Source organism: Chenopodium album, chromosome 12 (genome assembly GCF_948465745.1).
Source record: "Chenopodium album chromosome 12, dcCheAlbu1.1, whole genome shotgun sequence".
NCBI classification, from domain to species: Eukaryota; Viridiplantae; Streptophyta; class Magnoliopsida; order Caryophyllales; family Amaranthaceae; genus Chenopodium; species Chenopodium album.
The window spans coordinates 34,134,325-34,206,413 of NC_137845.1; the positions used below are offsets into that span (position 1 = coordinate 34,134,325).

Genomic DNA, 72,089 nt, shown 5'->3' on the forward strand with positions numbered 1-72,089 from the left:
TAAACTGCATAGGTGGCACCTATCTACAGACGGCTCCCTAACGAACCCTCTAAAGTCTGCTGTGAGTGAGACTTCACCCGCATGGGCCAAGGAAGCTCAAACGGTGATCTGAAAGGAGGAGCCATACCTTGCTTAATAATTTGCAGGCTGTCATCACCCACAGTCGTGGCAGAAATGCGAGCCACCTTGGGCATTTCGTCCCCCTTAGGCACCGCCGCTGTGCCAAACTTCTTGCCTAGGTCTATCCCTAGGCCGAAGCCTTGCAAGTCGATGCTCTTCCCCCCGATGGTGAGAAGCGTATTCCCACCTTGCAGTTTAGGAGCCGTCTGGGTCGACGACACCTTCCGAGATTTGGTGGAACTATCGACCGTCTCATCCAGTTTCCGCTTGATGAGCTTTTGGAAGGATTGCGGAACGTCCTGCAAAGCAATGGTACAATGAGTTCACAGCTGGCAATGAACTGCCTTTAGTAAGAGATTAAAATGAAATTCAAATTAAACTAGTCAAACGGTGAATACCTGACCCTTGGCGGCAATTTCCGCCCATTGTTTCTCCGCCTTATCCTTGCGGATTTGTGCTGCAGGCCTTCTGGGGGTTTTCTCTTCAGAAACCATGTTCCTGCCCGTCTCTGCAAACAAAACGCTTGTTACAACATAGATAAAATAAATGAAATAAAGAATTTAACGTAGACGACATAAGTACTGCCGAATACACATTGGACATACGTCTATCAAACATTGTACTGAGACCGCAGGAGGACAAAAATGCCTCGTCTCTCAGCCATACATGCCTACGTATCCAATTTTTAGGGACACTTATTGCCTCCTCAGTTGAAAGGTAGTCGGTTTTAAGTTCAAAGAATCCCTCATCTATGATTTTCTCATAGTCCTCGTCTGGAATGGAAGGGAATTTTCACTTTTGACCTAGGAGGTCCGGCTTCCTATTGTACCGCCTGTACTTACGGTTCTCTCTCTCCTTAGAGGAAGACACTAGATAGAAGCGCTCCTTCCAATTATCCCACTTAGACAGTTTGTCTAAGGTCATTTGGTACTTGGGGTATGTGGTAAGAGTTTATCACGTTCTCCTCCCGCCTAGGCTTCGATTGAGGTAATGCCTCCCAGCCAGGGTGGAGTCCTTGCCATTAGCAGGCGGCTATATAGCCCAAAATGTTGACCCAAGAATTTGGAGTCAACTGCCATACACCCAAGCCGTATCCTGGGAGGATGGCTTTAACTGCATCGTGAAGAGGGAAACGGAGGCCGGCTAGGAACGCCGCCTCATAACAGTCGAAGTACCGATTGACTTTCACCAGTTCGTCCTCCCAGGCAATGGTGCCTAATTAATGCGGCACCTAGATGTTTAATCCGTCTCCTAGAGGGTACATGAGCTTAAAATTGTCTAAGCCATTCTCCATTGCAGCTTTGTCTTTGGCTGACACATGGATCTCAGCCGGGTTATTCTTCTCTTTCTAGTCTTTGCGTTCCTTTTCCTCGCTGTTCTCAAGTAGAGGAAGATCATCATCGTGACAAGAGTAAAATGCATGTCGTTATCTACCCTTTCCCCAAGTCAAACTAAATTTGTAAACACCTAACCAACCATATATGAATATAGGGCAAGTTAAGGGTCGATCCCAAGGGAATGCAATGATGCAAACTAAAGTCTAAGTCAAGCTACCTCGAAGACGAAATTGAGATTATGGTTGGTACTAAAGTGAACTAAAACAAGTTTAAAGTAATCAAAGGTCTAAACACCAGGGATATGGGTTCCACATGCAAGATCAATGATAATGCTAGTTTAAAGCTCAGTCAATTAATTCAAGTATTGCAATGGACAAACAATAGTAGCAATAAAGAGAGTTCAAATGCTATCCCCTATAGGCCAATCTAGTGGTCACTATGAGAGGCAAACCAAGAAGAATCGCAAACAAACTCAATCAATTAGAGCAACCTTCAAATCAATTGTTCATGTCATTAAGAGTTGCAGTGCAATCTAGATTAATCTTATAGGGTGATCAATCCTAGTCTAATCAATCTCATGCAAAACTATGTCAACCAATTTAATTGCAACAAATCAATCAATCAAAGAGCATGAACTAGCAATTCCATTAATCAAACATGCTTCCCCCTTTCCCTAGAAACTAATCTACTCACTAATCATGGTGAAATTCAAGAACAAATAACTAGAAATTGCATTGATCATCATTCTATATCAAAATCTAATAGAAATCAAAGTATTCAATAATATCAAACTCAAATCCAAAGAAAAACAAGCATCAAGCATAAATCAAATAGCAAGTAAGTAAGAGATGAAAAAAGGAAGAGATTCTCACTAAAATTGATGATTGAAAATGAAGAAATCCAAACTTGATTGATCAAATGTTGAGTTACAAGAACTTCTCTCTAAATTCTCTCTCTAAAACTAAGCTAATGAAATATAAAAAGTTCGTTTCAAAAAGGGAATACAATTCTATTTATAAGCTAAGAAGAAATCTGCAGCTCCCGCGCCCTCTCCCGATAGACCCGCACTCGCAGAGAAATGGGTACGGAACCCTCCGCGGGCTATCTGGGCAGTACCTGCGCCCGCGGCATCAAGGACCCGCGCCCGCGGCAATGACACCCGCGCCCGCGGCTAATCCCCTGCTCCCAAAGACTGATCAGGGGGGGCCGCGGTCTCTCTGAATGGAGCGGTCTCTCCATTTTACCCGCGCCCGCGGAGAGCCCTCGGGGCAACCGCGGCAAGTTCCTGCCTCGATTTGGCACTTTTGAGCAACTTGGGCCCGCGCCCTGCTGGAATTGCCTTGGAGACTTCTCCAAGGCCTCTCTAAGCCCTCTCTAGCCAAATGCTTCTTCCTTGCTTGATCATTGAGGTCCCGAATTGAATCCTTTGCCAAGGTGATTCTCACAATACCTACACAAGTAAACGAAGGAAGGAAATAAAAGGGAAAAAGAGCCAAATAAAGGAAAAACACGATAAAAACTCGAGAATCATAAAGAAAAGAGGAAAAGGAGAAACTAAAGGAAAAAGGACCAAAATTAAGAGAAGAAAGCATGAAAAAGGGAAAGAAATAACCTAAAAGACTACCCTATGAGTGCCATAAATGACACTCATCAAATTCCCCCAAGCTAGACTTTTGCTCGTCCCGAGCAAAACAAAGGCCAAGAAGGAAAAAGAAGGGCTTATTCGAAATAAAAAAGAAAAAGAGGTGCAAGAATTTACACTAAGACTCACTGTCGTAGGAATCACGGTTGTTTTTAGCTACAACAAGCCATTTTAAACCCCTAGATCGCCCTAGAGGACGAGTGATGCTCTGGTAAAGTATCCTAAGAGTTTACCCATAACTCTCCACCAAAACCCCCAAGAGGCAAACCATAGAAAGAAAAGAAAGAGGAAAAAGGAAACAAAATCTTTACGAAATGGACTTACAAAGAGAATATAATTCAAATGAATAACAACCTTTCTAAATGAATTATGGTATGCACGATACCTAAGGTTGATTGAAACATAAATATGCTAAGCATAGGAACTAGTTATCACACTCCACTTTCATCCCAAACGGTCTTACCGCGTTCCCCCTACTAATCTCATATCTCCCCTTAGTGTGCATCTCATAGATTCCGCGAAGGAACCGAAAAAAGATCAAAGTTTTAGGCTACTCGACATCTTGATTTCGCATCCCCTTTCCTTAGTCCACAACCTATGTTTCCCTCCACCGATGAAAGACTCAACTCCTAGGTCCAAGGTCTTCCCCAAGGTTGTAACGTAAGGCAAGAAGGGTTAAGGTAGGCTAAAAATTTAAAATTTGGTGGTTATCCTAAAATGTGAAGCAAAGACCGGCCAAATCTCAACACCAAACTTAAGTAATCACCAAACAAAAATGTATTAACACCCCCAAGCTTATTCAAAGCAACACTCTACTAATATAGGAATAAAAAGCGTGAACGTTTTCCCCCCCAAGCTAAAGGAAGCATTGTCCTCAATGCAAAGAGAGGTGAAAGTCACTTGGAAAATTTTTTTTTTCATGTTTTTATTTTTCTCTCTCTTTTTTTTTTCTAAACACCTTTAAAGCATTAGTCCTTGCCTCTTTCTCAATTCGGACGGCTTTTACAAATATGCATTTATTAACATCCTTGCCTCTTTTTTTAAAGGACGGCTTTTACATAAGCATTTGCCATTATTTACAAAATATAAACAACTCAAATATGTGTACCAAATCGAACCAAACTCCTACTTCATACACCACAATCACCAAACATTGACCTTTGCTTCACAAAAACCAAAAAGAAGGAGAACGAAACAAAAGGCTCAAGATATCTAATTATGCGGTTTGAAAAGAGGGAAAGAGGTTCAAAGGGGTAACAAGTAGGCAAATGTATCCCAAACCCAAAAAGTAAACATAAAAGGGACTATCCTAGAAAAAAGAAAATACCTCCCCGAAAAAAAGTTGCCTTTGTCCTTCCTAGGTAGTTCGGTCACGGTCTTAGGAATCATACGCTAAGATTCTAGATTAGGTTTGCGAAAATCAAGGATCCATGCCGCTCATGCAAGAATTTGATGAAAGCTTGAACAATTATACATCTCACATGGTTGTAGAAAAAACTCACTAAGGTTGTCAAATCAAAGATAGGGAGCAACTACCAACATGCCACAAACGAGTAGAATCCGGTTTCATGATCCCCCTAGTTCTAGACGGCTATCTTAGCATGCTTTATCCTAGAATCAACCAAACATAATCTCAAACCGTGCATACCATTATTACCTAGGAAGACTATTATTCAAAAGAAAAAGTCCATTGCATACAAGTCCAACATTCAAAAAGAGAAAGAGTAAAAAGAAAACCTCAAAAAGTTATGCACACTAACAAGAATAAAAGTAAGGGAAAGAAAAGAAAAGAGAAGATGGAAAACTAAGATAAAGATAAGAAAGGGAAAGAGGAAAGGGCAAAGATGCAATCATAATACGTTTATCCCAATCGACATACAAGTGGTCTAATGGCCACATCGCCAAAGACCCCAAACACACAAGGTGTAAAATTCATACATCCTCGAACCGTTCAACTTCCCCTAAATCTAATCTTAATCTAAGCAACCAAGAAAATAAAGAAGTGAAAAATAAAAGGAATAAAATAAGAAAGGCCTCACCAAGCGTTCGTGCTAGACTAAAGTACCCAAGGAGTAGGAACGAGCTTCTCCAAAAGGTTCCGCAATCCAAAGCATGAGCTACGAACAAGGTGAGTTAAAGAAAAGAAAGCTATATATATACAAAATGAAATTGTTAGTAACTTCCAAACAAAAGCAAACAATAAAACACTTAAACACTAACTATATACAAAGACCTAGAAAAACCTATCATCATCAAAACCAAAAATTTTTTCTTCAAGAAGTTCCCAAAAACATCATCCAAAGAAATAACACAACAACAAGCAACACAACAACGAGACCAATAGCCAAAAATCCACCAAAAACCTTATCAGAAACTTCCCACCGAGCCGAAGGTGCCTTCCCCACACTAACACATCCTTCTTGACCCTCCCCCCTCACAAAATGAAAGCATCGACCCCGATGCCGACAAACATGCAAAAATAGGGAAAGGGGAGAACAAAAAAAGGGAACAAACATGCAAAAAGGGGACTATTGGCCACTAGGGCCGGCACCATCATCACATCCAACATCATCACCCCTATCCCAACCTCCGGTGTAACCGGGAGGAAAACCATAATGACCCTTAAATAGGTGATGAGTGACATTTTATGTCACTCCTAGGATAGTGTTTATGCCTTGTTTTAGCTTGTCTTAGGGTGTTCTGCAGTTATTTTGTTCAAATAATGCGTGCATATATGTGTCGATGTATTTTTAATGAAATCACGTATATTGTTGAATGCTTGCCTTTAGTGCGTGTTTGCACCGTTCCCTATACCTTATTGCTTCCCTTGGTGTTTGTGCTTAGGTATTTGAAGTCTTGGATTGCAAAGAAAAAGCCAAGGAAGCATGAGAGAAGAATCGAAGAAAGCAAGGTGCAAGGGCGCGAATAATGTGCGGGCGCGCAGCCCTGTGAGAAACCGCGCAAAATTGGCGAAATTGCAGAATCGAGGCAGAAATTTTTGCGCGGCCTGTGTGCGATATGTGCGCGGGCGCACACCCACAAATGCGCGGGCGTGTATCCAGCAGCGCGGGCGCGCATCCAGCAGCACGGGCGCACACACCCAAGCACAAGCCGCGCAACCCACAAATGCGCGGGCGCGCAGCTACATTGCGCGGGAGCGCAGACCGCTGAGAGGGAGCGCAGGCCGCTGTGAGGGCGCACAGACCGCTGCGAGGGCGCACGCGCGGGCGCACAACTACCATGCGCGGGCGCACAGATCCTTGCGCGGGCGCATGGCGGGTCCTGCTCAGCGTTTTTGTTCGGTTCTTTATATATTGCGGGGCTTTTTTTCTACGAGAGAACTTCATTCTTTTAGATTTTTTTCCCTTGTTTTAAGAGAGATTCTCCCTCTAGGTTTAGCTTAGGATTAGAGTAGTTTAGAGAGAGAAAGTGAGGGTTTCACCATTGTTGAGCTTGGATTTTGAAGAAGAAGATTGATCATCTTGTTTGTAGACTTTCATCTTCAATCAATGAGAATCTCTAACTCTCTTTCCACTATTTTATTTGCTTTCTCTTGATATTGTTTTTGTTGTTGGTATTGCTTGTTAATCATGTTGATTCTTGATTATTTGTTGATTAATCTTGTTATTATCATGATTAGTGAGTAATTTCCCCATTAAGGGGATGGTTGTGGTGTAGTTTGATCTTGAGCATGTTCTAGGTTAGAATTGATTTATTTGTGATTAAAGTCTTTACATGTTTGATATTCTTTAATCTTCTTGCAAGTGCAAATTGTTGGTTGATTAAAGGTGAATCTTTGCTAACAAGGAACGAAAGTTGACTTAGCTAAGGTTCATTATTATCGATTGTTATTTAATAGTACCTCCTAGTATAAGGTTCTAATGTGGAAGCATAGAGGCTATGTTAGGAGAAGCCAATTGACCCCAGAAGGCGGCTAGATTGGATCCTTTATTTCGATATTTGAGCATGTTTAGTTCATAATTAATTCAATTTCTATGCCTTTGTGTATGTTCAAGTGAATGCTTTACCTAAACCATTTCCCTTAATGTTTTATTTCTTGTTTTAGCATATTTAGACTTTAGTTTATTTATCTCCTATTCCGGACTAGCTTAATTGTCGATAACATTTGGTGGTGTTTATCCGTTCTCTGTGGTTCGACCCCTATGCTTGCCTTATTCTCGTATTAGGTTTGTTTAGGTTGTATAAATTGTATTTGATCTAGGGATAGACAATTGACGACGCGTTTATTCCCTTGTCAATAGGTCTTGTTGGGAAGGGGTCAATTGGTCGAAAGGCTCTTGTTGAACAAGGAGCTCGGGGTGACGGGGGTGAACATAGTAATATGCGGGATCACCCCGATAATCACTCCCCCCCGAGACCCTATAATCACAGGGCGGGAAGTTGCGCCTTGGCACATCGGGGTTCTCAACCCCGGGCCAATAAGGGTACGTAGGGAGGCCGTCACCACCCCGAGAAGGTACCGGCCCTTGTTGGGGCGGCACATAAGGGTAGTTGACCGGAGGGGCGACCTCCCCCCTACGTACACTAGCGTCATACAAGGCGCTAGTTTGATAAGATAAAGTTTGATGGTTAGAATACATACCTTGCATGCTCAATTACATGCGCTCCATGTTGGCTCTCATGGCCTCCATTTCCCGGAGATAAGCATCTCCTTGGAAGTCTTGTTGTTGTTGTTATTGTTGATGTTGTTGTTGTCGTTGTCGTTGTTGTCTTCTCTCTCTTCTTCTTCCTTGAGCATCCTCTTGGAAATGCTCATGTTGTTGATGAAACCGCGGTTGTTGTTGTTGTTGGTCCTCTTGTTCTTCTCCTCTTCCTTCCTCCTCCTCCTCATTGACTCCCTCAAACCCGGCTCCCTCAACAAAATTTTCATCCTCCTCCATCTCATCCTCTTCTATCCTTCCATTGTCCCTAGGGACCATCCAAACATTCCTAGCTTGGCGAAAGATGGAGGTAGCGGCCGGGTTAGGGAGAAGGCAATGGTGGGTATTCCTCACTAGCCAAGAGTAAGTACCGGCTCTCCTAGTACTAGTTATGAAACGAAGGGTGTTGACCTGCTTCAAACTAATCCAAATGTCTTCACTCCCTCCAACCGGAGTGCAAGACTCTAAGAATCGCTCTTGCTTAAAATACCTCACTAGACGGGTCACCATGCCCCCACAATGAATCTCCCCCGTCTTAACCCCATGCATAATCTCCTTGCAACACTCCATGAAAATGTAGCCAAAATTTAGCCTAGACCCCAACTCCGGCTTAGTAGCCTTCCACAAAACCAAGATCTCCTCTCGAGATAACTTCCCCTAATCTTGCTTATTATAAACCGAATACCCGAGAATTCTATGGAGGATCCTAAGGGCCGGATGGATAATCTCACTAGCAAGGGATATCTTTGAGTCAAACTGCTTTTTGTGGGCTATGGTTCTCCACCAAGCAACCTCATTGTACTCACTTTGGGCAAGGGAGATAAGGGGCTCGAAGATATCACCATTGGGGTTGAAGCCGAGGGCTACATTAAACTCGGCTAGGTTCATAGTGTGTTTTACATTGAAGAGTTGGAAGGAAATGATGAAGTCGGTTTCCCCCACCCTATTGAATTCAAATGTGGAGAAAAATTCAATTGAAGGCTCCAAATAGGTTAGAGGGGTAGATTTCAAAAACTCACCCAAGCTTAGGTTTTCGAGGAGTACGTCAAGGTCGTTATCTATGCCTAGCTTGGCCATGTCCTCACGAAAATAATGGCGGGTGGGTCTAAACCTTCGGTCTTTCATTTTGTTATAGATCGGCAATTGTTTAGACCGGTTCCATAATTTTAGAGGTGGTAGAGGAGGAGGGGGTGTCATCTTGGGTTGAGGAATGTGTTTGGGGTTGAGGGTTTGAGGATTGGCCTTGAGAAGATTGGCCAGGAGATTGGTTCGAGCGGTTTTTGCTACTCTTGACTTTCCTCAACAAATTCATTTTTACCACACAAAATTCACAAAAATTCACAAGAAATACTCCAACTCCCTCAAATAAACAACAAACACCTCAAACACTCACAAACCTCCTTACAAATCCAACCTAACCCCCAAAAACTACAAGGTACCTGTTTCAATCAACACAACAACTAAAATTCCAACAACAAATACCAATATCAACAATCATCCATCAAATATATGCAAGATTTATCAAGAAAAATCAACCATCACTCAAAAATACCAAATTTCACATAAATCAACCATGAAACACAAAAATCATGCTCAAATTCAAGGTAAACAAACCAATGTAAAGAAATCAAGTGAAATTGACAAAAATAATACAAAGGTTAGAAGTATACCAAGATTGGAGACTCAAATTAAGCTTAGAGCACCACACACTACCGAAATTTGCCGAAAAACCACGAGAAAATTGAGTAGGAGTGATGAAAATGGAGAAATAAGGTAGATTTTGTGAAGATTTGATGGAAAATTTGAAGAAAGGAGTAAGAATTTGATGATTTGGGTTAGGGTTTGAGAGTTTTTAGAGAGAGAAAGGGGAAAATTAGAGAGAATATGAGAAAATAAGAGAGGAGAGAGAGAAGAAGGGGGCACCGAGTTAAAGAAGATCCAGGAACCCGCACCCTCTCCCGATAATGTCGCGGTCTCGGGAACTCTCCCGCGCCCGCGGAGAGACCGCGGGGCAACCGCGGGGAGTTCCATCCCAAAATTTGCGATTTTCATACCTGATGGGTGCCGCGCCCTCTCCAAGGATGCCGCGCCCTCTCCAAAACTTCCCGCGCCCGCGGAGAGACCGCGGGGCAACCGCGGGAAGTTCCTGATCCAAAATCCATTTTTGCTCTTAAATGAGGGTCGCGCCCTCTCCAATTTTCCGAGGCCTCTCTAAACTCCCCTGCGCCCGCGGAGAGACCGCGGGGAAACCGCGGTGAGTTCATGATTGGTTTTTACTTTGAAAGGTGAAGAGGCCCCCGAGGTCTCTCCAAGCCCTCGGGGAGCCCTCTCCCCTGCACTCTAAACTCTTCATAAACCCCTTCTTTCCAACAAGTGATGACAATAGGCAACCTACAAAACAAACATAAAACCAACACAACATAAGATCAAAAATTAATAAAGGAAAATTAAAAGAAAAGAAAAGAAAAGAAAAAAAAATGAGATGAGAATCTGGGTTGCCTCCCGTAAGCGCTTTTGGTTAACGTCGTTAGCTCGACGTGCACCACCCTCTCAAGGTTGCTTGAAAAGAATCATTTTGTGAACAAGACCAACAAACACTCCATCAAAGTACTTCTTGAGCCGATGACCATTAACCTTAAATGAAGATGAGGAATCTAAAGGAGAAATCTCCACGGCACCATTACCAAAAACATCCTTTACCAAGAATGGACCACTCCATCTTGACATGAGCTTTCCAGGGAACAACTTCATTCTAGAATTGTAGAGGAGGACTTTGTCACCTACACTTTTGAAAGGCATTATGGACAAAATGAGAGCCATTATCACTTATCACCGCTTTTGGGACACCAAACCTTGGAAAGATGATTTTCTTAAACAACTTCAATACAACCTTGTGATCATTTGTTGGAGAGGCAATGGCCTCAACCCACTTAGAAACATAGTCCACCGCCACAAGGATATATTGATTCCCGTATGAAGAGGGGAATGGTCCCATGAAGTCAATTCCCCATACATCGAACACCTCCAATTAAAGGATAGGTTGTTGAGGCATCTCATTTCGCTTGGAAATGTTCCCAACTCGTTGACATCGGTCACATAACTTAACAAAGCCCCATGAGTCCTTAAAGAGATGTGGCCACCAAAAACCACTTTGAAGAACCTTGGTAGCGATCTTGGAAACACCCATGTGCCCACCACTAGGGTCCGAGTGACACATCCTTAAAACACTAGACACTTCTTCATTTGGAACACAACGCCTAAGCAAGCCATCAACCCCACGTTTGTATAAGATGGGATCATCCCACAAGTAGTGCCTTGCCTCTCTTTTTATTTTCTTCTTTTGGTTCTTTGAGAAAGAGGGTGGAAAATCCCCACATGCTAGAAAATTCACCAAGTCGGCATACCATGGGAGTTCCTTCACCTCTATGGCATACAAGAAGTCATCAAGCATTCTATCTTCTATTGGTAAACCATCATCATGAATTTGATCCCCTTCAAGGCGAGAAAGATGGTCTGCCACAACATTCTCCGCACCCTTCTTGTCCCTAATCTCAATCTCAAAAGCTTGCAATTCAAGCACCCATCGAATCAACCTAGGCTTGGACTCTTTCTTGGCAAAGAGATATTTGAGGGCCGCATGATCCGTGAAGACTATGGTCTTGGAACCCAACAAGTAACATCGGAATTTCTCAAAAGAGTGCACAATTGCCAAAAATTCTTTTTCCGTTGTTGTGTAGTTCCTTTGGGCCCCATTGAGAGTCTTGGACATATAGTAAATCACATGAAGCTTCTTGTCTACCCGTTGCCCCAAAACACCTCCAATCGCCCAATCACTCGCATCACACATCAACTCAAAAGGAAGATCCCACCTTGGGCCTTGAACAATAGGAGTAGAGATTAGGGCCTTCTTCAACCTATCAAATTCCTTCAAACATTTGTCATCAAAATTGAACTCAACATCCTTTTGAAGAAGGTCATTAAGGGGCTTAGCAATAAGTGAAAAATCCTTGATGAATCTTCTATAAAAACCCGCATGACCAAGGAACGATCTCACTCCTTTGACATTCACCGGAGGTAGAAGTTTCTCAATCACTTCTATTTTTGCCTTATCCACCTCAATGCCTCTATTTGAAATCTTGTGCCCAAGCACTATACCTTCCTCCACCATAAAGAGGCACTTCTCCCAATTCAAAACAAGATTGACTTTCACACATCTTGCCAAACACTTCTCAAGATACACTAGGCACTCCTCAAAAGAAACACCCCTCACCGAAAAGTCATCCATAAAGACCTCCATTTCTTCCTCCAACATATCTCTGAAAATACTCATCATGCACCTTTGGAAAGTAGCGGGTGCATTGCATAACCCAAAGGGCATTCTCCAGTAGGCAAAGGTCCCATAAGGACATGTGAAGGTGGTCTTTTCTTGATCATTGGGGTGGATAGGGATTTGGAAGAATCCCGAATACCCATCGAGGAAACAATAAAACTTGTGCCTTGTTAGTCTTTCAAGCATTTGATCAATAAATGGAAGAGGAAAGTGATCCTTCTTGGAAGATGTGTTTAGACGTCTATAGTCTATACACATCCGCCAACCGGTGACCGTCCTAGTTGGAATGAGCTCACCCTTCTCATTCTCAACCACGGTCATGCCCCCCTTCTTTGGAACGACATGGACGGGGGAGACCCACCTAGAGCTAGAGATGGGCAATATGATTCCCGCATCCAATAGCTTGGTGATCTCCTTCTTAACTACTTCTCCCATTTGGGGATGTAGTTTCCTTTGTCGTTCGATAGAGGGAAGGGCGCCTTCCTCAAGAGTTATGTGGTGTTGGCACAAGGCAGGGCTTATACCTTTAAGGTCATCAATTGTGTACCCCAAAGCACCTTGGTGTTTTCTCAAAACACCACATAACGCTTGAGCTTGGCTCACGCTCAAGGATGCACTAACTATCACGGGGTAAGTGGAATGAGGGCCCAAGAATTCATACCTAAGGTGTGATGGTAGAGGTTTGAGCTCTACCATAGGCACACCATTACCTTCTTTTGATGTGGCCGCTTGCAAAGCTTCATGGCTTGAGATTTTCAAGCACATTTGCTCATCCACTTCCTCCACACTCCCATCAAGTAACTCCTCATGATGCACCTACTTTGTCTTTGTTCAACAAAACATTCTCAAGAGCATCGTTAGAAGTGAGCAAGTGCTCATGCATGGAAGACACAACAATATCAAGTGAATCAATCATCATACAATTTTCCAAAAAAGAACATGGATACTTCATGCTCTCATTCAAATCAAATTCTATAACCTCTTCTCCTACCTTAAGGGAGATCTTTGCACTCCTCACATCAATCATGGCTCCCGAGGTAGCAAGAAAGGGTCTACCTAAAATGATTGGAATGGTAGCATCTTCATCCATTTCTAGAACAACAAAATCCACCGGGAACACAAACTTTCCCACCCTCAAAGGGACATCTTCTACCTTACCTTTTGGAAATTTGATTGACCTATCCGCTAATTGCAAGGTAATGTTAGAAGGTAAGAGTTCCCCTAGCTCAAGTCTTTGATAAACCGAATATGGCATTAGGCTCACACTAGCTCCCAAGTCACATAAGGCATTATCAATTTGCATCTTGTTAATGGCACAAGGGATGGAGAAGTTTCCGGGGTCTTTCAACTTGGGTGGCATTTTGTTCATGATGATAGCACTACAATTTTCGGTCAAATTGATGGTCTCCACAACCTCACAAGTTCTTCTCCCACTCAAAATGTCTTTGAGGAATTTGGCATAGTTTGGCATTAGGTTGATCACATCGGTAAAAGGTAGAGAAAGATGAAGTTGTTTTAGCATCTCAATGAATCTCCCAAATTGTTCATCCAATTTGTGTCTCATGAATTTTTGTGGGTAGGGGAGCTTGGGTCTCACAATTTCTTTCTCTACTCTCACCTCTCTAGGTTTCTCAACCACAACCTCATCCAATGATGCCCTATCCCCCTCATTCTCAACCAAAACCTCCTTAGAAATCTCCTTATCTACACCCTTCCTAGGCAATCTCTCCTCAAGAACCTTTCCACTCCTTGTAACAATAGCATTCACGGGTTTCTTGGGATCAAGACCTTGGGAAGGTAAACAAGAAGGGCTTGCATGATCTTTCAAGGCATTAGCAAGTTGAGAGATTTGGTTTTCAAGCATTTTATTGTGGGTCATCATTTCATTGAATTTTTTATCACTAATGACCATGTATGTGTTCAACAACTTGGTTTGATTCTCAATTATTTCTTCCAAATTAGTCCTAGGTGAAGAAGGTTGTGAATAGGAACTTTCACCTTGAGTCTTTGGAACAAATCCGGGTGGGGGACCTCTTTGAGAATTATTTTGAAAATTACCCCTTCCTTGATTGTTCCAATTACCCCTATTTTGACTTTGACCATAACCTTGATTATGATTACCACTACCTTGGTTATGATTTCCACTACCTTGGTTATGATTTCCATAACCTTGGTTTTGGTTACCATAACTTTGGCCTTGACTACCATAATTTTGGCTTTGATTTTGGCCACTATAACCTTGGTTATTATAGCTACCACGAGAACCTTAGTTCCCTTGGTTTCTATAACCACCACCTTGGTTATAGTTGTCAAAATTGCCTTGGCCTTGGTAATTCCTATTCCATTGACCTCTTTGATCATCAAACCTTTGAACATTGTTATTTGACACATAATTCACATGCTCACTCTCATTGTTATCAAACTCATCAACACATTCATTAGGACAAGTACTAGAATCATGATCATACGATCCATATGCATCACAAAACAAACAACCCATAGGCATATTATGTGAAGAAGGAGGGGGTTAAGAGTTAGAAGCAGTACCTCTCCCCTTAAATTGGGAGGGATGATTCGAAGCTTGAGAAAAGGAAGAAGTGCTCTCCAACTTAGCTTTGATTGCGGTCAGCTCCTTTCCCAAGTTTGTCATTTGGGAGGAAAGGTTGTTGATCGCATTTAGATGGTCCACCGAGTACAATGAAGATTGCTTTATTGAAGTGTCCCTCTCCCCATCTTGCCAATCCCTATAGTATGTCACCACGTCCTCAATGATGTCCACAACTTCTTCTTCGGTCTTGTTCATGATAGGGCCCCCGGCCCCTCCATCAAGGCATGACTTGCCTTGAGGACTTAAACCACCGTAGAAGATTTGGATCACTTGGTATGTTGGGATTCCGTGGTGAGGGCACTCCCTTTGATACTCTTTAAATCTCTCCCACGCTTCGTAAAGGCTTTCACTTGGCCTTTGCTTGAACCCTTGAATCAAGGCCCTTGCCTCCGCCGTCTTCTTTTGAGGGTAGAAGCGGGACAAGAAGGCCTTTGTGACATCGTCCCAAGTTCTCAAGGAGTTGGGCTTCACCTCTTTGTCTAGCCACTCCAAAGATCTTCCTATGAGAGAGAAAGGGAACAACTTGAGGCGGATGAATTCTTGAGAAACCCCATTGACTTTGATGGTGTTGCAATATTTTTCAAACTCCTTAAGATGGTTCAATGGGCTCTCATTCGTAGCCCCACTATATTGTCTCCTTTCAATTAAGGTAATCATTGCCGGTCGAATTTCGAAGTCATTTGCCGGTGTAGTAGGTGGAGCTATGCCGCTCTCAAACCTATATGCACCGGGCAATCCAAGATCCTTCAAGGCCACTCTAGGATTTTCAAGGCAACGACGCCATTTTGACAAGAGGAAAATGCGTGTCGTTATCTACCCTTTCCCCAAGTCAAACTAAATTTGTAAACACCTAACCAACCTTATATGAATATAGGGCAAGTTAAGGGTCGATCCCAAGGGAATGCAATGATGCAAACTAAAGTCTAAGTCAAGCTACCTCGAAGACGAAATTGAGATTATGGTTGGTACTAAAGTGAACTAAAACAAATTTAAAGTAATCAAAGGTCTAAACACTAGGGATATGGGTTCCACATGCAAGATCAATGATAATGCTAGTTTAAAGCTCAATCAATTAATTCAAGTATTGCAATGGACAAACAGTAGTAGCAATCAAGAGAGTTCAAATGCTATCCCCTATAGGCCAATCTAGTGGTCACTATGAGAGGCAAACCAAGAAGAATCACAAACAAACTCAATAAATTAGAGCAAACTTCAAATCAATTGTTCATGTCATTAAGAGTTGCAATGCAATCTAGATTAATCTTATAGGGTGATCAATCCTAGTCTAATCAATCTCATGCAAAACTATGTCAACCAATTTAATTACAACAAATCAATCAATCAAAGAGCATCAACTAGCAATTCCATTAATCAAACACGCTTCCCCCTTTCCCTAGCAACTAATCTACTCACTAATCATGGTGAAATTCAAGAACAAATAACTAGAAATAAAAGTATTCAATAATATCAAACTCAAATCCAAAGAAAAACAAGCATCAAGCATAAATCAAATAGCAAGTAAGTAAGAGATGAAAGAAGGAAGAGATTCTCACTGAAATTGATGATTGAAAATGAAGAAATCCAAACTTGATTGATCAAATGTTGAGTTACAAATCAAAAACCAAGAACTTCTCTCTAACTTCTCTCTAAAACTAAGCTAATGAAATATAAAAAGTTCGTTTCAAAAAGGGAATACAATTCTATTTATAAGCTAAGAAGAAATCCGCAGCTCCCGCACCCTCTCCCGATAGACCCGCGCCCGCGGAGAAATGGGTACGGAACCCTCCGCGGGCTATGTGGGCAGTACCCGCGCCCGCGGCATCAGGGACCCGCACCCGCGGCAATGACACCCGCGCCCGCGGCTTATCCCCTGCTCCCAAAGACTGATTAGGTGGGGCCGCGGTCTCTCTGAATGGAGCGGTCTCTCCATTTCACCCGCGCTCGCGGAGAGCCCTCGGGGCAACCGCGGCAAGTTCCTGCCTCGATTTGGCACTTTTGAGCAACTTGGGCCCGCGCCCGCGGCCTGCTGGAATTGCCTTGGAGACCTCTCCGAGGCCTCTCCAAGGCCTCTCTAAGCCCTCTCTAGCCAAATGCTTCTTCCTTGCTTGATCATTGAGGTCCCGAATTGAATCCTTTGCCAAGGTGATTCTCACAATACCTACACAAGTAAACGAAGGACGGAGATAAAAGGGAAAAAGAGCCAAATAAAGGAAAAACACGATAAAAACACGAGAATCATAAAGAAAAGAGGAAAAGGAGAAACTAAAGGAAAAAGGACCAAAATTAAGAGAAGAAAGCATGAAAAAGGGAAAGAAATAACCTAAAAGACTACCCTATGCGTGCTATAAATGACACTCATCACATCGTCACTACTGTCCTCAAAGCTAGACCTTGAGGCGGTGCTTCCCCTGTCTCTCTCCTAGGAAACCTCTTCACCGTCTAACCCTAAGGCAGACGCGGTTCCTTCCCCGTCTCCATCTTCGGGGTCAACTTCTTCACACCCAGCAATGGAGGCGGCCTCCTCAACGTCTCTATCCTCATTTTCATACAAGATCCCATCACTAAGGGTCCTAGGGATCCCAGACGGGGAGTATTCCCTTGAGTCAACTTGCATTTCTTCCCCCTCAACTAGGGTCACTTCATCATATTGTACTTCCAATGTACCGTCTATCCTTCGCCGTTTGGTGGCTGTTTGTTTGGTTCTAGCCATTGTGTCCTTCACAGACATAGAGACAGTCGGTTTAGAAGATGTATAAAATTGCTCCATACACCCAAAGTCGGCACCCCCAGTCCTAGACTAAGCCGTAACAGGAGACCGGTTGACTACTGACCTAGGCTGTGTCGTGTGTGTTGGTGATGTATCCATTTATTGAATGAAATTATACAAACGGAAAAAGAAAGAATGAGCTGAAGGAGGTAGAGACAATACCTTTAAATGTGACTCTAGAAGGGGTCAAGCATTGACCGGCTGCAGTAGGTGGGTTGATGTTGATCTTGCTTGTAAATAGCACAAACGGTTGCTAAATCGGTTGGGCAGGCAGGTGAAAAAGGAGTTGTTTGTGTTTAACACAGACGGTGGTGAGAGCTTCTCTCCTATCCTTAGAACTCTTTGACTTTCTTTCTCTAAAAACGTTTTGGAAACGTTCAAAATGAGAGGGGTAAAACCTGTATTTATAGAGGAGGAAATACAGGGCATTCTTGTAATTTCCCCAGAATGTGAAAAGTGAAAATTCATAGTTAAAATTCGACCAGTGGTAGAGTGACACGTGTCACAGATGCCATGTGGCGTGCCACGTCACATTTGTGATGTGAAAATGTTTTGGGTAATTTTTACCCAAGCTATGTGGGCCAATCAGATGGCGACACGTGTCAGCCACGGATTTGTCCAAACTTGACGTATCCCCATTTGACACGTGGCGTTCCCAGATTTCAGGAAAAAAGACGCCCTTCAGGCCCTAAATCCCAAGGAAGCCGAAATTCGGCGCAGCCCCTCAAAATTAGGTCAGAGTGGCCTAATTGGGGGCATATTTACCAAGGACCCTATAAATAGTGAGATTTTCCCCATTTTTGGGGCACGTTAAATTATTACATTACCCTACATTCTCTCTCATCAAAGAAAACACTTGGTCTCGAAATCCGAAAAGATCTCACTTTATTTTTTCGCACTCCTTACATTCTCCTACACATTCTTAGTTGATCGTCGGAGGCGGAGCTCATACCAACCGGAGTCTCCGTGTTTTGCAGGTACGGACTACGCCGGTCCAGTCTTCGTGACGTAACTCTCCCGAGGGACAAAAACACCTAAAACAGATCTCATGGCCTCTTGCCATTTAGCAGAATCAGGGCTCGCCATCGCATGCTTATAGGTTGCAAGTTCGTCTCCATCCATTATCAGGATGTCCTGATTCTCGGTTAATACAACACCAAGATACCTATCTTTAGAATAAGCGACCTAGGAGGTTTCTTCGTCCATACCTCATATGGAGTCTTTTCTACAGCTTTTGATGGAGCACGGTTTAGTGTTAGTGCTGCAGTTAGATGTGCGTGTCCCCAGAAAGAGATAGGAAGATCACTAAGACCCATTGTTGATCGTACCATGTCCAACAAGCTTCGATTTCTCCTTTCGAATACTCCGTTCCATTGTGGAGTTCCTGAAGGTGTCAATTATGAAAGTATACCCTTTTCTTTCAGATGATCATTGAATACTTGGCTCAAGTATTCACCACCTCGATCCGATCGAAGGGCTTTGATTTTCCTTCAAAGCTGATTTTCAACTTCACTCTGAAATTCTTTGAACTTTTCAAATGATTCAGATTTGTGCCACATAAGGTAGACATAGCCATATCTACTATAGTCGTCTGTGAAGGTGATAAAATATTGATGGTCGTTTGTTATGGTGGAGCTCATTGGCCCACATACATTGGTGTGTATTAAGCCCAAAAAGTCTCCTGTCCTTTCTCCCAATTTAGAGAATAGATGCTTTATCATCTTGCCGAATAAACATCCTTCTCAATTCTCAAACGATTATAAATCGAATGAGTCAAGAACACCTTCCTGTACAAGTTTCTTGATGCATTTGATGTTAATGAGGCTAAGACGACAATGCCACAAGTATGTCTGATTTGACTCAATGTTCTTAGTTTTATTAGTGGTATTATTAACATTATATACTTGTTTGTCTAATGAAAGCACACATTTTAGATAAACGTGTCATACCATAAACATATAAACAAGACTTTTAAAACAATAGTCCTGTGATCAAAACAAAACATGACGTTCAACGTCAAAAGATCAATGTATGGCTGATCACAAAAACATAAACAAGTTCTATGTCAAGAGAAACTATGTGATTACAAGCCTTCCGAATAGATTATCTTTTTCTTCTGCTTGTATATCCATATCCACTTGGTAAGCCCTTCTCACTTGGTTCCTAAAAGAGGAGCATATAGTGAGTCATTAATGGTATCTAATACATTATGAATTGCTTTTATTCAAGTGTGGTTTATAAAGAAGATACCTGAGGTGGAGATTTCTCTTCCCTTTGCCTCATCTTCCAGGTACATGTTGCATTCTATCTTGTAGTGGCCCCGCCGACTACAGTAGAAGCATTGCATCTTTACCTTGTTCTTGAACTCCTTCTTCTTTGCCTTTAGAGCAAGCTTGAGTCTATCACTTCCACAAGGGTCGGCCCATTGACAACCTCCATCAAAGAGAGTTTGTCTCGATTGGCAGTTAGACGCATCTTCAATGCTATATACCCCGATTGGCTCCAAGCCACTCTTGGTTAGATAAATCGTCGCATCTAATGCTCTCTCAAAAACTAATCTACTTTGCCACAACATGTTAGAACTCCATCACTCATATCGTTGAGTATAACCAAAACCAACAGGCATACCCGGTATGCCTTACGTATCTTAGGGAGAAATATTGACGCCTCGCTTTGGCATAGCCCATCACTACTCTCAAAAGGTCGGTAAGTGTTTTTTTGGAATGACAAATTTTACTCAATATTTTAGGGACCTATGGTTTCTATGTTGGTTGATTTAAGTGAACTTAATTAATCATCGCAACCTTCGAAATCCTAAAAATGCATCTAACATAAAATCCATATATGTAATCATAAATATATAACGAAAACATAAATAAATAATGCATTTGGCAACTAGCATGACCCCTTGAGTCTTAAAGTTTTCAAGGGTCTTCATTTGCAACTTCATGGCTTCGTCTTCCAAGAACCTCCGTCTTTAAGACATGACCAAAATGATGCAAATAATAGTATCTACGACTAGGACTAATCTAAATATTAAGGTTCAAAAATGCTCAATGGTTCGCAGACCGTATTTAGATTTACAAAAATACATGACGGAAGGCAATCCGTATTTTCTATCCTAATCGGGCCCTACTAGTTGCCATTTTTATAAAACCTGTGGGAGAATATACATTCCAATCATCCATTCACTATTTGTGAATCGCCCATCCATTTTACAACGATAAACAAGCAACAATGCATAAACACGCGTAAACTAGTAACTAATTTAGGTGGTTAATCCAATTAACGCACCTAATTATAACTAGTCAAAGTTATTTAACCGATTATGTAATTTAGCGCAATTAAAAAATTGAAGCTCCCACTAAATTCCGCATCCATCCTAATTAATCCAATTAATTAAGTCGGTAAACAAAAAATTTTGCCGAAATAAAATTTTGCATGTGTCACTAAAAACCGAGGCCTAGCCTCCAAAATTTTAATTAAAATTAATAATCATAATTAAAATAATCAAAATAAATAAAACGGCCAAAACGGAAAATAAACATAGCCTTAAAACCGGGGCATAAGTGTCAAGTGTGGGGTTTTGCGCATCGTGTCACAAGCTGGCAGCACAACCCACATGGACAGCTCGTAGTTGCACCAAGTAGTCCACACACACAGCCCGCACCAAGCAGCAGCATGCGCGCACAGCCGCACTGCCGCAGCATGCTGCTGTGCTGACCTGTTGCTTTGTGGCGCACCAGACACGCAGCTTAATGTGGCAGGCACCAAGCGCACCCATGCCGAGGGTGTTATGGCCTTGGTTTGCGTGCCATATTTTCATTTTGCTTATTTTAGAATTAATTTAATGAGAAAAAAGAAATTTATAACAAGTCCAACTTAAATAAATTCATACCAGTGCACAAAACCAAAATTATTCCCAAGAACTATTCTTTAATAAAATTGGTTCAACTTGATGCAATAAAAAGAATAAGGTTATTCTCACTGTTAATTTATTACCTTAAATTTATCATGAGATTTAACAAAAATAAAGGGGAGTTGGAAATATGAACACAAAAATTCAAATAAAGATTCCAACTTTAACTTGTGAATCCTTGAAAAATTATATCTTCCAATTTGAAGATAAATGAAATTTCTATCACGAGATTGAAACTTTATGATTCCAATCAACTTAATAAATGATTAAATCAAAAAGTTCAACAAAAGTCATGGAATTTAGTAACTCAAAGTTCCAACCAGTTAAAACAATTAAAAATTGGATCTTTACTACTTAGAAGCCTCTAATAATAAATTTTTCACTTAATGCAATAGTTGTAATTATGTGAAAATTTAACCAATCTTTCGAGCACTAATTACTACGAAGTAACCATGCTTAAAAAGGTCAAAAAATGCAAAAACATTAAGGACAGAACAAAATACATAATCACCATTAATACAAAAAAAATTTCATCAAAAACGAAAAACCCTCAAAAAAAGGCATTTCTAGTCGGATTTTGGCATTTTCACAGTCGAAAGGATTGAAAACTTTCCAAAACGCTGTTTCCACCCAAAATTCAATTAATTTGGGCGAAAATCTGGGTTCGGGGCCAAAAATCAGTTAAAACGGGATTAAAATTATTAAAATCGACCTACTAATCTAATAAGTAACATAAACCAGAAAAATAAAATCATAAAAAAACCTTGAAAATTTTTAGTTATAAAAATAAATGAGCAAGGCTCTGATACCGCTGTTGGGTTTCAATGAATCCGACTAACCGCAAAAAATAAAACCCGAGCCCAAAGAAAAACTCACAACTAATATAACTAAAATGTATAAATAACAAGATTAGAGAAAAGACTAAATTACCTTTGTAGCATGCTTCGCTCGACCCCTTCCGACGGAGTCCACCCACAACGCGACCTAACCAGTGTACTACTTGGAGGTTAGCCAAGTCCGACCAAAAAGACTACCTAAGTAATTAATGAGTTTAAAGGTTTTCTCTCAAGTGGAGATGCCTTTTCTAACTCTTACTCAAGTGAGTTTCTCAAAATCCAAAGGGGAATATTTATAGGGAAACTCAAGAGAGAAATCCACTCTCCTATCAATGTGGGAGAGTTGGTAAAATTAATTTTCAACAACTAATTAATCAACAAGTGGCATTATAGGAGGAGAGGTTAGGTAAGGACCACAAGGGAAGGGGGGAGGGGGCCAATACTTGGTCCCCAAGGCTCCCTAGAAAATCGGCCCTCTCACTCTTAGCTCCAATGAGCGCGCGCACCATGTGGCAGCCCAAGCCGTGGCGCCCAAGCTGCCTTGCTGACGCTTGGTGCGTGCGGCTAGGCCTGCTGCCTTGGCCTAGTAGTGAGCATGCTTGCACGCTAGCCTATCAAGCTTGCTTGCTGCTTTTTGCTGGGCGTGGCACGCCATGCCACACCACTCACATGCTGGCTTGCGCGCCAGCATGCACATACGCTGCTAGCAGCCTTGCTTGCAATGGTGCACTAGCATGCCGTAACACCAACCAGCCACCCTAGGCTCGATTTGGTGCGCATGCTAGCCACACTACTATACCAAGTGCCCTAAACACTCGGCATGCTCGAGGCATTCCTGTGCTAGGGGTATTTTGATAAACTGTTGATTAATTATTGATTTTATCGTCTCGTCTTTTATTAATTCGACTCCACTTGCGACGCTCGGTTTTGACGCTCCCAGCTCGATTCCCGACCTCTAAATTCATATTACTCGAGCGACTCATTAGTTCCTTCCTGATTAATTCGTCGTGTCGGATTGTCAGTTGCTTAGGTGTGACTCGAAGGGTTAAGTCAAGATTAAGCTATAATATCAATTATACATTAATGTTACTGATCGAAAACGGCCTCCACCTAGGCATTCTGATCGCTTGACCTTATTGAATAATTAGCTTTCTAATAACTCCGAAACCTCTATTGGAATAATACACTTGTTCGAAGGACACCATACCTATCAGTTTGACTTTCATTAGGTTCCATTAGCTTTGTTCAATGCATTCGACTTTCATTTGATTCATATAGGTTTATTTGAATGTGTTTGACTTTCATTTGATTCAAAATGCTTTGTTTTTATGTGTTTAACTTTCATTTTATCTAACAAGCTTTGTTGGAATGTGTTTGACTTTCATTTTATTCAATTAGATTTGTTGAATGCATTAGACTTTCATTTGATTCAAAATGCTTTGTTTGAATGTGTTTGACTCTCATTTGATTCAATTATCTTTGTTGAATGCATTTGACTATCATTTGATTCAAAATGATTTGTTTGAATGTGTTTGACTTTCATTTGATTCAATTAGCTTTGTTGAATGTATTTGACTTTCATTTGATTTAAAAAGCTTTGTTTGAATGTGTTTAACTTTCATTTGATTCAATTAACTTTGTTGAATGCATTTGACTTTCAATTCATTTAAAAAGCTTTGTCTGAATGAGTTTGACTTTCATTTAATCCAATTAGATTTGTTGAATGCATTTGACTTTCATTTTATTCAAAAAGATTTGTTTGAATGTGTTTGACTTACATTTGATTCAATTAGCTTTGTAGAATGCATTTGACTTTCATTTGATTCAAAAAGCTTTATTTAAATGTGTTTGATTTTCATTTGATTCAAAATGCTATGTTTGAATTTATTTGGCTTTCATTTGATTCAAAAAGATTTGTTTGATTGAGTTTGACTTTCACTGGATTTATAAAGCTTTTTTTTAAATATGTTTAACTTTCATTTGATTCAATTAGCTTTGTAGAATGCATTTGACTTTCATTTGATTCTAAAAGCTTTCTTTGAATGTGTTTGACTTTCATTTGATTCTGGTTTGAATGTGTTTAACTTTAAATTCATTCAGTTAGCGTTTTTGAATTCATTTGTCTTTTATTTGATTTAAAAAGCTTTATTTGAATGTGTTTTACTTTTATCAGATACAAAAAGCTTTGTTTGAATTTGTTTGACTTTCATTTTTTTTAATTTTCTTCATTGAATGCATTTAACTTTCATTTGATTCTAAAATCTTTAACTTTCATTTGATTTAAAAAGCTTTGTTTGAATATGTTTGACTTTCATTTTTTTAAAAAAGACTTGTTTGAATGTGTTTGACTTTCATTTTATTCAATTTGCTTCCTAGAATGCTTGTGACTTTCATTTGATTCAAAAATCATTGTTTGAATGTGTTTAACTTTCATTTGATTCAACTTGCTTTGTTGAATGTATTTGGCTTTAATTTGATTCAACAAGCTTTGTTTGTATGTTTTTGACTATCATTTGATTCAATTAGCTTTCTTAGAATGTGTTAACCTTTCATTTGATTTAATTAGCTTTGTTTGAAAGTTTTTTACTTTCATTTTATTCAATTAGCGTTTTTTTAATTCTTTTTACTTTTATTTGATTAAAAAAGCTTTGTTTGAATGTATTTGACTTTCATTTGATTCAAAAAGCTTTGTTTGAATGTGTTTGACTCTCATTTGATTCAATTAGCTTTGTTAAATGCATTTGACTTTAATTTGATTCAAAAAGCTTTGTTTGTATGTGTTTGACTTTATTTGATTAAAAAATCTTTGTTTGAATGTGTTTGACTTTCATTTGATTCAATTATCTTTGTATAATGCATTTGACTTTCATTTGATTCAAAATGCTTTGTTTGAATGTGTTTGACTTTCTTTTGATTTAATTAGCTTTGTTGAATTCATTGACTTTCATTTGATTCAAATAGCTTGTTTAGAATGTGTTTAACTTTCATTTGATTCAATTAGCTTTATTTGAATGTGTTTGACATTCATTTTATTCAATTGGCGTTTTTGAATGCATTTAACTTTTGTTAGATTTAAACAGTTTTGTTTGAATGTGTTTGACTCTCATTTGTTTTAAAAGGCTTTGTTCGAATGTGTATGACTTTCATTTTATTCTATTATCTTTGTTGAATACATTAGAATTTCATTTGATTCAAAAAGCTTTGTTTAAATGTGTTTGACTTTCATTTGATTCAATTGTTTTGTTTAATTGAGTTTGACTTTCATTTCAGTTAAAAAGCTTTGTTTTAATGTGTTCGACTTTATTTGATTAAAAAAAGCTTTGTTTGAATGTGTTTGACTTTCATTTGATTCAATTAGCTTTGTATAATTGTAGGCGTCATTCGAAGTGCGCTTACGTAAAGCATGTGTGAATATACTTGGCACTCATAGGATGTGGGAATTGACATATACGATTAGGGACAACGAAAGTAGGGAGCCGTCAACAAGTTTTTAAGGAACTTGTAAACCGTTCACGGATAATAAAATGCAACCACGATAAAGGGACAACGAAAGACAACAGCGATTGACCCGTGAAAGTTATACCCCATTCATAATCCATGAGATTACTAACTCCATATGGTTCAGAACCACGAAAGGAAGATCAGGGATGATGGTACGATGTGAGTCATGGAGTCACATTCGCCCGCATTGGCCTCTACTCGATTCTTATTGTGAAATGTGATTCCTGCGATCTCAAAGGCATGCAAACAAAATATTCAATTCGCTCCAAACTATTATTATGCTAAATTGGTTGAATATTAATGCAACATATATTTCTAAAATATTGTGATCACTTTAATAAATAACAAGATTAAAAAGGGACCTAAACCGGTTGTCCAAATTATCTTATTAGTCGTGATTTTCATTTACATATTCCCTTTAACATGCAATATGGTGATCATAAATATAATAGAATCAACATTGATATTGGAAGCAATTCAACAATAATATCGTTAGTCAAATCAAATATAAATTAACCTAATCATGACACTAGCAATATAAAAATAAAATAAGTAATTAAAATAATTAATTACTCACATTACGCGCGTTCCTTAAATTGCTACATCATGCATAAATTGTTAGTAAATTCAATAAAAATATAAATCAAATTGAAATTAAATTAAGTAAATGTAGAGTTGATTTAGTCCAAACCCTCAGTTAATTATACCTTTCACACCGTGGTTTAAGGACGGAACCTCGGGTCAAGTATGGACTCCTTGGAGTGTTTAGGGGAAGAATGATATAATTCGAAATATAGGTTTCAGGCATAGAATATGAGAGAAAGAGATGAGAATAATTTTTGGTGTAGAAGAGAGGAAGTAAGAATGATTTGGTGTAGAGAGAGAGAGAATGATTTCTGGTGCCCCGAACTGTAGAAAAGAGGGGGGTATTTATAGAGGAAATGAGTAGGGGATCACACGGAACCCTAGAAAAGATAAAAACCCTAATTTGGGTGCCGTGACACGCCAAGGGTTTGCCGCGACACGACAAATTCTGCCGTGACACGGAAAAAAATACTGCGACGCGGCAAAATGACTGCCCTAAAAAGATAAAACGCGTTCACATCTTACACGGATAAAAACACAGGAAAATCCCGTGACACAACACATGTACCGTGAGACGGCAGAAAATGCCGTGACGTGGCAAAGTCCACCGTGGCGCGACACGTGGCGCCGTGTCACGGTGTACTTTTTTTCCCGTGACACAGCACATGTACCGTGACACGGCAGAAAATGTCGTGACACGGCAAAGTCTACCGTGGCGTGGCACATGGCGCCGTGTCACGGTGTACTTTTTATCGAAATGTGTGAGAAAATGTGGAAAATAAACAAAAAAGGCATCGTGACACGGTGTAGAGTACCGTGTCACGGCAACTAGCATCGTGCCACGTCACTTCTTGCCGCGTCGCGGCATTTTAGCTGTTGCGCGGTAATTCCAATTTTTTACGCGTTTTTAAAACTACTATAAATTTTGATCCGTAACTCGGAATAAGGAATATAATATATCATTGGAAATCTTATCAAGTCTACTTTCCAAACCAATTAGGATCAAGTAGAAATCATTTGTATATTTTAAGATATGGACGTTTTAGTAAAAGGGTGTCGGTTTTGAGCCGAGATTAGTATTTTGCTCATATCTTCTTTGTTTTAAATCGGAATTGGGCTTAAGATATATTGTTGGAAAGTTTATTTCAAGGCCTATCCAACCAAATAATAATTGGATCAAAATTATTCGGCTAAAAAATCTTTTTCTCTCGGTTTTGTGATGTGGATACGAAAAGAGGAAAACAAGTTATGGTGTAGGAAAATGAGCTAGGAATTAGATTGGTTTATGAAATGTATTGAATGGAAACATGGATTTAAGCACTCTAAATATTAAATACTCAACTCGACCAATAATGGCCATGAAAGGTTGTCCATCATCGGGTTTGTTTTTGGGGAGACATTTTTAGGTGTCTACAATAATGCATTTCACTTTCATTTGATTCAAAAACCTTTATTTGAATGTGTTTGACTTTCATTTGATTCAATTAGCTTTCTAGAATGCATTTGTCTTTCATTTGTTTCAAAAATCTTTGTTTGAATGTATTTGACTTTCATTTGATTCAAAAAGCTTTGTTTGAATGTGTTTGACTCTCAGTTGATTCAATTAGCTTTGTAGAATGCATTTGATTTTCATTTCATTCAAAATGCTTTGTTAGAATGTGTTTGACTTTTATTTGATTCAAAAAGCTTTGTTTGAATGTGATTGAATTGTATCTGATATAAAATGCTTTGTTTGAATGTGTTTGACTTTACTTCGATTTAATTAGCTTTGTTAAATACATTTGACTTTCATTTGATTTAAAAAGCTTTGTTTGAATGTGTTTGACTTTTATTTGATTCGTTTTTTTTGGTAAGTGAATGTATAACTATCAAAAACTGTACATATACAAGCCTGAAAGACATGTAGTCCCGCGCTACACAAGACCTTAAAAGGCCACACAACCTCCAAGTTCCTATTCCCTGAATTGCCACCTTCTAGGAATGGTTCAACTCAGGAGAAAGGAAGAAACCTAACAGGAGTAACCTGCAACCTTCTAGGAAGGATACAGAGAATAGCTGACAAGACCAAACACTCTCCTAAAACCAAACTCCCACACAAAAAACCAGTCAGAACTAACACAAAGAAACAGAACAACTAATGTAAAAAATACAAAATAGACTACAACCCCTAAAAAGGAATACATCTATATAATCCATAAACCCATTTGCACTACTTCTTGCTCCATTTGCTACTAATGAGTTTCCTGTTTCTATCCATACTAACCCTACATATAGCTTTATAGAGCTTGTCTAGGTGAATCAACCCTTTATGCCAGAAAGCATTATTTCTAGCAAACCAAATATGATACACAACTACTGACAGAATGGCCAAAACAATTTTCTTTTACACAGCATCCTTCACCTGCCTGTTTTAGTCTTTCCAAACTGCATCAATGCTAAAACCCTGAACTACAATCTGTAACCACTAAGCCACATTCAGCAGACACTCTTTACTGTACCTACATTCAAAGAACAAATGCGGTCTGTTCTCAACCTCATCACCACAAAGTAAACACCTTTCCTCCTCACAGGCACCATACTTGACAAGCGCTTCCATTGTCCTAAGCTTATCATGCATAGCAAGCCAAAGAATAAAGGAATGCTTTTGGATATTGAATTTGTTCCAGACCCATTTATACCAATCTACCCTTGGATCACCCCCCTACAACCAATTGTAGCAAGTAGAGATCTTATAAGGCCTCCCCAACAAGCTATTCTGCTCAAAACCGTCCCTAAGCTGATCCTTGATAGCACACATTTTCCTCCTAACCCATCCTGCGGATCTCTCAAGGCTATAAGACCACCAATTCTGACTTTTGATGTACACAGAATGAACCCATTTTACCCAAAGAGAGTCTTCCTTTTTAGCAATCTTCCAAATATACTTACCCAAAGCAGCTTTATTCAACTTTCCACAGTCTCATAGATCCAAACCCCCAACATTCTTAGCTTTACAAACCCAATCCCAGGAAAGGGGAGGGCTCTTGGACACAACATCATCCCCTCACCAAAGAAAAGCCCTGCAAAGCTGGTTAATTCATAGGATAACCGACTTGGGCTGGAGCACACATTGATCCCAGTAAGTATGCAAGCTCATCAGTACATAATTCACTAGCACCACCCTTGCAGCATAAGACAAAGTCCTGCTAAACCAACAAGTAATCCTAGCAAGAATTTTATCAATAATAGCATCAAAATCAGACACCCTCAAATACTTGTCATTCAGAGGGATGGCAAGATACTTAAAGGGAGTCTCTCCAAGAATAAAGCTAGAATCCCTCATAATCTCATGCTGCACCTCAGACTGCACACTTCTAAAGTAAATAGCTGATTTCTCAACATTAGCCTGCAAACCATAAAAACCCTCAAAGGCTTTGAGTGCCCTAATCAGAAGTGAAACAAATTGCTTATCACCATTAGAGAATAGCATCAAACAATCAGCAAAAACTAAATGATTTAGGCCTAAGCTCTTGTATCTTTGATGAAATTTGAACCCCCTCTTTGCTCCCACCTTTTTCAGCACTCTGGACAAAAACTCCATCACAATCACAAAGATCCCTCCCTTTCCTTTGAAAAAACCATTCAAACCTCCATTTATTATAAGTGAAAAAGATGGGGATGAGACACATTCAATTACCCACGATACAGACCTCGGCCTTCATGACCTACGTAGGGTAACGGACTGAGCATTTGCATTGTCGGTTTGACTTTGCACATTTTAACCAGCGTTAACAGATGCTGTTTGAGCACTTTGACTGCCAATCTGATTTTTTTGCTCGTACTCTTGAACTTCATCGAGTTCGATTTTCCTCCCACTTGTCATTTTTGAAATGTATTCCTTCTCCAAAAAGACACCATCTCGAGCAGCAAACATTTTGTGTTGGGATTTATTGTAGAAGTAATACCCTTTGATTTCTTTTTGGTAGCCCACAAAGAAAACCTTGTCAGATTTGGAATGAAGTTTATCAGAAATTAATTTCATGACATATGCTTCGCATCCCCATATCTTTAGAAAAGACAACCTAGGAGGTTTCTTTGTCCATAGCTCGTATGGAGTCTTTTCTACAGCTTTTGATGGAGCACAGTTCAGTGTTAGTGCCGCAGTTAGATGTGCATGTCCCTAGAAAGCGATAGGAAGATCACTAAGACCCATTTTTTATCGTACTATGTCCAGTAAGGTTCGATTTCTCCTTCAGATACTCTGTTCCATTGTGGAGTTCTTAGAGGTGTCAATTCTGAAACTATACCCTTTTCTTTCAGATGGTCATCGAATTCTTGGCTCAAGTGTTCACCTCCTCGATCCGATCGAAGGGCTTTGATTTTCTTGCTAAGCTGATTTTCAACTTCACTCTGAAATTCTTTGAACTTTTCAAACGATTCAGGTTTGTGCGACATCAAGTAGACATAGCCATATCTACTATAGTCGTATGTGAAGGTGATAAAATATTGATGGCCGTTTCTTGTGGTGGAGCTCATTGGCCCACAAATATCGGTGTGTATTAAGTCCAACAAGTCACCTGCCCTTTCACCCAATTTGGAGAATGGTTACTTTATCTTCTTTCCTAACAAACATCCTTCGCAATTATCAAACGATAGTAAATCGAATGAGTCAAGAACACCTTCCCGTACAAGTTTCTTGATGCGTTTGATGTTAATGAGGCCAAGACGACAAAGCCACAAGTACGTCTGATTTGACTCAATGTTCTTAGCGTTATTTGTGGTATTATTAACATTATAAACTTGTTTGTTTGCTTAAAGCACACATTTTAGATAAACGTGTCATGCCATAAACATATAAACAAGACTTTAAAACAATAGTGTTGTAATCAAAACAAAACATGACGTTCAACGTCAAAAGATCAATGTATGGTTGATCAGCAAAACACAAACAAGTTTGATGTCAAGAGAAACTATGTGATACAAGCCTTTTGGAAAGATTATCTTTTTCTTCCGCTTGTGTATCCATATCCACTTGGTAAGTCCTTCTCACTTGGTTCCTGAAATAGGAGCATATAGTGAGTCATTAATGGTATCTAATACCTTATAAATTGCTTGTATTCAAGCGTGGTTTATAAAGAAGATACCTGAGGTGGAGATTTCTCTTCCTTTTCCTCATCTTCCAGGTGCATGCTACATTCTCTCTTGTAGTGGCCCCGCCGACTACAGTAGAAGCATCGCATCCTTGCCTTGTTCTTAAACTACTTTTTCTTTGCCTTTAGAGCAAGCTTGAGTCTATCACTTCCTCAAGGGTCGGCCCATTGAAGCTCATTGACAACCTCCATCAAAGATAGTTTGTCCTAATTGGAAGTTAGACGCATCTTCAATGCTATATACCCCGAGTGGAGAGAACTCAATTGAATGTGAGCAGCTTTCTCATCCTCCACCGACTTGTCAATGAGCGCCAAGTGAGTGAATAGCCTTGTCATTCGAAGAACGTGGGTTCGAAGTGGCGTTCTGGGTCTTAGTCTAGCATTATAGACTTGTGCCCATACCACTTGCCTCTCCTTGGCAAGGCACCCCTCTTGTGGTGGCTTGATCTTCATGTTGGAGAGTGACCTAGTCACTTCTTCCATGAGACCATCATAGTTGCCTTTGATGCTCTTGGTGACCCTCAAATTGACTATATCCTCTAGAGCTTTGTGGAGCATGTCCGGAAAATAGTTAGAGAACTTCCCCTTCCATTGTTCCGGGATGTAGTTTGCCATAAGTCATGAGACTCTTTTGCAATCTCAACTCCATTCCTCATGAGCCTTATCGCTCATAACTCCTTTTGAGTAGAAACTCGGGATGGGTATGTCAAGAATGTGCTCTAGGTAGCAATTTCGGAGGGTCTTTCGGAGTTATTTTTCCCACTCCTTAAAGTTCACCAAGTTCAAGAAAAATGCTAACTCTTCGGGAAGTTCCGGGCACATTAAGTTATTGTCGTTGTTAGTTGAATACATGATTCAACAATGGAAAGAATTTGAAATGAAAAACCATTCATAATACTTAAATAAGATTGAAATCATGCATAATAATCAAACTTATTTAAACGTCTTATTCACATATTAAATTGTCCCTATTTGGTTAGAATAAGTCGATTCCATGATCCGAAGAATCAATGGGTAGTTAAGAACGCTTTGGCTTGTCTTAACACTCAATATTCTAAGGTAAGAAACTCTTTGCTAATGGCTCCAAGCCACTCTTGGTTAGATAAATCGTCACATCTAATGCTCTCTCAACAACTTATCCATTTTGCCACGACATGTTAGGACTCCCATCACTCATATCGTTGAGTATAACTAAAACCAACATGCAGACCCGGTATGCCTTACGGATCCTAGGGAGAAATAGTGATGCCTCACTTTGGCGTAGCCTAGCACTACTCTCAATAGGTCGGTAAGTGGTTTTTTGGAATGGTAAATTTTACTCAATATTTTAGGGACCTAGGGTTTCTATGTTGGTTGATTTAAGTGAACTTAATTAATTGTCGCAACATTTGAAATCCTAAAAATGCATCTAACATATAATTCATATATATAATCATAAATATATATCGAAAACATAAATAAATGATGCATTTGGCAACTAGCATGACCCCTTAAGTCTTCAAGTCTTCAAGGGTCTTCATTTGCAACTTCATGACTTTGTCTTCCAAGAACCTCCGTCTTTAAGACATGACTAAAATGATGCAAATACTAGTATCTACGATTAGGACTAATATAACTATTAAGGTACAAAACTACTCAATGGTTCGCAGGCTGTATTTAGACTTACAAAAATACATGACGGAACGCAGTCCGTATTTTCTATCCTAATCGGGCCCCACTAGTTGCCATTTTTATAAAACCCGTGGGAGAATATTCATTCCATTCATCCATTAACTATTTGTGAATGGCCCATGAACGATAAACAAGAAACAATGCATAAACACGCGTAAACTAGTAACTAATTTAGGTGGTTAATCTGATTAACGCGCCTAATTAAAACTAGTCAAAGTTGTTTAACCGATTATGTAATTTAGCGCAATTAAAAAATTGAAGATCCCACTAAATTCCGCATCCATCTTAATTAATCCAATTAATTAAGCCGGTAAACCAAAAATTTTGCAAGTGCCGCTCACAATTGAGGCCTAACCTCTAAAATTTTAATTAAAATTAATAATCATAACTAAATAATCAAAATAAATAAAACGGCCAAAACGCAAAATAAACATAGCCTTAAAACCGGGGCATAAGTGTCAAGTGTAGGATTGTGCGCATTGTGCCGCAAGCTGGCAACACACCTCATATGGACAGCCCGCAGCTGCACCAAGTAGTGCACGCACACATCCCACACCAAGCAGCAGCATGCGCGCACAGCCGCAAAGCCGCAACATGCTGCTGCCTAACTGCTGCTGCTGCCGCTTTGTGGTGCACTAGCCACGCAGCTGAGTGTGGCGCGCACCAAGTGCACCTTTGCCTTGGAAGCCATATGTGGGCTGCTTAGCAGCCCGGCTAGTAGAGGGTAGTGTGGCCTTGGTTTGCGTGCCATACTCTTGGGATTAATTACGAATTTTTTGCGTAACTTAATTAATTAATTCCAACTTAAATTTTTAATTAATTTAATGAGCAAAATGAAAATTGTAACAAGTCCAACTTAAATAAACTCATCCAAGTTCACAAAACCAAAATTATTCCCAAGAACTATATTTTAAAAAATTGGTTCAACTCGATGCAATAATATGAATAAGGCTATTCTCACTATTACTTTAATTATCTTAAATAAATCATGAGATTTGACAAAAATAAAGGGGAGTTGGAAATATGAACACAAAAATTCAAATAAAGATTCCAACTTTAACTTGTGAATCCTTGAAAAATTATATCTTCCAATATGAAGATAAATGAAATTTCTATCACAAGATTGAAACTTTATAATTCCAATCAACTTAATAAATGATTAAATCAAAAAGTTAAACAAAAGTCATGGAATTTAGTAACTCAAAGTTCCAACCACTTAAAATAATTTAAGATTGGATCTTTAGTACTGAGAAGCCTCAAATAATAAATTTTTCACACTTAATGCAATAGTTGCAATTATGTGAAAATTTAACCAATCTTTCAAGCACTAATTATTACAAAGTAACCATGCTTAAAGAGGTTAAAAAATGCAGAAACATTAAGGAAAGAACAAAATACATAATCACCATAAATATGCCATTAAGAGTCAAGGTTAAAAGATTAAAAAAAAATTCATCAAAAATGAAAAACCCTCGAAAAAGGCATTTTTGGTTGGATTTTGGCATTTTCACAGTCGAAAGGATTGAAAACTTTCCAGAACGCTGTTTCCACCCAAAATTCACTATTTTTTGGGCGAAATTCTAGGTTCAGGGCCAAAAATCTGATTAAAACAGGATAAAAATTATTAAAACCGACCTACTAATCTAATTAGTAACATAAACCAAAAAAATAAAATCATAAAAACACCTTGAAAAATTTTAGTTATAAAAATAAATGAGCAAGGCTCTGATACCGCTGTTGGGTTTCAATGAGTCCGACTCACCGCAGAAAATAAAACCCGAGCCCAAGGAAAAACTTATAACTAATATAACCAAAATGCATAAATAAAAAGATTAGAGAAAAGACTAAATAACCCTTGCAGCGTGCTTCGCTTGACCAATGGAGCTCTTAGTTGAGAAAGCCAAGTTTCACAAAGGGCGATGACCTCCGACGGAATCCACCCATAACGCGACCCGACTGATTACTTAGAGGTTAGCCAAGTCCGACTAAAAAGACTACCCGAGTAATTATTGAGTTTAAAGGTTTTCTCTCAAGTGGAGATGCCTTTTCTAACTCTTACTCAAGTGAGTTCCCCAAAATCCCAAGGGGAATATTTATAGGGAAACTCAAGAGAGAAATCCAATCTCCCATCAATGTGGGAGGTTGGTGAAATCAATTTTCAATTTTTATTATTAAATCAAAAATAAAAGAAAATAGCTAACAACTAATTAATAAATAAGTGGGGCATTCTTAGAGGAGAGGTTAGGTAAGGACCACAAGGGAAGGGGGAAAGAGGACCAATACTTGGTCCCCAAGGCTCCCAAGAAAACCAGCCCTCTCACTCTTAGCTCCAAAGAGCGCGTGCCATGTGGCAGCCCAAGCCGTGGCCTCCAAGCTGCCTTGCTGGCGCTTGATGTGTGCGGCTAGGCCTGCTGCCTTGGCCTAACAGCGAGCATGCTTGCTTGCTGCTGCTGCTGCTTGCTGCTGGGCGTGGCACGCCATGCCGCACCACTCATATGCTGGCGTGCGCGCCAGCACGCACATACGCTGCTAGCAGCTGCCTGCACATACTAGCACGGCTTGCTAGTATGACTTTCATTTATTTGAATGTCATTTGATACATAAATCTTTATTTGAATGTCATTTGATTCAAAATGCTTTGTTTTTAGGTGTTTAACTTTCATTTGATTCAAAAAGCTTTGTTGGAATGTGTTTGACTTTCATTTGATTCAATTAGCTTTGTTAAATGCATTAGTATTTCATTTGATTCAAAATGCTTTGTTTGAAAGTGTTTGACTTTCATTTGATTTAATTAGCTTTGCTGAATCCACTTGACTTTCATTTGATTCAAAATGCTTTGTTTGAATATGTTTGACTTTTATTTGATTCAATTAGCTTAGTTGAATGTATTTGACTTTCATTTGATTTAAAAATCTTTGTTTGAATGTGTTTGACTTTCATTTGATTCAATTAGCTTTGTTGAATGAATTAGACTTTCAATTCATTCAAAAAGCTTTGTCTGAATGAGTTTGACTTTCATTTGATCCAATTACATTTGTTGAATGCATTTGACTTTCATTTGATTCAAAAAGATTTGTTTGAATATGTTTGACTTACATTTGATTCCATTAGCTTTATAGAATGCAATTGACTTTTAAATGATTCAAAAAGCTTTATTTAAATGTGTTTGACTTATATTTGATTCAATTAGCTTTGTTGAATGCATTCAACTTTCATTTGATTCAAAAAGCTTTATTTAAATGTGTTTTGACTTTCATTTGATTCAAAATGCTTTGTTTGAATTTGTTTGGCTCTCATTTGATTCAAAAAGCTTTGTTTGAATGAGTTTGACTTTCATTTAATTTAATAAGCTTTGTCTGAATGTGTTTAACTTTCATTTGACTCAATAAGCGTTGTAGAATGCATGTGTATTTTATTTGATTCAAAAAGCTTTGTTTGAATGTGTTTGACTTTCATTTGATTCAAAAAGCTTTGTTTAAATGTGTTTGATTTTCATTTGATTTAATTAGCTTTGATAAATGCATTTGACAATCATTTGATTCAAAAACCATTGTTTGAATGTCCCATTCATTTGATTCAATTGGCTTTGTTGAATGCATTTTACTTTCATTTGATTCTAAAAGCTTAGTTTGAATGAGTTTGACTTTCATTTGATTTAGATTTGAATGTTTTTAACTCTAAATTCATTCAAATAGCGTTTTAAAATTCATTTAGCATTTATTTGATTTAAAAAGCTTTGTTCGAATGTTGTTTGATTTTTATCAGGTAAAAAAAGCTTTGTTTAAATGTTTTTGACTTTAATTTGATTCAATTTGCTTTATTGAAAGCATTTGACGTTCATTTGATTCCAAAATCTTTGACTTTCATTTGATTCAAAAAGCTTTTTTTGAATATGTTTGACTTTCATTTTTTTTAAAAGCCTTGTTTGAATGTGTTTGACTTTCATTTTATTCAATTAGCTTCCTAGAATGCTTGTGACTTTAATTTGATTCAAAAATCTTTGTTTGAATGTGTTAGACTTTCATTTGATTCAACTGGCTTTGTTGAAAGTATTTGAGTTTAATTTGATTAAAAAAGCTTTGTTTGTATGTGTTTGACTATCATTTGATTCAATTAGCTTTATTGAATGCATTTGACATTCATTTGATTCAAAAACCTTTCTTAGAATGTTTTCATCTTTCATTTGATTCAATTAGCTTTGTTTGAAAGTTTTTTACTTTCATTTTATTCACTTAGCGTTTTTTTAATTCATTTTACTTTTATTTGATTAAAAAAGCTTTGTTTGAATGTGTTTTACTTCAATTTGATTTAAATGGCTTTGTTTGAATGTGTTTGACTTTATTTGATTTAAAAAGCTTTGTTTGAATTTGTTTGACTTTGAATTGATTAAATAGTTTTGTTGAATGCATTTGACTTTAAATTGATTCAAAAAGATTTGTTTGAATGTGTTTGACTTTATTTGATTAAAAAATCTTTGTTTGAATGTGTTTGACTTTCATTTGATTCCATTAGCTTTGTATAATGCATTTAACTTTCTTTTGATTTAAAAAGCTTTGTTTGGATGTGTTTGACTTTTATCAGATACAAAAATCTTTGTTTGAATGTGTTTGACTTTTATTTGGTTTAATTTGCTTTATTGAATGCATTTGACTTTCATTTGATTCCAAAATCATTGACTTTCATTTGATTCAAAAAGCTTTGTTTGAATATGTTTGACCTACATTTTTTTAAAAAGCCTTGTTTGAATGTGTTTGACTTTCATTTTATTCAATTAGCTTCCTAGAATGCTTGTGACTTTCATTTGATTAAAAAATCTTTGTTTGAATGTGTTTGACTTTAATTTGATTCAACTGGCTTTGTTTAATTTTTTTGACTTTAATTTGATTAAAAAAGTTTTGTTTCTATGTGTTTAACTATCATTTGATCCAATTAGCTTTGTTGAATGCATTTGACATTCAGTTGATTCAAAAACTTTTCTTAGAGTGTGTTCAACTTTCATTTGATTCAATTAGCTTTGTTTGAAAGTTTTTTACTTTCATTTTATTTAATTAGCATTTTTTAATTCATTTTACTTTTATATGATTAAAAAAGCTTTGTTTGAATGTGTTTGACTTTAACTTGATTTAAAAGGCTTTGTTTGAATGTGTTTGACTTTATTTGTTTCAAAAAGATTTTTTTGAATTTGTTTGACTTTCATTTGATTAAATTAGTTTTGTTGAATGCATTTGACTTTAATTTGATTCAAAAAGCTTTGTTTGAATGTGTTTGACTTTATTTGATTAAAGAGCTGTTTGAATGTGTTTGACTTTCATTTAACTCAATTAGCTTTGTATAATGCATTTCGCTTTCATTTGATTCAAAAAACTTTGTTTGAACGTTTTTGAGTTTCATTTGATTTAATTAGCTTTGTTGAATGCATTTGACTTTCATGTGATTCAAAAAACTTTGTTAGAATGTGTTTAACTTTCATTTGATTCAATTAGCTTTATTTGAATATGTTTGACATTCATTTGATTTAATTAGCATTTTGGAATGCATTTGACTTTTATTAGATTGAAAAAGTTTTATTTGAATGTGTTTGTTTTTCATTTGTTTTAAAAAGCTTTGTTCGAATTTGTACGACTTTCATTTTATTCAATTAGCTTTGTTTAATACATTTGAATTTCATTTGATTCAAAAAGCTTTGTTTAAATGTGTTTGACTTTCATTTGATTCAATTGTCTTTGTTTAATGCTGTTGACTTTCATTTGATTCAAAAAGCTTTTTTTGAATATGTTTGACTTTCATCTGATTCAAAATGTTTTGATTGAATGAGTTTGACTTTCATTTCATTTAAAAAGCTTTGTTTGAATGTGTTTGACTATTTGTTTAAAAAAGATTTGTTTTAATGCGTTTGACTTTCATTTAATTCAATTAGCTTTGTATAATGCATTTCACTTTCATTTGATTCAAAAAGCTTAATTTGAATGTGTTTTACTTTTATTTGATTCAATTAGCTTTCTAGAATGCATTTGTCTTTCATTTGTTTCAAAAATCTTTGCTTTATTGTGTTTGACTTTCATTTGATTCAAAAATCTTTGTTTGAATGTGTTTGACTCTCGGTTGATTCAACTGGCTTTGTTGAAAGTATTTGAGTTTAATTTGATTAAAAAAGCTTTGTTTGTATGTGTTTGACTATCATTTGATTCAATTAGCTTTATTGAATGCATTTGACATTCATTTGATTCAAAAACCTTTCTTAGAATGTTTTCATCTTTCATTTGATTCAATTAGCTTTGTTTGAAAGTTTTTTACTTTCATTTTATTCACTTAGCGTTTTTTTAATTCATTTTACTTTTATTTGATTAAAAAAGCTTTGTTTGAATGTTTTTTACTTCAATTTGATTTAAATGGCTTTGTTTGAATGTGTTTGACTTTATTTGATTTAAAAAGCTTCGTTTGAATTTGTTTGACTTTGAATTGATTAAATAGTTTTGTTGAATGCATTTGACTTTAAATTGATTCAAAAAGATTTGTTTGAATGTGTTTGACTTTATTTGATTAAAAAATCTTTGTTTGAATGTGTTTGACTTTCATTTGATTCCATTAGCTTTGTATAATGCATTTAACTTTCTTTTGATTTAAAAAGCTTTGTTTGGATGTGTTTGACTTTTATCAGATACAAAAATCTTTGTTTGAATGTGTTTGACTTTTATTTGGTTTAATTTGCTTTATTGAATGCATTTGACTTTCATTTGATTCCAAAATCATTGACTTTCATTTGATTCAAAAAGCTTTGTTTGAATATGTTTGACCTACATTTTTTTAAAAAGCCTTGTTTGAATGTGTTTGACTTTCATTTTATTCAATTAGCTTCCTAGAATGCTTGTGACTTTCATTTGATTAAAAAATCTTTGTTTGAATGTGTTTGACTTTAATTTGATTCAACTGGCTTTGTTTAATTTTTTTGACTTTAATTTGATTAAAAAAGTTTTGTTTCTATGTGTTTAACTATCATTTGATCCAATTAGCTTTGTTGAATGCATTTGACATTCAGTTGATTCAAAAACTTTTCTTAGAGTGTGTTCAACTTTCATTTGATTCAATTAGCTTTGTTTGAAAGTTTTTTACTTTCATTTTATTTAATTAGCATTTTTTAATTCATTTTACTTTTATATGATTAAAAAAGCTTTGTTTGAATGTGTTTGACTTTAACTTGATTTAAAAGGCTTTGTTTGAATGTGTTTGACTTTATTTGTTTCAAAAAGAATTTTTTTGAATTTGTTTGACTTTCATTTGATTAAATTAGTTTTGTTGAATGCATTTGACTTTAATTTGATTCAAAAAGCTTTGTTTGAATGTGTTTGACTTTATTTGATTAAAGAGCTGTTTGAATGTGTTTGACTTTCATTTAACTCAATTAGCTTTGTATAATGCATTTCGCTTTCATTTGATTCAAAAAACTTTGTTTGAACGTTTTTGAGTTTCATTTGATTTAATTAGCTTTGTTGAATGCATTTGACTTTCATGTGATTCAAAAAACTTTGTTAGAATGTGTTTAACTTTCATTTGATTCAATTAGCTTTATTTGAATATGTTTGACATTCATTTGATTTAATTAGCATTTTGGAATGCATTTGACTTTTATTAGATTGAAAAAGTTTTATTTGAATGTGTTTGTTTTTCATTTGTTTTAAAAAGCTTTGTTCGAATGTGTACGACTTTCATTTTATTCAATTAGATTTGTTTAATACATTTGAATTTCATTTGATTCAAAAAGCTTTGTTTAAATGTGTTTGACTTTCATTTGATTCAATTGTCTTTGTTTAATGTTGTTGACTTTCATTTGATTCAAAAAGCTTTTTTTGAATATGTTTGACTTTCATCTGATTCAAAATGTTTTGATTGAATGAGTTTGACTTTCATTTCATTTAAAAAGCTTTGTTTGAATGTGTTTGACTATTTGTTTAAAAAAGATTTGGTTTAATGCGTTTGACTTTCATTTAATTCAATTAGCTTTGTATAATGCATTTCACTTTCATTTGATTCAAAAAGCTTAATTTGAATGTGTTTTACTTTTATTTGATTCAATTAGCTTTCTAGAATGCATTTGTCTTTCATTTGTTTCAAAAATCTTTGCTTTATTGTGTTTGACTTTCATTTGATTCAAAAATCTTTGTTTGAATGTGTTTGACTCTCGGTTGATTCAATTAGCTTTGTAGAGAGGATTTTGACTTTCATTTCATTCAAAATGCTTTGTTAGAATGTGTTTGACTTTTATTTGATTTAAAAATCTTTGTTTGAATGTAATTGACTTGTATCTGATGCAAAATGCTTTGTTTGAATGTCTTTGACTTTAATTCGATTTAATTAGCTTTGCTAAATACATTTGACTTTCTTTTGATTTAAAAAGCTTTGTTTGAATGTGTTTGACTTTTATTTGATTCTTTTTTTTTGGTAAGTAAGTGAATGTATTACTATCAAAAACTATACAAATACAAGCCTGAAAGACAGGCAGTCGCACACTACACAAGACCTTAAAAGGCCACATAACCTCCAACTTCCTATCCCCTGAATTGGCACAGTCTAGGAATGGTTCAACTCAGGAGAAAGGAAGAAACCTAACAGAAGTACGCTACAACCTTCTAGGAAGGATACAGAGAATAGCTGACAAGACCAAACACTCTCCGAAAACCAAACTCCCACACAAAAAACCAGTCAGACCAAACACTAAGAAACAGAACAACTAAAGCAAAAAAAAACAAAATAAACTACAACCCCTAAAAAGGAATACATCTATATAATCCATAAACCCATTTGCATTGCTGCCTGCTCCATTTGCTGCTAATGAGTTTCCTGATTATATCCATACTCACCCTGCATATAACTTTACAGAGCTTGTCTGGGTGAATCAACCCTTTCTGCCAGAAAGAATTATCTATGGTAAACCAAATATGATACACAACTATTGACAGAATGGCCAAAACAATTTTCTTCTGCACAGCAACCTTCACCTGCCTGTTCCAGTCTTTCCAAACTGCATCAATGCTAAAACCCTAAACTACAATCTATAAACACAAAGCCACATTCAGCAGGCACTCTTTACTGTACCTACATTCAAAGAACAAATGTAGTATGTTCTCAACCTCATCATCACAAAGTATACACCTGTCTTCCTCACAGGCACCATACTTGACAAGTGCTTCCCTTGTCCTAAGCCTATCATGCATAGCAAGCCAAATAATAAAGGAATGCTTTTGGATATTGAATTTGTTCCAGACCCATTTATACCAGTCTACCCTTGGATCATCCCCCTACAACCAATTGTAGCAAGTAGATATTTTATAAGGCTTCCCCAACCATCTATACTGCTCAAAAACCTCCCTTAGCTGATCCTTGATAGCACATTTTACTCCAAGCCCATCCTGCGGATCTCTTACGGCTAGAAGACCACCAATTCTGACTTTTGATGTACACAGCATGAACCCATTTCACCCAAAGAGAGTCTTCCTTTTTAGCAATCTTCTAAATATACTTACCCAAAGCAGCTTTATTCCACTTTCCACAATCTCTCAGATCCAAACCCCCAGCATTCTTAGCTTTACAAATCGAATCCCAGGCAAAGGGAGGGCTATTGGACAGAACATCATCCCTACATTAAACAAAAGCCCTACAAAGCTGGTTAATTCTTAGGATAACCGACTTGGGCAGGAGCACACATTGAGCCCAGTAAGTATGCAAGCTCATCAGTATAGAATTTACTAGCACCACCCTTACAGCATAAGACAAATTCCTGCTAGACCAACAAGTAATTCTAGCAAGCATTTTATCAATAATAGCATCAAAATCAGACACCCTCAAATACTTAGCATTCAGAGGGATGCCAAGATACTTAAAGGGAGTCTCTCCAAAATAAAGCCTGAATCCTTCATAATCTCATGCTGCACCTCAGGCTGCACACTTCAAAAGTAAATAGCTGATTTCTCAGCATTAGCATGCAAACCAGAACAGCCCTCAAAGGCTTTGAGTGCCCTAATCAGAAGTGAAACAGATTGCTTATCACCATAGGAGAATAACATCAAATCATCAGCAAAAACCAAATGATTTAGACCTAAGCTCTTGCATCTCTGATGAAATTTGAAACCCCTCTCTGCTCCCATCTTTTTCAGCAGTCTGGACAAATACTGCATCACTATCACAAAGATCAGGGGAGACATAGGGTCTTCCTGTCTGATCCCTCTCTTTCCTTTGAAAAAACAATTTAAACCTCCATTTATCATAAGTGAAAAAGAAGGGGATGAGACACAATTCATGACCCAAGATACAAACCTTACTGGGAAACTTAGAGCCTACAACATATCATGAATAAAAGACCAGTGCACAGAGTCATAAGCTTTCCTAAGATCCACCTTTATAGTGCATCTAGGAGATCTTCTCTTATTGTTGTACTCCTTCAACATGTCCTGGCATACTAGAATGTTATCCAGGATAGACCTTCCAGTAATAAAGGCACTTTGATTATCACTCATCAACCTAGGCAGCACCTCCTTGAACCTTTCACAAAGCATCTTAGAAATTCTCTTGTAAAGAACATTGCAGCAAGCAATGGGCCTAAACTGAGTCACTTTTACAACATTCTCCACTTTAGGCAATAAAGTCAGAGTAGTTGCATTTACCTGTTTTAGTAGCTTCCCATGTTCAAAGAACCCTAGAATAGCTTTGCACACATTAGTCTTCACAGTTTCCCAAGAACTCTAAAAAAATTTATTGGAAAAACCATCAGGTTTAGGTGCTTTATCCTCCTCTATACTCCATACAGCTCTCTTTACATCCCCCTCAGTAAACCCCTACATAATCTACCCTGCTACTCAGCATTCAAAACAGTCCCAGCATCAATCACAGCTTGATGAACATGCCTAGTAGGAATCATTCCAGTACCTAGCAAGTCCTTATAGAAATCAATGAAAGCATCTACAATTCCACCAGGCTCTAAAATGACCTTTCCAATATCTTTTTGAATACTATAAATACTATTCTGCACCCTTCTCTTCCTAATACAAGCATGGAAATAAGCAGAATTGAAATCACCTTCTTTCATCCAGTGCAGCTTGGCTTTTTATTTTAGAAATTGTAGTTTAGTAGTATGTGCAGTCAAATACCTGTCCCTAGCTTCACTTTCCTACTAAACTAATTCCAAATTCTGAGGATCTGCATTAAGTTTTCACTGTATATCAGCCAACTAAGCAGCAGCAACAGTATCTTCACTCTCAATAGAGGAAAAACTAGTCAAGTTCAAAAGCTTGAGAGCTTTCTTCACCATCTGCAATCTTTTTACAACAATGAACATATTAGTCCCTTGTACTTCACCATTCCAGACCTCTCTAACAGCTTCCTAGTATCCTGGAGCATTAGTCCACATATTAAAAAACCTAAAAGGTTTCTTAACATTACCAACATCCCCAAATAACCTTATAATGCAAGGACAATGATCCATCAACCCTTCAATCAACAAAATCAGCTCTAATATCCTTACATTCCTCCAGCCAGACCTCATTTACCAACACTCTATCAATCTTAGTACACACCCTCCCATCCCCATCCTGCTTATTACTCCAAGTGTAAAATAAACCCCTAGTTTTAAAATCAACAAGCATATTTTGTCTCACACATTGCCTAAAATTTTCAACCTCGGCAAGAGTGACTGGAAAGCCAATTCTATCCCCACTATTCAGCACATTATTAAAGTCACCCCCTAGGATCCAAGGACCCTGAGTCCATCTATGAATCTCACCAATTTGCTACCAAAGGATCTCTCTCCCATCACCAACATTCACTGCATACACCATTGTACACCAGAAAACAAACCCAGAAGCCTTGTGAGTAACTTTCATATGAATCAACTGTATTTCCATCCTTATAATCTCAACCTGAAACACATCAGGTAGCCATACAACCCATATTCTCCCTCTTGAATGCTTACTATAGTTAGCAGTCACAAACCAATTACCTCCAAAACCAGTGAAGACTTTACCAAAATTGGCAGCCCTCACTTTAGTCTCTAGGAGTCTAAACAAACCAATGTTTTGATTCTTTATGAACCAAATAACATCACATATTTTATGTAGTTTGTTAAGACCCCTGACATTCCAAAATCCCCAATTATCCATAGAGAGTGTAAAATCACTCTCCCCCCTCCCATCCTCCAAACAAAACTCTCCCATCGACTGTCCTGCTACCTGTCCCCAGCACAAAATCACTTCCACATACCAAATCATTGACTAGAGCCTCATCATTACCCAAGTCTAACATATTCCTATCCACCCTGATGCCCTGAGCCTGTCCAGGCTGCTTATTTTTCTGTTGAGCCTTTGGCCTCCACTCTTTACTTGGAGCCACTTTGTCCTGGTGGTGCTTTTGTTGTTATTGCTTAGGTGCAGGAGCCATCTTCTTCACTCTATGATTAGGACATTCAACATCACTATGCCCCATACTTCTGCAGACATTACAAGTGACTGGTCTCCTCTCATAGATCACCTTCTGCCTTATATCCACTCCACACTTATCTTGGAACTCAATCTCATCAGGGAGCTCACCATTTACTGTCATCTTCATCATTATCCTAGCATACTCCAGCATTTCTTTTGTAGCAGTATGCCTATCAGTTTTAATTGGTTCCCCAATTAACCCAGCTATCTTCATCAGAGATGTTTGACCCCAAAACTTCATATCTAAGTCTAGCAATCTGACCTAGGTAGGCACCTCAAACACCTACTCATTCTTCAGATGCAGACTAGGTTCCCACCGTGTCATCATTACAGGTCTGCCATCAAACAACACACGACCATCATTCATCACTTTCTCCCTACCTTCAATAACCCTGAACATGACTAGGAATACTCCATTGTTCATAACAGAAACCCTATCAATCCCAAATTTCCCCCATGTTCGTGAACAAAATCATTCATCACAGAAATTGACGTTTTACCACATAAAACATAACAAACAATTGCAGACAGATTAATTTCAGGCTTCACATCTTCTTCAGTTAGTTTCAACTTCACCCTCCCATTACTACCCATAGAATTTGCTAGATTAGGATCTTGACCTACCCTTCCAGACAGATTAAGGCCCTCATCAATCGTATTCTTGAATATACTACAGTAGCTAATACTACCTGATTCATTAAGAATAGCAGAAACAGGGGGTTCATAATCTAGGTTTCGATTTTGGGGGTTCAAACAATTAGCCTCCAAATTCTCATTTAAAGTAGGCCTACTACCACTAGACCCATTAATGATCAATAATGGCGTTGGATTGATAGACCCAGTACTAATTTCAAAATCACGATTAGCAACTATTCCATTGAAAACTGCAGAATTAGGCGTTCGAATTACCTGAAGCCATTGATAAAATTCCTCTCTATGCAGGGCCTTCTCCTCCTCCGTCACCATTCTCACTGGAATTTCCTCAATCACCACTCCATCAAGCTAGCTCTCCACCAAGACATAATCCATGGCCATGCTCTGTTTTTGCTCTTCGATGTTCCTCGTTCTTGGCTTAGTTTTGTTCTTTTTCTTTGACTAAGAGCCCGAGGAATTCTTCTCCTTCCCTTTCCTTTTCGTAGCCATGAAAATTAAACTGAAAAAGTACGATGAAAATGGCGGGTTTATTGAACTTTCTCTCTCTAACTTTCTCTCTTTAACTTTCTACTTTCATTTGATTCAATTAGCTTCGTTGAATGCATTTGACTTTCATTTGATTCATAAAGCTTTGTTTGAATGGGTTTGACTTTGATTTAGATTAATTAGCTTTGTTGAATGAACTTCACTTTCATTTGATTCAAAAACCTTTGTTTGAAATGTTTGACTTTCATTTGATTCAATTAACTATTTTTAATGCATTTAACTTTCATTTGGGTCTAAAAGCTTTGTTTGAATGTGTTTGATTTTCATTTGATTCAGTTAGCTATGTTTGAATGTGTTTGAATTTCAATTGATTCAATTAGCGTTTTTGAATTCATTTGATTTTTGTTTGAATCAAAAAGCTTTGTTTGAATGTGTTTGACTTTCATTTAATTCAAAATTCTTTGTTTAAATGAGTTTGACTTTCATTTGATTTAAAAAGCATTGTTTGAATGTGTTTGACATTCATTTTATTCAATAAGCTTTGTAGAATGCATTTGTCTTTCATTTGATTCAAAAAGCTTTGTTCGAATGAGTTTGACCTTCATTTGATTTAAAACGCTTTGTTTGAATGTGTTTGACTTTCATATGATTCAATTGGCTTTATGGAATGTATTTGACTTTCATATGATTCAAAAGGCTTTGTTAGAATGTGTTTGACTTTCATTTGATTCAAAAAGCTTTGTTTGAATGTGATTGACTTGTATCTGATACAAAATGCTTTGTTTAAATGTGTTTGACTTTAATTTGATTTAATTAGCTTTGTTTAATACATTTGACTTTCATTTGATTAAAAAAGCTTTGTTTGAATATGTTTAACTTTCATTTGATTCAATTAGCTTTGTTGAATGCATTTGACTTTCATTTGATTTATAAAGCTTTCTTTAAATGGGTTTGACTTTCATTTGATTTAATTACCTTTGTTAAATGAATTTTACTTTCATTTGATTCAAAAACCTTTGTTTGAATGTGTTTGACTTTCATTTGATTCAACTAGCTTTGTTGAAGGCATTTGACTTTCATTTGATTATAAAAGCTTTGTTTGAATGTGTTTCACTTTCGTTTGATTCAGTTATCTTTGTTTGAATGTGTTTGACTTTCAATTGATGCATTTAGCATTTTTAAATTCATTTGACTTTTATTTGATTCAAAAAGCTTTGTTTGAATGTGTTTGACTTTTATCTAATACAAAAAACTTTGTTTGAATGTGTTAGATTTCATTTAGCTTTATTGAATGTATTTGATTTTCATTTGATTCAAAAATCTTTGACTTTCATTTAATTTAATAAGCTTTTTAGAATGCATTTGAATTTCATTTGATTAAGAGTTCTCTGTTTGAATGTGTTTGACTTTCATTTGATTTAACTTGCTTTGTTGAATGTATTTGACTTTAATTTGATTCAAAAACCTTTGTCTGTATGTGTTTGACATTAATTTGATTCAATCAGCTTTGTTGAATGCATTTGACATTCATTAGATTCAAAAACCTTTCTTAGAATGTTTTTGACTTTCATTTTATTCCATTTGTTTAGTTAGAAAGTTTTTGACTTTCAATTTATTCAAAAAGCGTTTTTTAATTCAATTTACTTTTATTTGATTCCAAAACCTTTGTTTCAATGTGTTTGACTTTAATTTGATTAAAAAGGGTTTTGTTGAATGTGTTTGAATTTATTTAATTAAAAAAGCTTTGTTTGAATGTGTTGTTGACTGCATTTGACTTTAACATGATTCAAAAAGCTTCGTTTGAATGTGTTTGACTTTATTTGATTCAAAAAGCGTTGTTTGAATGTGTTTGACTTTCATTTGATTGAATGAGCTTTGTAGAATACATTTAACTTTCATTTGAAATAAAAATCTTAGTTATACTGTGTTTGACTTTCATTTGATTCAATTAACTTTATTTGAATGTGTTTTATATTCATTTGATTCAATTAGCGTTTTTGAATGCATTTGACTTTTATTTTATTAAAAAAGATTTGGTTTAAAAGTGTTTGACTCTCATTTGTTTCAAAAAGCTTTGTTTGAATGTGCTTAAGTTCATTTTATTCTATTAGCTTCGTACAATACATTTGAATTTTATTTGATTCAAAAAGCTTTGTAAATGTGTTTTACTTTTGTTTGATTCAATTAGCTTTATTTGAATGTGTTTAACTTTCATTTGATTCAAAATGATTTGTTTGAATGTGTTAGACTTTCATTTAATTCAAAAAGCTTTGTTTGAATAAGTTTAACTTTCATTTGATTTATAAAGCTTTGTTTGAATATGTTAGACTTTCATTTGATTCAATTAGCATTGTAGAATGCATTTGACATTCATTTGATTCAAATAGCTTTGTTTAAATGTGTTTAACTTTCATTTTATAGCCTTGTAGAATAAATTTTACTTTCGTTTGATTTAACAAGCTTTATTTGAATGTGTTTGACTTTCAGTAGATTTGATTAGCTTTGTTAAATGCATTTGACTTTCATTTGATTCAAAAGGCTATGTTTGAATGTGTTTGAATTTCATTTGATTTAAAAACCTTTGATAGAATGTGTTTAATTTTTATTTGATTCAAAAAGCGTTGTTTGAATGTGTTTGCCTTTCCTATTGTTCAATTAGCTTTGTTGAATGCATTTTGACTTTTATTGGATTCAAAAAGCTTTGTTTGAATGTGTTTGACTTTCATTTGATTCAATTAGCTTTGTTGAATACATTTGACTTTCATTTAATTGAAAAAGTCTTGTTAAAATGTGTTTGATTTTCATTTCATTTAAATAGCTTTGTTTTAACGTGTTTGACTTTGATTTGATTCAATTAGTATTTTTGAATGCATTTGACTTTTATTTGATTCAAAAAGCTTTGTTTAAATGTGTTTGACTTTCGTTTGATTTAATTAGTTTTGTTTGAATGTGTTTGACTTTCTTCTGATTCAATTAGCTTTGTTGAATACATTTGATTTTCATTTGATTCAAAAAGCTTTGATTGACTAGGTTTAACATTATTTGATTTGAAAAGCTTTCTTTGAATTTTTTTGACTTTCATTTGATTCAATTAGCTTTGTCCAATGCATTTGACTTTCATTTGATTCAAAAAGCTTTGTTGGAATGTGATTAACTTTCATTTGATTGACTTATCTTTGTTGAATGCATTTGACTTTCATTTGATTAAAAATGCTTTGTTTGAATTTGTTTTACTTTCATTTGATTGACTTATCTTTGTTGAATTCATTTGACTTTCATTTAATTAAAAATACTTTGTTTGAATGTTTTTGACTTTCATTTGATTTAATTATATTTGTTGAATGCATTTGACTTTCACTTGATTAAAAATACTTTTTTTGAATGTGTTTGTCATTAATTTGATTCAATTAGCTTTGTTGAATGCATTTGACTTTCATTAGATTCAAAAAGTTTTGTTTGAATGGATTTGACTTCCATTTAATTTAATTAGCTTTGTTGAATTAATTTGACTTTCATTTGATTCAAAAACCTTTGTTTGAATATCGTTGACTTTCATTTGATTCAATTAACTTTGTTGAATGCATTTGACTTTCATTTGGTTCTAAAAGCTTTGTTTGAATGTGTTTAACTTTCATTTGATTCAGTTAGCTATGTTTGAATGTGTTTGACTTAAAATTGATTCAATTAGCTGTTTTGAATTCATTTGACTTTTATTTGATTCAAAAAGCTTTATTTGAATGTGTTTCACTTTCATTTGTTTTGAAATGCTTTGTTTGAATGAGTTTGACTTCTATTTGATTTAAAAAGGTTTGTTTGAATATGTTTAACTTTCATTTGATTCAATTAGCTTTGTAGAATGCATTTGTCTTTCATTGTTTCAAAAAGGTTTGTTTGAATGAGTTCGACTTTCATTTGATTCAAAAAGCTTTGTTTGAATGGATTTAACTTTCATTTAATTTAATTAGCTTTGTTTGAATGAGTTCGACTTTCATTTGATTAAAAAAGCTTTGTTTGAATATGTTTAACTTTCATTTGATTCAATTATCTTTGTTGAATGCATTTGACTTTCATTTGATTCAAAAAGCTTTGTTTGAATGGGTTTGACTTTCATTTAACTTAATTACCTCTGTTGAATAAATTTTACTTTCATATGATTCAAAAATCTTTGTTTAAATTCGTTTGCCTTTCACTTGATTCAACTAGCTTTGTTAAAGGTATTTGACTTTCATTTGATTAGAAAAGCTTTTTTTGAATGTGTTTGACTTTCATTTGACTCAGGTCATGTAGCTTTGTTTGAATGTGTTTGATTTTTATTTGATGCATTTAGCAGTATTGAATTCATTTGACTTTTATTTGATTCAAAAACCTTTTTTTGAATGTGTTTGACTTTTATTTAATACAAAAAGATTTGTTTAAATGTGTTAGACTTCATTTAGCTTTATTGAATGCAATTAACTTTCATTTGATTTAAAAATCTTTGACATTCATTTGATTTAAAAAGCTTCATTTGGATGTGTTTGACTCTCATTTTTTTCAAAAAGCCTTGTTTGAATGTGTTTGACTCTCATTTTATTCAATTAGCTTCGTAGAATGCATTTCATTTTCATTTGATCAAGAGATCTTTGTTTGAATGTGTTTGACATTCATTTGACTTAACTAGCTTTGTTGAATGTATTTGACATTAATTTGATTCAAAAACCTTTGTTTGTGTGTGTTTGACAATAATTTGATTCAATTAACTTTGTTGAATGCATTTGACATTCATTAGATTCAAAAGCCTTTCTTAGAATGTGTTTGACTTTCATTTTATTCCATTTGCTTTGTTTGAAAGTTTTTGACTTTCATTTTATTCAATAAGCATTTTTTAATTCAATTTACTTTTATTTGATTCCCTAAGCTTTGTTTGAATGTGTTTGACCTTAATTTGATTAAAAAGGCTTTGGTTGAATGTGTTTAACTTTATTTGATTCAAAAAGCTCTGTTTCAATGTGTTAAACTTTCATTTCATTAAATTAGCTTTGTATAATACATTTAACTTTCATTTAATTTAAAAAGCTTAGTTAGAATGTGTTTGACTTTCATTTGATTCAATTAACTTTATTTGAATGTGTTTTATATTCATTTGATCAATTAGCGTTTTTGAATGCATTTGATTTTTATTTGATTCAAAAAGCTTTGTTTAAAAGTGTTTGACTCCCATTTGTTTCGAAAAGCTTTGTTCGAATGTGTTTCACTTTCATTTTATTCCATTAGCCTCGTAAAATGCATTTGAATTTCATTTGGTTCAAAAAGTTTTGTTAAAATGTGTTTCACTTTCATTTGATTCAATTGTTTCTTTTGAATGCTGTTGTTTTCCATTTGATTCTAAAAGCTTTATTTGAATGCGTTTGACTTTCATTTGATTCAAAATGATTTGTTTGAATGTGTTTGACTTTCATTTAATTTAAAAAGCTTTGTTTGAATGAGTTTAACTTTCATTTGACTTAAAAAGCTTTCTTAGAATATGTTAGACTTTCATTTGATTCAATTTGCTTTGTAGAGTGCATTTGCCATTCATTTGATTCAAATAGCTTTGTTTGAATGTGTTTAAATATCATTTTATTCAACGAGCTTCGTAGAATAAATTTGACTTTCATTTAATTTAACAAGCTTTGTTTGAATGTGTTTGACTTTCAGTTGATTTAGTTAGCTTGGTTAAATGCATTTGACTTTCATTTTATTCAAAAGGCTATGTTTGAATGTGTTTGACATTCATTTGATTTAAAAAGCTTTGATAGAATGTGTTTGACTTTTTTTTGTTTCAAAAAGTGTTGTTTGAATGTGTTTGACTTTCCTATTATTCAATTAGCTTTGTTAAATGCATTTTGACTTTTATTTGATTCGAAAAGCCTTGTTTGAATGTGTTTGACTTTCAATTGATTCAATTAGGTTTGTTGAATGCATTTGACTTTCATTTGATTGAAAAAGTCTTGTTAGAATGTGTTTGATTTTCATTTGATTCAAATAGCTTTGTTTCAATGTGTTTTACTTTGATTTGTTTCAATTAGCATTTTTGAATGTATTTGACTTTTACTTGATTCAAAAAGCTTTGTTTGAATGTGTTTGACTTTTGTTTGATTTCATTAGTTTTGTTTGAATATGTTTGACTTTCAACTGATTCAATTAGCTTTGTCGAATACATTTGACTTTCATTTGATTCAAAAAGCTTTGATTTCTAGGTTAAACATTATTTGATTTAAAAAGCTTTCTTTGAATGTATTTGACTTTCATTCGATTCAATTAGCTTTATCGAATGCATTTGACTTTCATTTGATTCAAAAAGCTTTATTCGAATGTGGTTAACTTTCATTTGATTCAAAAGCTTTGTTAGAATGTATTTGACTTTTATTTGATTCAAAAAGCTTTGTTCGAATGCATTTGACTTGTATTTGATTTAAAATGCTTTCTTAGAATGTATTTGACTTTTTTATGATTCCATTAGCTTTGTAGAATCTATTTTACTTTCATTTAACTTCAAAGCTTTGCTTGAATGTGTTTGACTTTCATTTGATTCAATTAGATTGGATAAATGCATTTGACTTTCATTTTATTCAAAAATCTTTCTTAGAACGTGTTTGATTTTCATTTTATTCAATTAGCTTTGCAGAATACATTTGACTTTCATTATATTCAAAACGGTTTGTTTGAATTTGTTTTACTTTCATTTAATTGACTTATCTTTGTTGAATGAATTTGACTTTCATTTGATTAAAAATGCTTTGTTTAAATTTGTTTTACTTTCATTTGATTGACTTATCTTTGTTGAATGCATTTGACTTTCATTTGATTAAAAATGCTTTGTTTGAAAGTTTTTGACTTTATTTTGATTTAATTATCTTTGTTGAATGCATTTGACTTTCACTTGATTAAAAATACATTTTTGAATGCGTTTGTCATTCATTTGATTCAATTAGCTTTGTTGAATGCATTTAACTTTCATTTGATTCAAAAAGTTTTGTTTGAATGGATTCGACTTTCCTCTAATTTAATTAGCTTTGTTGAATGAATTTGACTTTCATTTGATTTAAAAACCTTTGTTTGAATATGTTTGACTTTCATTTGATTCAGTTAACTTTGTTGAATGCATTCGACTTTCATTTGGTTCTAAAAGCTTTGTTTGAATGTGTTTAATTTTCATTTGATTCAATTAGCTATGTTTAAATGTGTTTGGCTTTTAATTGATTTAATTAGCGTTTTTGAATTCATTTGACTTTTATTTGATTCAAAAAGCTTTGTTTGAATGTGTTTGACTTTCATTTGTTTTAAAATGCTTTGTTTGAATGAGTTTGACTTTCATTTGATTTAAAAAGCTTTGTTTGTATGTGTCTGACTTTCATTTGATTCAATTAGCTTTGTAGAATGCATTTGTCTTTCATTGTTTCAAAAAGGTTTGTTTGAATGAGTTCGACTTTCATTTGATTCAAAAAGCTTTGTTTGAATGGATTTAACTTTCATTTAATTTAATTAGCTTTGTTTGAATGAGTTCGACTTTCATTTGATTAAAAAAGCCTTGTTTGAATATGTTTAACTTTCATTTGATTCAATTATCTTTGTTGAATGCATTTGACTTTCATTTGATTCAAAAAGCTTTGTTTGAATGGGTTTGACTTTCATTTAACTTAATTACCTCTGTTGAATAAATTTTACTTTCATATGATTCAAAAATCTTTGTTTAAATTCGTTTGCCTTTCACTTGATTCAACTAGCTTTGTTAAAGGTATTTGACTTTCATTTGATTAGAAAAGCTTTTTTTGAATGTGTTTGACTTTCATTTGACTCAGGTCATGTAGCTTTGTTTGAATGTGTTTGATTTTTATTTGATGCATTTAGCAGTATTGAATTCATTTGACTTTTATTTGATTCAAAAACCTTTGTTTGAATGTGTTTGACTTTTATTTAATACAAAAAGATTTGTTTAAATGTGTTAGACTTCATTTAGCTTTATTGAATGCAATTAACTTTCATTTGATTTAAAAATCTTTGACATTCATTTGATTTAAAAAGCTTCATTTGGATGTGTTTGACTCTCATTTTTTTCAAAAAGCCTTGTTTGAATGTGTTTGACTCTCATTTTATTCAATTAGCTTCGTAGAATGCATTTCATTTTCATTTGATCAAGAGATCTTTGTTTGAATGTGTTTGACATTCATTTGACTTAACTAGCTTTGTTGAATGTATTTGACATTAATTTGATTCAAAAACCTTTGTTTGTGTGTGTTTGACAATAATTTGATTCAATTAACTTTGTTGAATGCATTTGACATTCATTAGATTCAAAAGCCTTTCTTAGAATGTGTTTGACTTTCATTTTATTCCATTTGCTTTGTTTGAAAGTTTTTGACTTTCATTTTATTCAATAAGCATTTTTTAATTCAATTTACTTTTATTTGATTCCCTAAGCTTTGTTTGAATGTGTTTGACCTTAATTTGATTAAAAAGGCTTTGGTTGAATGTGTTTAACTTTATTTGATTCAAAAAGCTCTGTTTCAATGTGTTAAACTTTCATTTCATTAAATTAGCTTTGTATAATACATTTAACTTTCATTTAATTTAAAAAGCTTAGTTAGAATGTGTTTGACTTTCATTTGATTCAATTAACTTTATTTGAATGTGTTTTATATTCATTTGATCAATTAGCGTTTTTGAATGCATTTGATTTTTATTTGATTCAAAAAGCTTTGTTTAAAAGTGTTTGACTCCCATTTGTTTCGAAAAGCTTTGTTCGAATGTGTTTCACTTTCATTTTATTCCATTAGCCTCGTAAAATGCATTTGAATTTCATTTGGTTCAAAAAGTTTTGTTAAAATGTGTTTCACTTTCATTTGATTCAATTGTTTCTTTTGAATGCTGTTGTTTTCCATTTGATTCTAAAAGCTTTATTTGAATGCGTTTGACTTTCATTTGATTCAAAATGATTTGTTTGAATGTGTTTGACTTTCATTTAATTTAAAAAGCTTTGTTTGAATGAGTTTAACTTTCATTTGACTTAAAAAGCTTTCTTAGAATATGTTAGACTTTCATTTGATTCAATTTGCTTTGTAGAGTGCATTTGCCATTCATTTGATTCAAATAGCTTTGTTTGAATGTGTTTAAATATCATTTTATTCAACGAGCTTCGTAGAATAAATTTGACTTTCATTTAATTTAACAAGCTTTGTTTGAATGTGTTTGACTTTCAGTTGATTTAGTTAGCTTGGTTAAATGCATTTGACTTTCATTTTATTCAAAAGGCTATGTTTGAATGTGTTTGACATTCATTTGATTTAAAAAGCTTTGATAGAATGTGTTTGACTTTTTTTTGTTTCAAAAAGTGTTGTTTGAATGTGTTTGACTTTCCTATTATTCAATTAGCTTTGTTAAATGCATTTTGACTTTTATTTGATTCGAAAAGCCTTGTTTGAATGTGTTTGACTTTCAATTGATTCAATTAGGTTTGTTGAATGCATTTGACTTTCATTTGATTGAAAAAGTCTTGTTAGAATGTGTTTGATTTTCATTTGATTCAAATAGCTTTGTTTCAATGTGTTTTACTTTGATTTGTTTCAATTAGCATTTTTGAATGTATTTGACTTTTACTTGATTCAAAAAGCTTTGTTTGAATGTGTTTGACTTTTGTTTGATTTCATTAGTTTTGTTTGAATATGTTTGACTTTCAACTGATTCAATTAGCTTTGTCGAATACATTTGACTTTCATTTGATTCAAAAAGCTTTGATTTCTAGGTTAAACATTATTTGATTTAAAAAGCTTTCTTTGAATGTATTTGACTTTCATTCGATTCAATTAGCTTTATCGAATGCATTTGACTTTCATTTGATTCAAAAAGCTTTATTCGAATGTGGTTAACTTTCATTTGATTCAAAAGCTTTGTTAGAATGTATTTGACTTTTATTTGATTCAAAAAGCTTTGTTCGAATGCATTTGACTTGTATTTGATTTAAAATGCTTTCTTAGAATGTATTTGACTTTTTTATGATTCCATTAGCTTTGTAGAATCTATTTTACTTTCATTTAACTTCAAAGCTTTGCTTGAATGTGTTTGACTTTCATTTGATTCAATTAGATTGGATAAATGCATTTGACTTTCATTTTATTCAAAAATCTTTCTTAGAACGTGTTTGATTTTCATTTTATTCAATTAGCTTTGCAGAATACATTTGACTTTCATTATATTCAAAACGGTTTGTTTGAATTTGTTTTACTTTCATTTAATTGACTTATCTTTGTTGAATGCATTTGACTTTCATTTGATTAAAAATGCTTTGTTTAAATTTGTTTTACTTTCATTTGATTGACTTATCTTTGTTGAATGCATTTGACTTTCATTTGATTAAAAATGCTTTGTTTGAAAGTTTTTGACTTTATTTTGATTTAATTATCTTTGTTGAATGCATTTGACTTTCACTTGATTAAAAATACATTTTTGAATGCGTTTGTCATTCATTTGATTCAATTAGCTTTGTTGAATGCATTTAACTTTCATTTGATTCAAAAAGTTTTGTTTAAATGGATTCGACTTTCCTCTAATTTAATTAGCTTTGTTGAATGAATTTGACTTTCATTTGATTTAAAAACCTTTGTTTGAATATGTTTGACTTTCATTTGATTCAGTTAACTTTGTTGAATGCATTCGACTTTCATTTGGTTCTAAAAGCTTTGTTTGAATGTGTTTAATTTTCATTTGATTCAATTAGCTATGTTTAAATGTGTTTGGCTTTTAATTGATTTAATTAGCGTTTTTGAATTCATTTGACTTTTATTTGATTCAAAAAGCTTTGTTTGAATGTGTTTGACTTTCATTTGTTTTAAAATGCTTTGTTTGAATGAGTTTGACTTTCATTTGATTTAAAAAGCTTTGTTTGTATGTGTCTGACTTTCATTTGATTCAAAAAGCTTTGTAGAATGCATTTGTTTTTCATTGTTTCAAAAAGCTTTATTTGAATGTATTCGACTTTCATTTGATTAAAAAAGCTTTGTTTGAATATGTTTAACTTTCATTTGATTCAATTTGCTTTGTTTAATGCATTTGACTTTCATTTGATTCAAAAAGTTTTGTTTAAATGAGTTTGACTTTCATTTGACTTAATTACCTTTGTTGAATGAATTTTACTTTCATATGATTCAAAAACCTTTGTTTCAATTCGTTTGACTTTCATTTGATTCAACTAGCTTTGTTAAAGGCATTTGACTTTCATTTGATTATAAAAACGTTTTTTTGAATTTGTCTGACTTTCATTTGATTCAGTTTTCTTTGTTTGAATGTGTTTGACTTTCATCTGATGCAATTAGCGTTTTTGAATTAATTTGACTTTTATTTGATTCAAAAAGGTTTGTTTGAATGTGTTTGAGTTTTATCTAATACAAAAAGCTTTGTTTGAATGTGTTAGACTTCTTTTAGCTTTATTGAATGCATTTGATATTCATTTGATTCAAAAATCATAGACTTTCATTTGATTTAAAAAGGTTTATTTGAATGTGTTTGACTTTCTTTTTTTTCGAAAAGCCTTGTTTGAATGTGTTTGACTTTCATTTTATTTAATTACCTTCGTAGAATGCATTTAATTTTCATTTGATTAAGAGATCTGTGTTTGAATGTGTTTGACTTTCATTTGATTTAACTAGCTTTGTTGAATGTATTTGTCTTTAATTTTATTCAAAAACCTTTGTTTGTATGTTTTTGACGATAATTTGATTCAATTAGCTTTGTTGAATGCATTTGTTAGAATGTGTTTGATTTTCATTTGATTCAAATAGCTTTCTTTCAATGTGTTTAACTTTTATTTGATTCAATTAACATTTTTGAATGCATTTGACTTTTATTTGATTTTAAAAGCTTTGTTTGAATGTGTTTGACTTTTGTTTTATTTAATTAGTGTTGTTTTAATGTGTTTGACTTTTGTTTTATTTAATTAGTGTTGTTTGAATGTGTTTGACTTTCATTTGATTCAATTAGCTTTGTCGAATACATTTGAATTCAAAAAGCTTTGATTGACTAGGTTTAACTTTATTTGATTTAAAAAGCTTTCTTTGAATGTGTTTGACTTAATTAAATTAGTTTTGTCGACTGCATTTGACTTTCATTTGATTCAAAAAGCTTTGTTTGAATGTGATTAACTTTCATTTGATTTAAAAAGCTTTGTTAGAATGTGTTTGACTTTTATTAGATTCAATAAGCTTTGTTTGAATGCATTTGAATTGTATTTGATATAAAATGCTTTCTTAGAATGTATTTAACTTTCTTATGAATCCATTAGCTCTGTAGAATGCCTTTGACTTTCATTTAATTCAAAAGCTTTGTTTGAATGCGTTTGACTTTCATTTGATTCAATTATCTTTATTGAATGCATTTGACTTTCATTTGATTAAAAATGCTATGTTTGAATGTGTTTGACTTTCATTTGATTAAAAATGCTTTGTTTGAATGTTTTTTTACTATCATTTGATTCAATTATCTTTGTTAAATCCATTTGACTTTCACTTGATTAAAAATACTTCTTTTGAATGTGTTTGTCATTCATTTGATTCTATTAGCTTTGTTAAACACATTTGACTTTCATTTGATTCAAAAAGCTTTCCTAGAATGTGTTTGAATTTTATTTGATTCAATTAGCTTTGTAGAAAGCATTTTACTTTCATTTACTTCAAAAATCTTTGTTTAAATGTGTTTGACTTTCATTTGATTCAATTATCTTTGTTTAATGCATTTGATTTTCATTTGATTAAAAATGCTTTGTTCGAGTGTGTTTGACTTTCATCTGATTTAATTATCTTTATTGAATGCATTTGACTTTCATTTGATTCAAAAAGCTTTTTTAAAATGTGTTTGACTTTCATTTGATTTAATTAGCTTTGTAGAATGCATTTTACTTTCATTTAATTCAAAATGCTTTTTTTGAATGTGTTTGACTTTCATTTGATTCAATTAGCTTTGTAGAACACATTTGACTTTCATTTGATTAAAAATGCTTTGTTTAAATGTGTTTGACTTTCATTTGCTTCAATTAGCTTTCTAAAATGCATTTGAGTTTCGTTTGATTTAAAATGATTTGTTTGAATTTGTTTGACTTTTATTTGAATAAATTAGCTTTGTAGAATGCATTTGAGTTTTATTTGATTTTAAAAGTTTTGTTTGAATGTGTTTTATTTCGGGTGTTTTTGTCCCTTGGGAAAGTTACGTCACCAAGACTGGTCCGGCATGACCTGTACTTGCGAAACACATAGACTCTGGTTGGTAGGAGCTCTGCCTCCGACGATGAAGTTAGTATCGGTCGAAGAATAGGAAAAGCTGCGAAAAAGGTAAAAGTGAGATCTTCTCAGATTCCGAGATCAGGTGTTTAATCTGATGTGGGTGAATGTAGGTTTGTTGTAATAAATGAATTGTGTCCCCAAAATGGGGGAAATCTCTCTATTTATAGGGTCATTGGAAAAAGTGCTCTTCATTAGGTCAGGATGACCTAATTGGCTGTGCCGTTATGCGGCGCTCTTGGGAATTGTGTTGGGTTTCGATGAGTCAGACTCACAGCGGAAATAAAACTCGAGCCCAAGAACAAACTCACAATTAATATAACAAAATGGATAAATAACAAGAAAAGAGAAAAAACTAAATTACTCTTGTAGCGTGCTTTGCTCAACCGGATGGAGCTCTTACTTGAGAAATTCGGGCCTCACAAAGGGCGAGGACCTCCGACGAGGTCCACCCACAACGCGACCCGACCGTTTACTACTTGGAGGTTAGCCAAGTCCGACAAAATAGACTTCCTGAGTAATTAATGAGCTTATAGGTTTTCTCTCAAGTGGAGATACCTAATTGAGCTCTTACTCAAGTGAGTTTCCCAAAATCCCAAGGGATATATTTATAGGGAAACTCAAGTGAGAAATCCACTCTCCCATCAATGTGGGAGAGTTGGTAACATCAATTTTCTCCTTTTATTTTAAAATCAAAAACAAAAGAAAATAGCAAACAACTAATTAATCAACAAGTGGTACTCAAAGGAGGGAAGGTTAGGTAAGGACCACAAGGGGAGGGGACCTAGCCTTCCTCCCTAAAGCTTCCCCTTTTTTCTGGCAGCCCTCTTAATGTGCCACGTGGCACCCCAGCCTTGGGCACCAAGGCACGACCAGCTGGCGGCCTTGTGTTAGGTTGGGCTGCTGGCCAGTACACGCTTCGATGCTGCTACTGCCCCTGGCCCAGCAAGCCACGCACGCTTGCGGGCTGCTGGCTAAGGTGTGCGCGCTTGCCTGCTGGCATGCTAGCACGTTGCTAGCTGCAGCATGCTGCTAGGCGCTGTGAGCATGGCGTGCGCCAAGCACACACATACGCGCAGCATGCCACACACCAATGCGTGCTGCTGCTTGGGTGCGTTCGGTTGTTGCTGCTAGCTAGGCTAGCTTTGCGCCAGCAGCTAGTTAGCCATGAGCACCAGGCACCATTGCCTTGGTGCAGTACGCATGCTAGCACCATTGGCCCCTAGCACTAGGTTTGCTCAGGGCATTCCGATGCTAGGGGTATTTTGGTAATCTTGTTGATTTATTATTAATTTTACCGTCTCATCTTTTATTAATTCGACTCGACTTACGACGCTCGGTTTCGACGCTCCTAGCTCAATTTCCGACGTCTAAATATTTATTACTCGAGCGACTCATTAATTCCTTCCCGAATTAATTCGTCGTGTCGGATCGTTAGTTGCTTGGGTGTGACCCGAAGGGTTCAGTCAAGAATAAGCTGTAATATTAAATATGCATTAATACTACTGATCGGAAGCGGCCTCCACCTAGGCATTCCGATCACTTGAACTTACTGAATAAATAGCTTTCCAATAGCTCCGAACCCTCTATCGGAATAATACAATTGCGCTTTTAGTGTATAGCCTTTTTCCTATGTCACTTAATGTCTCTTCATGAACTATAGGGTAAGATTATTCGTCATCCGTATTACGTCCAGAAGTGTTTCTCGAAATCCGAGTTTGACTGTCAATAAACAGATGATTTCTAAAATCCATCCTAGTACGGCCATGCATTTTCACGGTCTCGCTCTTCAAGAGGCCTTGTAAATAACGTAGAAATGTTCCCTATTATTAGTAGGGGGGACATTCCCAGTCCTGTAGTGTAAGCTTCTCTTACTAAGAGGACCTAGCCGTCTGAGTGTTTCCGTCATAATCTCCATGTACGGCAAACGTTTGACTAACATCCAAACGGACTAGTACTCAAACAAGAGAACTCACAATACTCATGATCGAGAAAAGTGGTTCCGATAGCTATAATGAGAAGTATAATTATGATGATTTTTAAATCTCTTAAAGTATTCTCATAGGTTGATCCAGTATGGTTCTAAACCAATACCTGTGCAAATGATTTATGACAATCATGTCCTTGTAGCACAAGAAACGGTGCTATAAATCAAACTAAACACTAATCTCAAGCAGTCATTAATCGTCCATCATTTAAATGACCTCAATTAGGGATAAATTTTTTTTATAATATTCAATGTTCACTTAATAGGTGTTTCTCTATCCAAGACTTGTCTTGATACCTTAATTTGAATATTCTCATAATCGAATGGACTCAATATTTAATACTAAACAACAATTAAATAGAAACGGAGTGATAAAATTGCATGAAATTAAATTACTCCAAAATTGAATGGTTCATCTTAGTGTCTTACATTGAAATGTTAAAAATTTAATTAAACACTAAACAGGGAAATCAAAGCCAATTTCCAACCTGCCTGATTCCCATCGCCTCAACGTGCTTGTTGTGCTTCACTTAAGGCAGAGGTTTAGTAAGCGGATCGACTACATTGTCATCCGTTCAAACTTTACAAATTCTGATTTCACCCTCTGATTTCCATTCTCTTATCATGTGAAATCGCCGCTTGATATATTTGACCTTCTGATGTTCCCTTGGCTTTTTGGCTTGAGCTGTAGCTCCATTGTTGTCACAATAGAGGGCTATTAGACCGTTTATAGAGGGTACAACATCAAGTTCACCAACGGACTTACGAATCCAAACTGCCTGCTTAGCCGCTTTAGCAGCTGCCAAGTATTCGGCTTTAGTTGTAGAATCTGCAGTTGTGCTCTGCTTGGTACTCTTCCAACTAATCGCTCCTCCATTTAGACAGAACACATATCCAGACTGTGATTTGAAATCGTCTTTGTCTGTTTGGAAGCTTGCGTTGGTATAACCTTCAACAACTAATTCTTCTGAGTACTAAGCTCCATTGTACCAGGAATTTATCCTTTTTCCTTTTAAGGTACTTTAGGATATTCTTGGCCACATTCCAATGCGCCTCTCCTAGATCTGCTTGGTATCAGCTCATAGGCATACGATACATCTAGCTTAGTACATATCATGGCATACATGATCGATCCAATTAGCGAAGCATATGGAATCTCATTCATCCTTTCTCGCTCATCAAGTGTCTTTGAACACTGCTTCTTGCTCAAGGTTATGCCATGTGACATGGGCAAGTGACCTCTTTTGGCCCCTTCCATCCTGAATCGTGCCAGTACCTTATCAATATAAGTACTCTGGCTCAATCCAATCATCCTCTTAGATCTATCCCTATAGATATTGATGCCTAATATGTACTGAGCCTCTCCCAAGTCTTTCATTGAAAAACATTTTCCAAGCCAGGCCTTTAAAGACTACAACATTGGAATGCTATTCCAAATGAGCAATATGTCATCGACATATAAGAATAGGAAGGCGATGTCACTCCCACTGACCTTCTTGTAAACACAAGATTCATCTGGATTCTTGTTAAAACCAAACTTACTAATGGCTTCATCGAAGCGCAGATTCCAACTTCTGCTAGCTTGCTTCGGCCCGTAGATGGACTTTTAAGCTTACACACTTTCCCAACATTGTTTTGGTCGACAAAACCTTCCAGTTGTATCATATACACAATTTCTTCCAAAATTCCATTGAGGAAGGCGGTTTTGACCTCCATCTGCCATATTTCATAGTTGTAATATGCAGCAACCGCTAGGAGGATCCAAACAGATTTAAGCATTGCGGCCGGAGAAAAGGTTTTATTGTAATCAATACCATGAATTTTCCTGTAACCTTTTGCTACCAATTTAGCTTTTTAAATGAATACATTTTCATCTTTGTCGATTTTCAATTTGAAAATCCACTTACATCCGATAGGTGTATAGCCCTCGGCTAAGTCAACCAAGTCCCAAACTTGATTTTCAAACATGGAATCCATTTTAGATCTCATGGCCTCTTGCCATTTAGCAGAGTCGGTGCTCGCCAACGCTTGCTTGTAGGTTACCGGTTCATCTCCATCCATTACCAGGATGTCCCGATTCTCGGTTAATACAATACTAAGATACCTATTAGGTTGAGACCTCGGCCTCTGCGACCTACGCAGGGTAATGGACTGAGCATTTTCATTGTCAGTTTGACTTTGCACATTTTGACCAGCGTCAACAGATGCTATTTGAGTACTTTGACTGTCAGTCTGATTTTGTTGCTCGATTTTGAGCATTTTGAGCATTTTGAGCACTTTCGTCGAGTTCGATTTTCCTCCCACTTATCATTTTGGAAAGGTGTTCGTTCTCCAAAAAGACATCATCGTGAGCAACAAACACTTTGTTCTCGGATTTATTGTAGAAGTAATAACCTTTGGTTTCTTTTGGGTAGCCCACAAAGAAAACCTTGTCAGATTTGGGGTGAAGTTTGTCAAAAATTAATTTCTTGACATATGTTTCACATCCCCATATCTTTAGAAAAGACAACCTAGGAGGTTTCTTCTTCCATAGCTCGTATGGAGTCTTTTCTACAGCTTTTAATCGAGCACGGTTCAGTGTTAGTGCCACAGTTAAAAGTGCGTGTCCCCAGAAAGAGATAGGAAGATCACTAAGACCCATTGTTGATCTTACCATGTCCAACAAGGTTCGATTTCTCCTTTACTCCGTTCCATTGTGGAATTCCAGGAGGTGTCAATTCTGAAAGTATACCCTTTTCTTTTAGATGATCATCGAGTTCTTGGCTCAAGTATTCACCACCTCGATCCGATTGAAGGGCTTTGATTTTCTTGCCAAGTTGATTGTCAACTTCACTCTGAAATTCTTTGAACTTTTCAAATGATTCAAATTTATGTGATATAAGGTAAACATAGCCATATCTACTATAGTTGTTTGTGAAGGTGATAAAATATCGATGGTCGTTTCTTGTGGTGGAGCTCATTGGTCCACATACATCGGTGTGTATTAGGCCCAACAAGTCACCTGCCCTTTCTCCCAATTTGGAGAATGGCTGCTTTATCTTACCTAATAAACATCTTTCCAATTCTCAAACAATTGTAAATCGAATGAGTCAAGAACACCTTCCTGAACAAGTTTCTTGATGCGTTTGATGTTAATGTGGCCAAGACGACAATGCCACAAGTACGTCTTATTTGACTCAATGGTCTTAGCTTTCTTGGCAGTATTATTAACATTATAAACTTGTTTGTCTAATGAAAGCACATAAAGACCATTTTCAGAATGTGCAATACCATATAAAACATTATCGAGATAAAACGAACATTCATTGTCCTTTACTCGAAATTCAAAACCTTTGGCGTCCAACGCCGAAATTGAAATAATGTTTTTGGTAACATTGGGAACATAATAACAGTTTTTAAGTTCCAAAACTAGCCCCGAGTGCAAAGACAAACTAAAGAGTTCCTACGGATAAGACTGCAATTTAGACTCCATTGCCGACCCGAAGGTCAACCTCTCCCTTCGCTAGCTTCCTAGTGTTCCTTAGTCTTGGAGAATTGGAACAAAGGTGTGAGCCACATCTGGTATCTAATACCCATGATGCTGAGCTAATGAAGTTTAAGTCTATAATGAATATACCTGATCCAGAAGCAACGGTTTCGTTCTTCTTATCTTCCTTGAATTTGAGGCAATCTCTCTTCCAATGTCCCATCTCCTTGCAATAGAAGAATTCGAAATCAGATTTAGAAGATGCTACCTTCTTCTCCTTGTTATCCTTGGTAGCCTTAGACTTAGGCGGAAAGGTTTTCTTACCCTTCCCCTTAAAGCCTTTCTTCTTCTTGCTTGAGTGTTTGAACGACTTGCCCTTTTTGATCATGAGCATATCATGCTTCCCCTCATCCTTGAGCGTTTGCTCGTCTTGCTTCAACATACCATGAAGCTCGGTGAGGGTTTTCTCCATGCTGTGCATGTTATAGTTCATCTTGAACGTATCATAGCCTTTGTGCAGCGAGTGGAAAATGATGTCAATTGCCATCTCGGTTGAATACCCTGCATCAAGTTCCCATGTTTTCAAATAATTCTATCATTTTGAGTACATATAGGCTGACTGACTCTCCTTCTTGAGCTTGCTTTAAAGGATCTGTCAGTGGGCTTCAAACCTTCCAGTTCGGGCCTGCTCTTGGAACATGTTCTGCATCTCAGAAATGATCTCAAAAGTTGTCTCCTTCTCAAAGAAAGTCTTTTGATGGTCAGGAGACATTGTGGCCAACATGATGCATTTGACATCCCGATTGGCAATTTGCCATGGTTTTGGGGAGCCTGAGTCACCTCCTCATTGGGAGTCTCCGGCATTTCCTTATCAAGGACATATTCCTTTTACTGTTGCATGAGAACAATACGCAAGTTCCTTTACCAATCAACAAAATTTAGCCCACTCAACTTCTCCTTGTCAAGAATTGAGTACAACGAGAATTAGTTGTTTAAGTTATTTGCAGACATTGTTCTACAATTGAAAGAATTTGAAATGAAAAACCATTCATAATATTTAAATAAGATTGAAATCATGCATATTAATCAAACTTATTCAACTTCTTTATTCACACATTAAATTGTCCTCATTGGTGAGAATAAGTCGATTCCAAGATCCAAAGAAACAATGAGTAGTTAAGCATGCTTTGGCTTGTCGTAACACTCAATATTCTAAGGTAAGAAACTCTTTACTAATGGCTCCAAGCCACTCTTGGTTAGATAAATCGTCGCATCTAATGCTCTCTCAACAACTTATCCACTTTGCCACGACATGTTAGGAATCCATCACTCATATCGTTGAGTATAACCACAACCAACTTGCATACCCGGTATGCCTTATGTATCAATAGTGATGCCTCGCTTTGGCGTAGCCCATCACTATACTCTCAATAGGTCAGTAAGTGTTGTTTTGGAATGGAAAATTTTACTCAATATTTTAGGGACCTAGGGTTTCTATGTTGGTTGATTTAAGTGAGCTTAATTAATCATCGCAACATTCGAAATCCTAAACATGCATCTAACATGTAATTCATATATATAATCATAAATATATATCGAAACATAAATAAATGACGCATTTGGCAACTAGCATGACCCCTTGAGTCTTTAAGTCTTCAAGGGTCGTCTTTTGTAACTTCATGGCTTCGTCTTCCAAGAACCTCCGTCTTCAAGACATAACCAAAATAACGTAAGTACTAGTATCTACGATTAGGACTAATCTAAATATTAAGGTACAAAAATACTCAACGGTTCGCAGAAAATATTTAGATTTACAAAAATACATGATGGAACGCAGTCCGTATTTTCTATCCTAATCAGGCCCCACTAGTTGCCATTTTTATAAAACCTGCAGGAGAATATGCATTCCATTCATCCATTCACAATTTGTGAATGGCCCATGCATTTTACAACGTTAAACAAGTAGCAATGCACAAACACGCGTAAACTAGTAACTAATTTAGGTAGTTAATCCGATTAACGCGCCTAATTAAAACTAGTCAAAGTTGTTTAGCCGATTATGCAATTTAGTGCAATTAAAATTGAAGCTCCCACTAAATTCCGCATCCATCTTAATTAAGCCGGTAAACCCAAAATTTTGCCAAAATAAATTTTGCAAATGCCTCTCAAAACCGAGGCCTAGCCTCCAAAATTTTAATTAAAATTAATAATCATAATTAAAATAAAAAAAACGGCCAAAACCGCAAAATTAAATATAGCCTTAAAACTGGGGCTGACGTGCTTAGTGTGGGGTTTTGCACATCGTGCCGCAAGCACGCAGCACCCACACACGCACAGCCTGCAACTGCTGCACCAAGCAGGCATGCATAGAGCCCGCACCAAGGGCAGCAACATGCGTGCACAGCTACAGTATGCTGTTGCCTGGCTTGTGTTGCTGCTGTGGCGCACCAGCCACGCTGCTTGTGTGTGGCGCGCACCAGTCCTTGGCAGCCACATGTGGTCTGCTTAGCAGCCCGGCTGGCCGAGGGTGATGTGGCCTTGGTTTGCGTGCCACACTCTCGGGATAAAATCCAAATATTTGTGTGACTTTATTAATTAATTCCAAATTAATTTTAGAATTAATTTAATGAGCAAAATGAAATTTATAACAAGTCCAACTTAAATAAATTCATCCAAGTGTACAAAACCAAAATTATTCCCAAGAACTATTCTTTAATAAAATTGGTTCAACATAATGCAATAAAATAAATAAGGTTATTCTCATTATTAATTTAATTTATTTAAATTAATCATGAGATTTGACAAAAATAAAGGGTAGTTGGAATTAGGAACAAAAAATTCATATAAAGATTCAAACGTTAACTTGTGAATCCTTGAAAAATTATAGCTTCCAATAAGAAGATAAATGAAATTTCTATCACAAGATTGAAACTTTATGATTCCAATCAACTTAATAAATTATTAAATCAAAAGTTCAACAAAAAATCATGGAATTTAGTAACTCAAAGTTCAAACCACTTAAAATAATTAAAGATTGGATCTTTAGTACTTAGAAGCCTCAAAGAATAAATTTTTCACACTTAATGCAATGGATTTGTAATTATGGGAAAATTTAACCAATCTTTCAAGCACTAATTACTACAAAATAACCATGCTTAAAGAGGTCAAAAATTGCAGAAACATTAAGGAAAGAACCAAATACATAATCACCATAAATATGCTATTAAGATTCAAGGTTAGTAGATTAAAAAATTTTCATCCAAAACTAAAAACCCTCGAAAAAGGAATTTCTGGTCAGATTTTAGCTTTTTCACAGTCATATAAGGGTTGAAACGTTTCAAGAACGCTATTTCCACCCAAAATTCACTATTTTTAGGCGGAAATATGGGTTCGGGACAAAAAATCAGATTTAAAACTAGTTTAAAATTAATAAAACCGAGCTACTAATCTAATTAGTAACATAAACCAGAAAAATAAATCATTAAAAACACCTTGAAAATATTTGTTATAAAAATGAGTAAGGCTCCGATACCGCTGTTAGGTTTCGATGAGTCCGACTCACCGCGGAAATGGATTAATATAACAAAATGGATTAATAACAAGAATAGAGAAAAGACTAAATTACCCTTGTAGCGTGCTTCGCTCAACTGGATGGAGCTCTTACTTGAGAAACCGAGCTTCACAAAGGGCGAGGACCTTCGACGAAGTCCACCCACAACGCGACCCGACCGGTCTACTACTTCGAGGTTAGCCAAGTCCGACAAAAAGACTACCCGAGTAATTTATGAGCTTATAGGTTTTCTCTCAAGTGGAGATGCCTAATTGAGCTCCTACTCAAGTGAGTTTCCCAAAATCGCAAGGGGTATATTTATAGGGAAACTCAAATGAGAAATCCACTCTCCCATCAATGTGGGAGAGTTGGTAAAATCAATTTTCTCCTTTTATTTTTAAATCAAAAGCAAAAGAAAATAGCCAACAACTAATTAATCAACAAGTGGCACTCAAAGGTGGGAAGGTTAGGTAAAAACCACAAGGGGAGAGGACCAAGCCTTCCTCCCCAAGCTTCCCCTTTTTTTCGGCTGTTCTCTCAATGCGCCTTGTGGCACCCCTACCTTGGGCACCAAGGCGCACCCAGCTAGCGGCCTTGTGCTAGGCTGGGCTGCTGACCCGTTCACGCTTCGATGCTGCTACTGCCCTTGGCCCAGCAAGCCACACACGCTTGCGGGCTGCTGGCCATGGTGTGCGCCTAGTTGATGGCATGCTAGCACGCTACTAGCTGCTAGCATGGTGCGCAGCACGCCACGCACCAATGCGGGCTGCTAGTTGGGTGTCTGCGGCTGGTGCTGCTAGCTAGGCTAGCTGTGCGCCAGCAGCTAGCTAGCCATGCGCACAAAGCACCATTGCCTTGGTGCGGTGCGCATGCTAGCACAATTGGCCTTTAACACTCGATTTACTTGAGGGATTCCGATGCTAGGGGTATTTTGGTAATCTTGTTGATTAATTACTGATTTTACCGTCTCGTCTTTTATTAATTCGACTCGACTTGCGATGCTCGGTTTTGACGCTCCTAGCTCAATTTCCGATGTCTAAGTATTTATTACTCGAGAGACTCATTAATTCTTACCCTAATTATTTTACCCTCATAAGGGTGACGTGGCAGGCCACGGAGCGCCTGTGACACGCGTCCCCCTACATGTGGTGAACAGTAAAAAACTATTCACCTTGGTAGAGTGAAGGGGATACCCCTGTTTTCACCCTTCTATAAATAAGGTTTTACCCCCCCTTCTTTTCCCTTCATTATTGACTCATTTGCAAGTCTAGAGAGAGAAAGAGAGAATTTTCTAGAGAGAGATACTCTGCGCCCGTCTGTAGCTGATTTCCAGAAAGTTTTCTGTCTGTAATTTCGGGGACTTTACCGGTCATCGTCTGTGAAGTTTTCCTAGACTTCTACAAAGGTAACCGTCTCTCCCCTCTTTAGCTCTTTCAAGCTTTTACCGTTTGTATTTTTTATACTTTTTCAATAAATGGATTCACCATCAACACACACGGCACGGCCTAGGACAGTTGTCAACCTAGGACCCAACTCTATTGGGAAGAAACTGCGCCCTCTCGCATCTCCCCGAGAAGGCTTGGGATGAAATAATGGGGTCGGGTATGTTTACAACGACAACAATGCCACTTGACAATGGGAGTGAAATAATCGTACCCAAGTCCTGGGTGCCCCATCCAGAGTGGCTTAAAGATGAGTCATTTCTCTCCGCTTGCGGTCTAAGTACCATGTTTTGAGAGACGTACGTAACACCTTAACCGGATTTTTTATGTGTTTGCTTTATATTACTTGACCTCTCATTTGTCTAACTAGTTGACTTCCTTTTTGTAGAAGATGCATTGACAATTGTTGATCCCAACAAAACGCCTGCTAAACCTGCTGCTCTGGTTCGAAAGGAGCTTTTGGAGCAGAATAGGGCACAGGCGGCCCAAAAGGATGGAGTAAGCTCCACCCGACCTATTAGCTTGTAAAATATCTTTTTCTTTTTATTGAACTAATCTTTGCCGGTTGTCCTATCTCAGAGTGGGAGCAAGGTTGTTCCCCGGCCAATCACCAAGATGCTTAAACGAAATCGGCCGGATGACTCTAAGAAGAACCCTACCAAAGCAGCAAAGACTAAATAAACCAGATGGCATTGTCTGTGCCGCCTGGGCAGTAAAGACCAATGACCGGGGATAAGGGCTTTGTTGCGTTGAAGGCTCTCAAAGAAAGTGCTGAGACTGGTAGCAAAGAGTCGGGCGTCTCTGAGACGCCGAAGGGTGGTATGCCACCTCGCGCTGCATCCGTTTCTGGGGACCCTTAGTCTGGAGCCCAAGGTATGAATAGTCTAGAACTCCCATGGCCGTTTGACTACTTGGTGAGAGTAAAATCCCAGACTTCTCAGTCTGGATACCGAGCAGCCGGCACAATATTTGTGTCGCCTATGCTGCTTCCTCACAAAATCCTTCTTCTGGTGCAGATACATCCCAGAAATGGCCAAACATACAACAGTATGCTAGGCGGATATTGAGGACACTCACCTAGTGTAATAAGGACCAGGTCCCTGGGTTGTAGTAGGTCAACTTTGACAAGATCCTTGCCCTGCTAGCTGAGGTAAATTGTACACAATTTCATTATGTCTGATTTTTGCAAGTAAATTTTTTAACTCCTTTTCACCCTCTATGCTTTCTCAGGCAATGTTGAGGGTGGATAGGATGAAAGTTCTATTTAGGAGGAAGCAAGAGGAGGTAAGAGATGCCAAACTCCGGGGGACTGACGCCCTTAACTCTGCTGAATATCGATTTATTATGGGTGACGTTGAAACTAAAGCCATGGAGATGCAACAGGAAGAGCTAGTCAAGGATCTTACGGTTGAAGTGGAGACGGCCAAAATAAAGTTAACACCCTGGAGCTTGAGGTCAAAAATGCTAAGTCTGAGCTCAAGACCTTAGAATCTGCTGACAAAAAGAATACTAAGTCGAGGGTTGACGTTGAGCAGCTCTAGGTGGATATGGACAACCTACAGGCGACGCACGGTGCTGAGCTCAAGCAAGAGCGGCTGGTGGCGGAATACAAGAAGGTTTGCGAGGAGCGCATGAAACTAACTTGGAGTCT

General features: G+C 36.2%; 1 protein-coding gene and 1 pseudogene across 1 annotated transcript; one reads left to right on the forward strand and one right to left on the reverse strand.

Annotated features, from left to right (window-relative positions):
* Positions 1–14,981: 14,981 nt before the first annotated feature.
* Positions 14,982–15,080, forward strand: LOC145573556 (small nucleolar RNA R71; annotated as a pseudogene).
* A 13,216-nt stretch (positions 15,081–28,296) lies between these two features.
* LOC145571123 (uncharacterized) lies at positions 28,297–29,886 on the reverse strand. The gene is made up of 3 exons (XM_081630206.1): positions 29,395–29,886; positions 28,809–29,007; positions 28,297–28,418 (listed from the first exon to the last, which is right to left on the reverse strand). The coding sequence occupies exons 1-3, from the start codon at positions 29,884–29,886 to the stop codon at positions 28,297–28,299; spliced, it is 813 nt and encodes a 270-aa protein (XP_081486332.1).
* Between the last annotated feature and the right edge of the window lie 42,203 nt (positions 29,887–72,089).

Coding starts and splice junctions, on each gene's coding strand:
- LOC145571123 (XM_081630206.1), bottom strand. CDS start 29,886: ATGGAGTTTTTGTCCAGAGTGCTGAAAAAGGTGGGAGCAAAGAGGGGG. Junction 29,008..29,394: donor GTGTGCTCCAGCCCAAGTCG/GTTATCCTATGA, acceptor AATTGGTTGTAG/GGGGGTGATCCAAGGGTAGA. Junction 28,419..28,808: donor ACCGCATTTGTTCTTTGAAT/GTAGGTACAGTA, acceptor TCTTTGTGTTAG/TTCTGACTGGTTTTTTGTGT.